This window comes from Oncorhynchus masou, chromosome 18, assembly GCF_036934945.1.
Source record: "Oncorhynchus masou masou isolate Uvic2021 chromosome 18, UVic_Omas_1.1, whole genome shotgun sequence".
Classification (NCBI taxonomy): Eukaryota; Metazoa; Chordata; class Actinopteri; order Salmoniformes; family Salmonidae; genus Oncorhynchus; species Oncorhynchus masou.
Window position 1 is genome coordinate 60,916,521 of NC_088229.1, and position 56,675 is coordinate 60,973,195.

General features: G+C 43.0%; 1 protein-coding gene across 2 annotated transcripts; it reads right to left on the minus strand.

Annotated features, from left to right (window-relative positions):
- Nucleotides 1–2,503: 2,503 nt before the first annotated feature.
- Nucleotides 2,504–32,045, minus strand: LOC135505037 (ETS translocation variant 4-like). 2 transcript variants are annotated; one of them, XM_064924057.1, is made up of 13 exons: nucleotides 31,839–32,045; nucleotides 31,145–31,257; nucleotides 30,395–30,485; nucleotides 30,018–30,065; nucleotides 24,740–24,793; nucleotides 10,984–11,104; nucleotides 10,466–10,666; nucleotides 9,949–10,334; nucleotides 7,269–7,337; nucleotides 6,005–6,052; nucleotides 4,726–4,898; nucleotides 3,166–3,267; nucleotides 2,504–2,972 (listed from the first exon to the last, which is right to left on the minus strand). In XM_064924057.1, exons 2-13 carry the CDS (start codon nucleotides 31,199–31,201, stop codon nucleotides 2,745–2,747), a joined length of 1,578 nt encoding a protein of 525 aa, XP_064780129.1. In that variant the 5' UTR covers nucleotides 31,202–31,257; nucleotides 31,839–32,045; the 3' UTR covers nucleotides 2,504–2,744. The 2 variants fall into 2 exon arrangements, with proteins under 2 accessions (XP_064780129.1, XP_064780130.1); XM_064924058.1 differs by lacking the exon at nucleotides 6,005–6,052.
- Nucleotides 32,046–56,675: the final 24,630 nt, after the last annotated feature.

Here is a 56,675-nt window from a genome sequence, read left to right on the forward strand (position 1 = left end):
ATTAAGACGACGGAAATGTAATCAGACTGAAATTATGAGTGAATCCTTTACTGTAATCGCCAGTGAAATGCCTTCTTTTTTTCCCCGAAATGGCCATAAACCTCATAAAATATTGGATGGTCTCATGACTGTTGGTTTTTTCTTGTTGCTGTTATGTTATAATTAAACTGTCATGATCCGCCAGTGACATAAATGGATAGTATAAAACAGACCAGTTACAGAATTGGCCCTTGCAGAACTACCATCAAAAGTTTGCAGGTAGCCGAGCGATTAAGAGTGCGTTGGGCCAGTAACTGAAAGGTCGCTGGTTTGAGTCCCCAAGCCAACTAGGTGAAAAACCTTTCAATGTGCCCTTGAGCAAGACACTTAACCCTAATTTCTCCTCCATATTTATTAATCTGGCAAATAGACACGCCCCTTTTAAACATTTCAGAGTCAAAGATAGATCTAACCCTAGGTTTTCTTCTGAGCTATCTGAGCTCATTCAGATGAGAAATCAGGACTGGGCCAAAACAAGGGGAACTGACTCTGTAGTGGACTGGCAATCTTTCAATTGAAAAACAGATGTACTATCTCGATTAAGAAGGCTAAATCAAGCTACCTTTTAAGCTCTATCTCTGACTCTGCTGGTGAGTCAATCGACTTGCTCTTCGCTCTGCCAGCCTTTAGCCGACTCGACGGTTAACCCGTCAACTTCTAGTGAAACAACAATTTACTGTCTGTGATGTGCTTGATGCCTTGCTTAAGATTGATGTGAAAATATCCACTGAAAAAAAATCCGCTGTTATGCTTGATCCATATTTGCTGCAGCTCTCTGCCCCCCGAATTGCTGAATCATGAATCAATATTTTTTACCTGACTATTATATCTGGTTCAATCCTCAAGGTGTGGAAGGCGTCCATGTGCTCCCCATTCACCAAGGTGGTGACCTTTATGACCTAAATAATGATTGTCCCATTTCTAAACTTAATTGACTAGCCTAAAAAATTTAAAATCCTTGATTTAATTCTCATCTAAGATCTTTCTTATCTTTGAAATGTATTCTAAATGTACATCAGTTAGACCAGATCACTAATAGCACTAATCTCTGCTGCATCTCTAGTTGTAAATGATGTGGTTAACTGTATGGATAAAAGTCAACATTGTGCTGCCCTCTTCATTGACCTGTCAAAGGCCTTCGATACTATTGATCACTCACTGCTAATTCAGAGGCTTTCCTCGATTGGCCTCGACCAGGCTGCATGTAACTAGTTTAACAATTACTTGACGGATAGAACTCAATGTGTATCTACTGATGGTGTTAAATCAGGTTGACTGGGTATTGTGAATGGTGTCACGCAGGGGTCCATTTTGGGTCCTGTGCTTTTTATTGTTTACTTGTGTCTGTAAAGAATTATAACGTGCACTTGTTTGCCGATGATACTGTTGTGTGTGCTATTACCCCCACGGTTGACCAGGCACTATCTGAACTACAGTCTGCCTTCGTCGTATTACAGAAAAACTTTGACCTGAAATTCGTGTTGAAGTATATGTTGTTCTCTAGAGTGCATGAAAATAACTCTTGATTATTTACTTTGAATGCTTTCCATATTGATTATGTCCCTGCTTACAAATATCTGGGCATCTGGATAGATGAAAAATGGTGATGAGCGAAGAAGCTGAGAATAAAAATGGGCTTTTATAGAAATAGGTCCTGCCTCTTGCTAAATAGTAGAAAGCAGATTATTCAGTCGACAGTCCTACGGAAACATACTCTATTATGAACGCAACTGCCTCTTCATTAAAATAATTTTCTACTCATGCAGTTTAGTACTCATTACTGCATTCTCTGCCAGAAAGTTGGTTGGCCCTCTTTGATGTCACGTAGGTTGATGCCTTGCTATGTTTTCATTTATAAAGCCCTTTTACAAAAAAGGTCCCACTGTACCTAACATCCATTACTAAACTTTAGACACTAATCTGAGACCCATGGTCTCAGGGCTGGTAAACTCTTGAAATTCCTGTGGTCTCTACTGAGTTAGGTAAATCAGCTTTTAGTTTTCATGTATCTTATTTGTGGAACAATCTTCAAAATATTCATAAAGGCAAAATAAAAAGTTACTTTGGATAAAAGCGTCTTCTAAATTACTTTAAATGTCAAATTTACATTTCAACTGATTCTTTTAATTGATGAATCTTCAGGTGTCCCATTGCAGCTGGAGCGTGCTGTGTGTGCATATATTAGAAGAGGAACAGCCTGACCTTTGAGAACCTTTGTAGTAATCATGTTTCCTAGTTGACATAAGGTGTGACCACTGATACCACCAGAAAAGGAAATGGCAGGTAGGAAATGCATGTGCTCTTTTGTCACCGACTTTGACTTCAGTTTGGTTAACTGATTTTGATGTCCATGATTTAGAAATGACTCCATACCTTGAGATAACACCCATTCTCCCTCTGTGTAGCCATTCCCAATCTGCCACAATGTTATCAGAGGAGTAAAACAACATCTTGGCACATAGAGTAGTAGTAATATTGTGTCTTTATTAAGCAATCTCTTTAACCACAGTCATGTGTATGGATTGAATAGGCCTCAGAATTGAGAGGAATGCAGCTGTTAAAAACTCAAAAATCCCTAATGAGATTAATTCAAACAAAAACAAAAAAACACCATAGCCTTATATACAAGTGAATGGGGTGGGCATGTGCAATAGGTGGGTATTATGGGATATTACAGAGAGAATTTGGAGGATGGGGTCGTAGCATTAGTACATGTAGCCTTTGGAGTAGGGCTGGGCGCCCATGTTTGGTGGGGCTTGTTCTTGGGGGTAGGAGGCCCCCTCGTCCATGTGGGACAGGGGCACGGTGTCCTCCTCGTTGACGTAGCGCTCAAACTCGGCCTTCAGGCTGGGCCGATGACTGTCGGGGAAGGCCAGGGAGATGAGGGCCTCGGGCTCGCACACAAACTTGTAAACATAGCGCTCCCCTGCCACCTGCAAACACAGAGGAAAGGGATTTCTCTGTTAATTCGTTGGTGTTGTTGTACTAATGCAAGTACGGAACAAATAAGCCATTTCATATAAAAACATTGCTTCCAAATTGAATTGAAGGAGCCAACAAACTGATAGGCAGTCTCTCCACTCTCAGAGACAAACCGGAACTGCTGAGTAAAGCCTTAGTTTGTACCTTCTGCATAATTCCCTTCTCGTAGTAATATCGCAGAGAGCGACTGAGCTTGTCGTAGTTCATGGCTGGACGGTTCTTCTGCATGCCCCACAGCCTGGCCACCTGAGAGGAGAGAGGGAACGAGAGAGGAGGGAGGGAACATAGCGAGAAGAGAGAGAGGTGGTTTTGCACCTGGGTCTGTTCAGCTCCAATGGATAGACCCTCTGCTCTTTACAGGTGATGGAACACACATTAAAGGAGACAATGTTTTTATAATCTGTCAAAGGACACTCCTATTATACTTTATTATATAGATTGAGTTTAGATGGAGTAAGGACTTTCACTCAGGAACCAATATGAATGAATTCCAAATAATTTGCCCGAGAAGGAACAACACAATTTTTCTTGCTTCAGCTTGCAATGTTTCACTGCCACCACTAGGGGTCCTCGGTGACCAGTTGAAATGCTCTCCTCTCTGAGCTAACTGACTCATCATGTCAAAAGCAGGGCGAGTCCCCACATGTGGATTCACTTCCTTTTTATGTAACCCATCACCACTTGAATGCAAACAGAGTCCCACAATGTACGCAGTGAAATAAGAGTCTGGTGCCTGGTTCTCATTGAGGCGGCGTTGTGAAATTTGTCTCAACCTTCCGTTGAACAGCCTGTTAATTCCAATACCTATGAAAAGTCTCACATCTCCAAGCGAGTGTGAAGTGAAACCAACGTGTATGAGCTTTGTGTTGTTGACAAACATTCTGGTCACTAGGAAGAGTTCAGTGTAGAAGAGGCATATTAGACTCCTGACTTGGCGGATCAAGGGAGGTTTAAGGGAATGCTAGTGTCCCAGAGCAGACTCCTCTCTTTGATCCTGAGTGCACACTCAACCTTAATTGCTCTTGTAAAAACCTTGCAGTATTAATTATTTACATACAGCTACCAGATAATGGAAGTGTCATTGTATCAGAATGTCTTATAAATAAACGTCTTAGAAGTTTATTCAAACAGGTAAATGAATTTCTAAGTCAACAGCCCTCAACTTCAAAAGCTCCTCTCATACATTTCATTGACTTATGGGTAATGTGATGTAAGGAGTGAATATTAGGTGATGAAGCTCTTCCTCCATTTTGTGTGTGTATCTACTGTTACGATTGGTAAATAATGCATGGAGGCTAATGGGCGCCTGGCAGTTTAGATCAGTGCATGGCCCAAGAGGGATTGTATAAAAGTAGGGAGGGGGAGGGAGGAACAATCTCAAACATTGAAATGTTATTCTCGACAATACACGATCCGCATTAAAGACCTCCTACATCTGACTGACCCAAAGCTACTTCTAATGTTTCTAAACAACGGTCAGATCCCAAATGGACTTCACGGAAACGTAACAGAAATGCTGTAGATTTAGCTAGTCTAGACCCCGGTTGTGTTAGGGTTAGGATTAGGGTTAAGGTTGGGCCTTACCCCTTTTGGCTTGATGAGTTGGAACTCTACTTCTTGCTTTTTTCAACAAAGAGCAAAGATCCCAAATGGACATATAATATGACGTAACTGTAGGTCTAGTTACTGTAGGTTGGGCCTTACCTCCTCAGGTTCGATTAGTTTGAACTCCATGCCGCGGCCGGTCCAGGCGATGAAGTGTGCGTTGCCAGGGTCGTCCAGCAGGGCCACCAGGAACTGCCAGAGCTGAAGGGATCCCCTGCGCTGGTAGGGGGCCCCCTCACGGAACACGGTACCACCCTCCTGCTTCACCTCACCTGGAGAGAAACAGGGATGCTGCAGGTTGGACCAGGCTGGAGGCTCAGGCTGTTTGAGGAAGTATGCAGCTACCATTGACTAGGGATGGTACAATTAGTGTATAATCCTGTAACAGACAATTAGAACTGCCGTAACAAAACAAAAAACAATTTGTGCGGTTGAGTCTGTTTCTGGGTAACATGGATTTTTTTTTTTTTACAATGTGATGAAACCTTGTTGCTCCTTGCTGAAATAAGCAAGGTGTTGTAGCAAACAAGTCTTTTCAATTTGTTTATTTTTTTTAACTAGGCAAGTCAGTTAAGAACAAATTCTTATTTTCAATGACGGCCTAGGAACAGTGGGTGAACTGCCTGTTCAGGGTCAGAACTACAGATTTGTACCTTGTCAGCTCAGGGATATGAACTTGCAACCTTTCTAGCCCAACGTTACTAGCCCAACGCTCTAACCACTAGGCTACCCTGCCGCCCTTTGTTTGCCTAGGCAAAAGCTTGTTCAACATTACTAATAGGATAATGGATGCGACAGTAATTTTGGTTGAGTCCAATCAATGGCTGTCTTGACAGGCTTAAGATACTGTAGTCACTGCAACATTGTGAGTGACAGGTGATTGGTTAATTATTGGTTAAGTAGCTGTCACTCTAACCCGGTGTGTTTCGCCAGTTCAACCTGTGCAGAAGCCCTCAGGCTCTCCCCTCACATCAGTCACCCCAGTGCACCATGGGAAACTGACTATCACCTTGCTCCCATGACACAGTAGCCCGGTCCTTACCTCAAGCACGGGAAACAAAACCCACTAACTCAGCTCCAACCAGGAGCCTGTTACGCAAAAAAACCAACTCTAAAGCTCATTGTTCAGTTATACTTTATCTGATACTATTGGCAGTGATATAGTGCTGATACCGATACACGTACTTGGGAAGATTATTGTGAGCGATAGGTACTCGATCCCAAATGGAGAGCCGCGTGGTGTGATTGAGTGGATTCTATGTCTCTCCCATGGAGAACTGACAGTGGACACCCTCAGTGCCATCATCAATAACCATAATCTGATCTCAGTGACACCTATTGGAGTGGATTGGAGTGTGCAAGGAGTTGTAAGACTCACCTTCTAATTTCTCAGGAACGACTCGGGAGTCGTTTTCAAAGAGATAGCCTGTAAGAAAAGACAGTGTTTAAAGTGGTCTTGTGTTGCTACAGCTTGTTCACCATGCCATATCTCGGATCACATTTTCACAAAATGAATGACTATATTGGGTTCATGTATCTCTTACACTTCAACAAGAATGTGTAGTGCACTTTAGTGAGAAGGGGAGGATTCCTCACACCCAACATCTCGAAAGGACTCCATCTTCCCTCTTACTTTTGTTTTAATAATACTTTTGATTTGAAGTGTCTAATACTCTTGTGATTCCTAAAGGGGCACCTCAACACTGATTTGGTAAAAGGCTGAGGGATGCGTCTGGAGATATTCAACCACTCTCAAACGCATAGACAGAGCTATGGATACAAGGACTGACCATCCATGATATCAACATTATAGTTTTGTTTTGAGACTGTACAGTGTTTGTTTACATGTAAAACAAATGTATATTTTGGGTTCTGATGGGGTACGACAGTTAAACGAAGCTCATGAGTAGGCCGTCATTGTAAGTAAGAATTTGTTCTTAACTGAAGATTAAATAAAGGTTAAATGCATTTTTTAAGGAGGCATCTATAAGTTATATTCTTCAAGAATCATTGGGTATATATCATTAATTTAAAAGGCTAAAATGGATGAAGCAACTGCAGAATGCCTGTTTAATAATACAATCTGTTCTGTGATTGGCTGTTCAAGAGCAATTCCTGAATTCTCACTTATTTAGGAAATTATGCTGGACAAGAACTAGAATGACCCAAAATGGTGTGACAAACAAAGGGAGTGAAGATGAGGATTGTTTTTCTTTTCTCAAGGAAAAATACTCTGTCTTGTTCCAGGAGTAATATTTATCCAGGGATTCTTGGGGCATGGGAGAGGCCCGAGCCTATGCCAATGGAAACATAGACACACCGTCGGTTAGCCAATGGAAATAAGGACACTCTGGGCTGGTTAGCCAATGACCGCAAAGCTACAGCCAGTAGCCAGGCCTAATTTAAATTAAGAATAGGAGAGGGAGATTCAGTACATGTAGTATCCCCCATCCTATCTTCAGTGCCATGAACCATTGGCACATACTTTTGGTAATAAGGCATGCATGTAAAAAACAACAACATGATTAGGCAGTCATAATGCATTATAACACTTGTCATAAATGTCTATGTAGTATCTACGACGGGCTTATACATGCATATAACAGGTAATAATGAATGACACCAGACACATTTTTGCTTACCTTCATTGTTGTGCTGGGGGTTGGGGTACCCCTCGTTGTGGTGATACATGGAAGGACATCGAGGGACATCTATTGGACAGAAAAACAAGCATACACCTATTGGTCAATGCAGTGAATCAAAAACAATCAGTAAAATAGTTTTCAGTCTACAGATGGATTTCCTTCCTCAGTCTATATACACTAGGCCAATATCTATGGGGAGAAAGAGCATTAATGTGCATATTTTTGTTTTAATCGCGAGGACAAAACCTTAATTTGTCCTAATATCACTTGTCTCCGACAGTATTTTTAGGCCATGAGTTCGCTCCCAGGGAGGAGCAGCAGTATAGTTCAGTGCATTGGTAGAGAATGTGAGTCTGCATTGTCAGCACTCTGTCCATCCACCTGTACACACCTCTACCTGACTCAACCATCCCACACTGCAAATGGATGGGATCTTCATACTTCTATCAACCCCGAATCAAATGTCCATTTCCTAAAGTTGTATTAATTGAAAACCTCGGATGTATCCGCCTGTTGCTAATAGCTACGCCCGGGTTGGTGACAAACTGCTCTTATCGCCTACACAGTGTACAGTATGTGTGCCTGTGTGAGTGAGTGCATGAATGGCAAGAGGAGGCCAGAGTGGGTGAAAGGTGCAGCAGCTCTAGTCTCCTGCCTCGTCTGGCTCTCAGTGGTGTTTAGCCTGGTGACTCACTCCTGGAGAGTGCAGTTGCAGCGCTGTGGCTGTGCTAGGATGTCACTGGGGTATATCAGACCCTCCATTCCGGGCCAGCAGACTATCACACTGTAAATAATATCACTGCCAGCCAGGGAAGCCTGCCACTGGGGAGTGATGGGGAGATTTGGGATGAGAGCGCCCGGGTCAATTGTTTGCTGCTTGGTGTCGCCAGCTTTCGTAGCCATTTTGTGTCTTTCACGCAACACAATGGCACACATTAGTATACTAGATGGACATTTGAATATGAAAAAGACAACTTTATTCACAAGCCTGAACTGCATAACTGCCTATGTGCTAGTGGTGCGCTTATCTATCATTTTGGTCACATTTCAGCAGTGGTGTAAAGTACTTCAGTAAAAATACTTTTAAAGTACTACTTAAGTCGTTTTTGGGGGTATCTGTACTTTACTTTACTATTTATATTTTTGCCATACATTTTTCCTGACACCCAAAAGTACTCATTACAATTTGACAGGAAAATGGTCCAATTCACGCACTTCTGAAGAAAACATCCCTGGTCATGACTACTGTCTATGATCTGGCAGATTCACTGAACACAAACGCTTTGCTTATAAATTATGTCTGAGTATTGAAGTGCCCCTGGATATCTGTAAATAAACAATATTTTTTTAAATTGTGCCTCCTGGTTTGCTTAATATAAGGAATTTGAAAATATTCATACTTTTACTTTTGATACTTAAGTATATATTTTTTAGCAATTCCATTTACTTTTGATACTTAAGTGTATTTAAAACCAAATACTTTTTAGACTTTTACTCAAGTCGTATTTTACTGGATGACTCTCACTTTTACTAGTCATTTTCAAATAAGATATCTTTACTTTTACTCAAATATGACAATGGGGTCCTTGTGATAGCATTTCGGAGCAGGAAAAACAGCTGCCAGCTTTTATCTGCGGCACACGTCTCAGGCAGGCCCACCAGCCTCTTCAACTCCTCCTATCACTTTCAAAATATATAAATGCAGCCGGTATGATGCATTTTGCATTTTGAAAGTTATATATCTTGAAAACTTGATGACTGATATGCATAACATTTTTGACTATATCAACAATGGACCAATAAAACAAATAACCAAAGAGAGTTTTCCTTTAATGGGTACAGCCAGGGCTTCGGGGCTGTGCTGCTGCACTGTGGAGGTATGGCTGCCAAGGCCCCTGGCTACCCCACCCTGTCCTCCCTCCTCCTCTCTCCCTCCACAGTCAGTGTTCAAGTTACTGCGGCCTCGCTCATTTTTCCATTATGAGTTCATCTGCCTGCAGAAAAGGGAGCCGCTGTTGCAACCCGACACCCCAGAGTGCTCCACTGGGGACTCTAGTCTTTCCAGTGCCCTCCATTTTCTCAATGAAATTCCTCTGCCTCCCTTTCAGTGAGACAAGTGTGGAGAGACGGAGCGGGGAGGGGTGTAGAGGAAAGAAACTGTATTACAGTCAAGAGTCAATACCTTTTTTTGCAAAGTGCCAGGGAGTTGAAAGGAGGAGTTTGGAGGTAGGGAGGGGGTAGGGCAAAGTCTGTAGCAGACATAGAAGTGTCTGCGTTTGGACATTTTGTTCTAATGTTATCCATACACGCCAGGATGACGCAAAGCAACCTTTTTTTCAAATGAACTTTTTGTAGGACAGAGAGAAAAAACCACAAATCAATATGTGTAAGTAATTGTATACATCCTACGTCCTACAGAAGGTGAATATGCCTACATGAGTGATATGGGATTAGTTGAGGTATGTTTTGCAGTATTCCGTGGGTCAGTGTGTTATGATTTGTTAATTTGTTAGGGGGAAAGACGCTCTGTGACCTCCGTGAGAGATTAGCTTCCCTCCTAAAACCACGAGTCATTCAGTATAGATGCTTTATATGAAACGGGGGTTGCCATTCTAAACAGACTCATATTGTATCTCTGTCATTCTTCCCTTGGACCCTCAGTGTTTTAATCACTCACCAGGCTCATAGGTGTAGTCGGTTGGCTCCTGCTTTACCATCATGTGGGCAGGAGGGAACCTGTGCGGATGGTGGTGAGCGTGCGGGTGGGGTTGTTGGTGTTGGTGAGGTGGGTGAGGCCCGTGCCCTGATCCATGCCCGGGTCCTGCCATGTGGGTGGCCCTCTCGTAAAGAGGGTCCAGGTACTCTTGCTTGAAGCTCTGCTGCAGGTAGGGTAGACAGGGGTCTGAGTGCTGCCGATGATAGCCACCACCTCCACCTGGTCCTCCACCTCCTCCTCCCCCACCACCGCCTCCAGCTGGGGCAGGGTGCATGCGCTGGAAGGCCTGCCCTTGAGGGGGGAACCCCTGGGGGCACATGTCTGCTGAGGGAGCCTGATACCTGGAACTAACAGAAGGGAAAAGAGAGGTTATGAAAACAATCAGTACCGGCAGAGTATTATTATGTCACCAACCAAAGAAAGGCTAATCGCTTTGTGGCACAATTCTAAGTATTTCATACAGTACAGGGGTTAATACCTGGGGTTCATGGGGTAGTTGTTGTGGTTGGGCAGTGGCTGAGAGGCGGCAGGGGAGTTCATGTTGTAGGCCGTGTTGTCAGGCCGTCCACCAGCGCCCCCGGCAGGCTTGGGGGAGTAATGATGCTGCATGGGAGACATGGGCGTCCCTTGGGGGCAGGAGCTCTTATTGGGTCCTGCAGCCCTCTTCGGCTCGTAGGCACTAGAAAACACACACAAGCATGGTTTATGAATCGCAATTTGGTTCACGAGTATTACCAAGGCATCAGTAGTAGGCCCTAACATTAGTAAAACAGGTCAGTAAGCCAAAGTGGGCTTATGGGGGATGGGTGTTTTGTAGTGACTCACGTTGTGTTCAGTAGCTTGTCTGGTCACTCTCTTTGATGCACTGCCTTGTGTATGAGAATTGACTGGAATTGTTTGACTCGTGACCTGCTATGGATCCTCTGACTCCATAAGATGAGAATGTTTGTATACGGGCCATAATAAGATTAGTACTGTACTTGTTGACATGTGTACCTGGCATAAAGGCACTGCTCTCCATTGGGGATCTGCTTGTGGCTACAGGATTGGCTGGGGTCGGACCAAGGGCTCGGTGGTTCCTTCTTGATGGTGACTGATGGGCTGTGGAATGCTACTGCTGTAGAAGAACAGAGACAGAAGAGCAGGTTGGCAAACATGGATCGTTTTTTTTACCCTCTATGATGTCATCAAGTTCAAAGGCAAAGCAAACAGTTTCGTCCGCACAGGGATCCCTAACAGGTGCCAGACCGCTTCGGTGACAGTCAGTTGAAAACAAGGGATGCAAGACAGACACATCTAAACACGAATAAACATACATGTGCATACACACATTCCTGCAGTTCCTTTGGAAGCCATTGGTGTCCTCGCCAACTTTTTCTCCTCTATTCCAGACACAATACAAGCCATAACTTCCTATGCACCCAACACAAAATATACCCAAACCTAAACAACGCCACCGGCCACGAAACTGTCTTTCAATGAACAAAAGGCCAGGCAGATTGCTCAAAAGTGACTTCGAAATTGGACGTATATCCATGTCCCGATGTCGTCGGGAAATGCCTTCAAAACAGGCCACTAGGGGCAACAGTGAATATTATTACCATCAAGTAGGCTTGGATTTTGCAAGGGCGTTGTGGACGGGGGTGGTGGATCAGAAGGTTGCGTGTTCAATCCCAGTGGTGGACACTCATTTATGTATATTTTTTTATTACCCTATCCCAAACCTTTACCTTTACCTTAACCATGAGTGCCTACATTTTATGTGACTCTGGAACAGAAGGTTGAGTGATCAATCCTAGTCGAACCCTTAACCTTCTAAATTCGACGTTTGCCGCAACTGAACTATGCTGAGCAAGAGGAGCAACCCAAAGTGTCAAAAACACTTGTGAATTTTGACATTTTGAGCAACTTTGAAATGTGACGTTTTGGAAAAAACGTAGATAAACGTCTAGTTCTGCAGTGAGATTGTGAGCTTGTTGCAAAAGGCAATGCAACACTTTGGTCAGTATGATGTTTGAGTGAAACATAATACATTCTTCATTTCCTTGGCAAACAATATTATATAATTTGGGGTATTTCAGTTAATAACTTACGTTTGACCTCACAAGGTCATGTTACTTGTTAAGAACAATATTCTGATGATTATTCCCTATTGGAATTTGGACTCCAGGTACCCTCTCTAAGGCCAGAGGTCACCTTAAAGCAGGTCTTAGTAAGTGATATCTAGCCCTTGAGCCATAAAATTGGCCATGGGTGTCCTTACGTAATGAAGATGTTTCAAATGTTTCAACCCCTAGGTCTCAGCCTTAATTGAATGTTTTGGCCCAGGGCAGAGAAGGATGAGACAGTGAACAGATAAAGAGGAGTATAACGTCTGGCCTCCTCGCCGGAGGATGAGAGATTCTCTGCGAACCTCTTAGAGGAAAGTGTCTGTCTTCCCATATGTATACGTCTGTCTATTTCTGTCTATTAAACCTTTAAATGTAGAAGTTGTTCGTCTTGTATTTTGCTTCTCCACACCTTGACTGATTTTCAATTCCTAACATTTCCTGTCTTGGTTTCGTTCTTCATCTGCATGAACATTCTGAGTATGTTTTTACTAGATCTTCCACTCAGCCTATATTCTTCCCTCATTTTCAATCCGAACTCTACAGAAGACATCTACTTTCTGTCAAGCGCTTCCCTTGGTGGGGACCTTTGCCTTGAAGGCCACACAAACCACCCAAAGTGGAGCTTCAAACTGCTGAGGCTGTGTTTATTATGTGAGGGGAGGTTCTCACTGACTGACTGTACAGCACAGGATGTTTTTCTGGGCCTGAGAGGGTAAACAGCAGCAGCTGTGCACTTTCAGCTGGAGACGACTGTGTGTGTGTGTGTGTGTGTGTGTGTGTGTGTGTGTGTGTGTGTGTGTGTGTGTGTGTGTGTGTGTGTGTGTGTGTGTGTGTGTGTGTGTGTGTGTGTGTGTGTGTGTGTGTGTGTGTGTGTGTGTGTGTGTGTGTGTGTGTGTGTGCGTGCGTGTGTGCGTGCGTGGGTGCGCGTGCATGTGTGTCTGCAGTGGGTGTGGAGCTGACGGAACAGGCCACACCGAAACCCAAGACCAGGTAATTGCATACTGTCTGTATCCCATTCACAAAAAGGGAGGAGAGAAAACGCAGCGACTTACTGTAAATGGCTGAGAAAGGGACATCTACAGACAAACAGAGCAACAAAGAAAAAAAGGAGGCTCGAGAGGAATGGGGGGAGTAAAACAAAACGACAGACAATCAGCGGGAAATAAAGACAGAACGAAAGAGACTGAGAAAGGGAGAGAGAGAGAAAGTGACAGACAGACAGACATACGCAGACAGGCAGACCGACAGCTTGTGGAACGTTTGAAAATGGGGGAAAACCCCTATTGTTTTAGTCTCTTCTTTCCCATGACACACCCGGGCAGGTGAGGAAGTGTTGGCTTTAGAGTGCGATCAAAAAGGATTAGAAAAGTATTTACCCAGATTTCCCACACAGACACAATAGGATGACAGCCCTCCAAATCCCTCAACCCTCTTCCTTTCTCCTCATGCCCAGGGTGGCACATGACCGAATTTGTTTCCAATATGGCTATGAGAGTGTAGAATGTGTTTGTCTCACACAGTGATCCTCTCACTACACACAATGTAGAGTGTACACAAGTTCAGTCCCAATGTAGACCAAGTGGAGCAGCTAATACGTTTGGCAGACATACAGCCTTTTGCCGTGGCCCTGCTTTTGTTTAATTTCGAACACTGTGTTCTGCCCTGTGAACGGCATCGAATCAAGAGCTTTGGCCGCTGTTTGAGAATGAAGCAGAGCACTGTTCAATAGTAAGTGGGTGGAGATTCGTGTGTCAGGATATACAATATGAATTACTCTTGTATATGAGCTTAGGACGGCTGTGAGTGTTTATGATTGGTGCAGTTGTCTGGCATGCTCCCCCCAATTAGCAGGGGTTGGCGGACTTCCCTGTTAACGAAGACCTAGTGAATCAACTGATTTCTCAAGCTCAAAGGAGGCTGGGACACATTGGATATCCCTTGATCCGAATAGAAATGGCACAACATTTTGAGCATCTGAATTGTTTCAGTTGTATTTGATCAGAGTAAACTATGGAATCAGAGAACTCTGTACCGGTCCCCCCTGTATATAGTCTCACTATTGTTATTTTACTGCTGCTCTTTAATTACTTGTTACTTTTCATTCTTATTCTCATCCGTGTTTTTTTAAACTGTATTGTTGGTTAGGGGCTCATAAGTAAGTATTTCACTGTAAGGTCACCTGTTGCATTCTGCGCATGTGACTAATACGATTTGATTTGATTTATGATTTATTTCAACTGGGAAAGGGATTCTTAAAATGTACAATTTAAAAAGGATTTAACAAATAATGGCTTAACAAATCCTTGAACAAGGTGACATTATCAAGGTAAATCCAAACCCTCTGAGGTTTATAAAGGAGTGGCAGTCACATAAACAGAGTTTGGAGAGCATGGCTCTTCCTTATTGGTTTTATTTAGGGGACATTTGACCCCAGCTCACATGGTTCTGGTTTCCCTCTCTACATCTCTGTTAGTAGTTACACTTTTCTCCACCAAGATCCTCATATTTCATGGAGTTTTTTCTAATATGGGAAGGGGGTGTTGTGAACTTGAACATAATGTGTAATGGTAGAGAGAAGTGTTTAGATATTTTTGGACAGATACTGTACACATTAGGTGAGAGAGAGAGAGAGAGAGAGAGAGAGAGAGAGAGAGAGAGAGAGAGAGAGAGAGAGAGAGAGAGAGAGAGAGAGAGAGAGAGAGAGAGAGAGAGAGAGAGAGAGAGAGAGAGAGAGAGAGAGAGAGTGAACACGTCCTAACCTTGTATAAAATTATGATCTCAACAAAGTAGGGGTTGTTAACTTTAGAGACACTTTAGAGACGTCAAAATTGAGGGCATGTGGAAAGTCTTCTTGTTATGAAAGTTGAATGTTTTCATCTTGTGTTTGCTCCTCTTCCTGATTAGTTTATTTTTAATTTATCTTGCTTTCCCTGGTGTCTTGCCAGTCACTCCCTTTCTGATCACAGGATGATTCAGGATATGGATGGGGTTGGAGGGAGGAGCAGGGGGACTTTATATATGTAAATAGTACATCTTTGAGGGAGGATGCAGGGTGAAAGGTGACAGTCTTGGTTGAGTGCTTTAGGAAGTGGAGGGATCATCATGGAGGGAGGCTATTCAGTCAAACCCCACCACAAACAAATCTCAGGACATGAAACCCCAACAACACCCTCCCCACCCCTATCCTCATCCACACAAAGTGTCCTCGGCTGGGTTAAGGTACTAGTGGGAACTCCTCAGGACTGAGGATCATCAGAAGCTTGTCTGAAATGGGACATTCTTCTGCAGCTTAAGTGCTAAAGAAATATATCATGCCCCTTTGTGTAACGCAAAGAGGAATTGAGGATTCAGAGTGTTGTGACGTCAAGAGACAAAGTTAAAAACATGAAGCATCTAGGAAGACTACAAATTAAAGCTGCGAGCAGCAATAAACAGTGTTCAGGATGACAGAATGAATACAAGATCATTTGGATAGCAAAGCAAGTACTCTGTCATGTAGGAACATTCTTCCTCTATGTGAAATCATGAGTCTAAATACAAAGTCTGGAGTGAATCTGACGTATGGTCCATAAGGAGAAAATGATTGTGAGCATTCGTGTTACATGTGCAAAGAATTAGTTGTTAATTAATAGTTTTACTTTTTTGTAAAACACCAAATTCAGTGCGGTTCATTTTAGGGATGTCTATGATATCAATGACAAGTTTCACGTTGATAGGCCACTGTGGAGTGGAGTTAGAGTGGTTTAAATGGACACATAAAATCAGATTTTTGATCTGTCAATAACGCAGCCATCTTTTGACCAATCCCTTTGTACCATGGGCCTACATTCCAAATGTGGTTTCATTTGGTCCTATGGTACATTTTAGAAGTATTTTCTTTAGCATATTTTAGCGTATGTGCTAATATGCATCTACTGGTATAGTGTGGCCATCTTTAAATCCATCAACGTTATTTTTTTCCATCAACGTTATTATTGTGGTGAGTCCAAAGGCCACATTTGGAGTGAATCTGACATTTAGTCAATGTGAAGAATTTTTTTTAGGATTATTTTAAGCGTAATCGTTACAACAACAAAAAAGAGAATTATTAATATTGCCCTACCAAGCAAAACGGCAGTAACTGCTCATTTCATTTTTTTGCTACATTAAATACATGCTTATTAATCATGTGAACAAGTCTCTATTGTATTGTGTTTTGGAGAAAATGGGGGTCACAGCTTTGCTGTGATCCCCTAAATAGGGTATGTACCTCTTCTTACTATCGTCTTGTGATCTTAAGTTTGTATAGAATTCCAATTATAGTTTGGTAGCTAATGGCAATGATCAAACGAGTGGCAGCCAGGGTTGAATGCCAGGTAGGAAACCCCCTCTGTAATCTCAGTTTATTTTATACAGAGTGTTTCCTACCATTAAAGGTTCTTCTCCAGAGTAATCAAACCTGAACTCAGCGAGAGAGGATCTGGAGAGCTTTACATTAGGGTGTTTATCTCTGGGATGGGAAGTCAGTCTCTGGAAGTCTGCAGGACGTGACAGCTTCTTATTTTTATCCTTATTTTAACAGGTAAGTTGACTGAGAACACATTCTCATTTATAGCAACAACCTGGAGAATAGTTAGAGGGGAGAGGAGGGGGGATGAATGAACCAATTGGACGCTGGGGGTGATGGAATGAGGGCCAGATTGAGAATTTAGCCAGGACAATGGGGTTAACACCCCTACTCTTACGATAAGTGCCATTAGCAACCACGGAGAGTTAGGACACCCCGTTTAACATCCTATCCGAAAGATGGCACCTTGGGATATATATACCGTATTTGTGTGCCTGCTACTGGCCCTCCAAACCACTTCTAGCAGCATCTGGTCCCCCATCCAGGGACAAACCCTGCTTAGCTTCAGAGGCAAGCCAGCAGTGGGATGCATGGTGGTAAGCTTCTGTACCCACCAGCCAGTCAAGGAGCTTCCCAGTGACTAATCATTCTGGTTAACTGTATCTCAGTTGCAATGTCAAATAGGGTGAATAGTATTATGAAGACGTTTTATTGTCATGTACACCAGATAGGTGCAGTGAAACGCGTGGTTTTACAGGGTCAGCCATAGTAGTACGGGACCACTGGAGCAAATTAGGGTTAAATGCCTTGCTCAAAGCACGTCAACAGATTATTCGCCTTGTCAGCTCAGTTATTTGAACCAGCAACCTTTCAGTTCCGGGCCCAGCGCTCTAACCACTAGGCTATCTGCCACAGGCAAACCATGAGAATGGAAGGAGATGTATTGAAGGGAACATCCATAGTAGCTATAGTCCATTTCAAATATGGGCAACTGTCACATGATTGTTCCTTGAATGTTAGATGATATACAGTTTCCTGTATTAGTACACAAGTTATATAAACTACATATGTACTGTACACCCTAGAACAGCTTTAGTAGAGCCCACGGAGGGTTTCTTGAGAGTCAGGGAGAGAGAGAGATGGTTCCTCACTGGCAAATTGATCCCAACAATGACAGACAGTTCAATAAAAACAACAGGGATGCCCAATTATGTGGCTCTAAAGATTTCAAAGGAACATATTGATTTCTGGGACGTGCCAAATAGCAATCCTCTCTCTGCCTCTGTGGCCTGGCTCAACTGTAGAAAGTAGGGTACATGAGGGATAGACAAGAGTTTTTCTTATATGTTATGATGGTGGAGATCAAATACAGTATATTATCACATGCTGCTTCCTCTACTGCACTGTGTCACCTTTTCTGTTGTTGTGATTCATAGCTTTCGCGGTATCAAATTGTTGTAGTAGCTACTATCTTGTCTCATTGCTACAACTCCTGTACAGGCTCGGGAGAGATGAAGGTTGAAAGTCATGCGTCCTCCGATACACAACCCAACCAGCCGCACTGCTTCTTAACACAGCGTGCATCCAACCCGGAAGCCAGCCGCACCAATGGACCTCCCGGTCGTGGCAGGTTACGACAGAGCCTGGGTGTGAACCCAGACTCTCTGATGGCACAGCTGGCGCTGCAGTACAGAGCCCTTAACCACTACGCCACCCGGGAGGCCCTAGCTCTTATTTTCAACTGCACTTGTTGCCCCTGCTGTAACTTTCAACCCTATCAAGTAGAGAAGAAAGGCCTTCCATTTCACTTACTGTGAACATTTAGGAGACATTGAAAACGCTGACATTTTCATCCCAAGTATGTTGGCCCACACATTGAAAGTTCTGCATGTAAATGTGTGGTCGGTTGGAAATCCAGTGGGATGGTGAGTCAACGACGGCGATTCAATCTGTTCCACCTCATTGAGACTGGAAAGACAATCCAGCAGCAATTCCACTGTGGAACTGAAACATGTGCAGGACATGTGTGCTTCTCAGGTCAATGCACAATCAGAAAGAGCAGAGAGAGAGAAGAGAGAGAGAGAGAGAGAGAGAGAGAGAGAGAGAGAGAGAGAGAGAGAGGAGAGAGGGGCGAAATGACAACTGGAGATCTCTAAAAGCCAACGCTGGGCTCCAGAATGGTCTCAATGTCTATTGCAAACATCGCCTGGTCCATTTAACCATTAGTGTCTCGTATCTGATTTACCGGTCACCCTTTCTGATCGGCTAATGCCTTTGCGACTTGGCTTCTTTGAATATTTAAAGCATTGTTGTCAGATACCTGCCAAACAAGCCTGACGAGATTGAGAGAGAGCACTGTAGTATCAACAGGAAGTGATTGGACGGTAAAGCGACATAGCACAACCGATCAACTATGTGATGCTTTAAGATAAACAAAAGTGTTTCATGTATTTTGGTTTCATATTATTAGGTGTAGCTTGATGTTGTCTTGGAAACGAGGATGTGGCGGACACAGAGAATGGAGTGTGACCGGAGAACGGAGTGTCCACACCTTGCTGTCATCCAAGTTTCACTTCTCACTTCTAGAACATTTGATGTCAGGTCGATGTTTTCGGACTGTAAGATATTCCCTTTTCATTTTCCCATCGTGTGTGCGCTCTGTGGACAAATGACTTCACAATTTGACAGTGAAGATGGAGACATTACTGTATATCAAAAAGTGTGTGGGTGTGTGAACATCATGTGACTGTGTTATGGCCATCCCATTGGACAAGACAAGGAGGAGTGGACACAGGACTTAGCACTAACACAGGCATGTCACGTGTTATGGATTATGGGAATAGTATATTCTTGACTAATGTGTTATAGCATGGTGAATAACAGCATCAAAGTGCACGTGACAGCACTAAAATCAAAGTTGAATCAAAGTTGGCCATAGCCTTTGTATTGACAAAAAACATGACTTGTATGTGTGTATATATATATATATATATATATATAAAAAAACTTTTTTTTTAAATTAATCACACTTTATCTATTGTCCATTTCATACCCAGTGCATTGCGGTGATATTTTTTACGTGACCTGTGACCGTCTATAAATCTTTCTTCCCCATTGCCGTTTAATAGGCACAATACAATACATCCCCATCCCAGGACACGGGCAGCGAGTGGGGCGTTCCATCGCAAAAAGCCGGGGGTGTAAGTAATGTGGCAAAATATTGACCCTTCACTCTCAATCCCTCAGCCCCAATATAGCTGTCCCCTCTTAATGTTTAATGTGATAAACAACCCCCCCCCACCCACTGTTACTGAAATTACATAAAGAGCACCCACTGACCCAGCTAATATCCATCAAGTGGAGAAGTGAGAGAGGGAGGGGAGGAGATATAGGAGCGGACAAGGCTCATCTTGACTGAAGGAGGTAGATAACACATTCTGCACTAAGTTCCCATCAAGCCCAGTAGAAAGCCTGGTCAAACTCCTCCCTGTAAATATCAGAGCACATGCCACATCCACAGATCCTCTCACTCTATCATTCCCTTCTCTCTCTCTCTCTCTCTCTCTCTCTCTCTCTCTGTCTCTCCCTCTGTCTCTCTCTCTGTCTCTGTTTAGCGATTGGGATCTCAACATGATGCCCCGAGGCACAGGCAAGCGTGCTGTGTGACCCCTCCCCCCCACGTTCCTGATTTATCTACACTTTATCTTTATCTATCCCTCCCCATCCCTCGCTGGGATCAATACAGCCCTACAAGGCTCAGTCCACACAAGGCCTGTCCTGTGTCAGCAAGTCACTATGGCAATAGCAAGACCTCAGCCTCAACCATCAATGATCCCCTCTTAAAGTTACATGTGGCGGTTGGAAAACTGAGCAAACCACGGCCATGTTTAGTAAGACACACCGGAGCAAAACGTTTTCTCCCTACTTAACAGGACCCAGCTATGTCACGGAGACAGAATCTAGGGATATCCCTCGCTGTGGGTCTTGGGCATAACAATAGCGTCACCAAGGGTAATTAACTCTGACGCTATTTCGTGATGGCATGCTTGGTTTGTTGATGTGATCTCCTGGTTTCTCGTGCTCCTGTGTATTCTTGCTAAACGTGGAACCCGCTCTGTTATTTTTAGGCCTGCCTGCATCTGTTGCCCCTGGTTTTCCCCTGCTCTCGTCTTAGAAAGAGGAAACGTTCCAGCTGTGGTGAACGTTAAAGCTCAGCCGTTCCTCAAATCCGCATTTCCTCTCCCTGAACATGCAAATGCACTTCTCCCCTGACACACTGCGCACAACATTTAGATCCCCCATGGAAGACCATTTTTGAGTGAGTTAGAAAAGTATTATAGTATTATAACATTGGGTGCATTATAAGAGGGGGAAAAAACTGTTTACGTTTGGAAAATAAATCGAACCCCTTTGTCATGAATGTATAACTGAAAGATAACATTGGCAGAAACCAAATGGTGAGAGAGAAGGCATTTGAAGTGTTCACCTTCTCTTTTTGTGGTGGTAGTAGAATAACAGCCGTCCAATTCATGAATGGAGATTCCCTCCCTTTAACCCAATGTGCTGCCTCAGCCAGTCTCTCACAACCAGCCCATTCATAAAACTGTGGGGCTGAAGTGTGTGTGTGTGTGTGTGTGCGTTTTGTGTGCGCCTGTGCATAGTGTGTGGCTGTAGGTGGCCAGGATGCATGTGTTTCTGGAGAGAAATGACCCATTCAGTCATGTTTTCACATGTACGCACAAACTCCCGCACACACACACACATCGAAGAGGAATCGTCCCCCCTGGGGGCGAATGGTACCCCTGCATATCTGTCAGTCACCTGGATGTTTCAGCAGACTTGTTGCATAGCAGCTGTATTTTGGAAGGTTGAGAACACTGGGCTGCATATTTCTTTTTGTTCAACTGGAGAGAGAGCAAAGCGAGGTAGGAGCTCTGCTCTAAATGGGGACTGATTGGGCCAGCTCTGAGCGAACCAGTGAGCAGGGGAACACAGCAACACAAAGAAGAGAGAAGGTCATAAATTCATGACGAGGCAGAACGTTTCTACCGAAGAGACAAACTGTCGTGAGCATTTGCACTCAACTGCACTCTCTCTCTCTCTCTTTTTGTCTCTCTCGTTCTCTCTCTCTGTCTCCCCCTTTCTCTCGAAAGGACTGGAACGGCATCTACAGCCACAACTTCCTATATAATTACTACAAGGTCCAAAACTAAACAATCGGCCCACACAGCTCTGAAATAGTTGGATTAGCTCACATCTTGGAACGCTCAACGTAGAAAAAGCAAAATGGTAGATGGGTGAAAATGAGAGAGAGGCTAGGGGTGTCCAGAGTTGTAATTCAGCTTAGTTTGTACCGAGACAGGAAGAGGGAGGGGTCAGAGAATCCACTCAAAGAGAGGGGGGTCACAAAACGGGGTAACAGTACTGTAGCACTTTTTTTATGAATGACGACTAAGGGAGAGGGGGAGACGCTTCCTCTTACTTGCAGGAGAAAATATATGAATGGGACACGTCTCTTGGGCTGCTCTCCTTCTAACAGAACATAAAAAACGTCTTTCCACACTATTTTTTATTTCAGCAACAACACATTTATCAATGGCATATTTGGTCTCAGACAATTCCAAAAAGTAGAATCTAGATAAACTATCAGTGCGTGGAAGATTCAATTTACATTTGACTGAGTTCCATCCCTGCAGACAGATAGATTGAAAACAAAAGGGACTGTCATTATCCAACACCCTCATTACAGATCAGATGCCCACTTCAAAAGTTCTGTCAAACCCCCAAAAGTCAACAACACTTCCCCTCCCATTTAGCTATCACGAACTGAACGTCACCCCCCCACCCCCCATTTTACCGTTGACTTAATTTCATAACGGTGTTTCGTGAATCATACGTTAAGGGACTAACATGTGTTGTATTAAAGCTTGAAACTCCCTAAAATACACAGTATAGGTCAGAGGTAAAGAGCAGTGGTTTAAAGTATTTTTTGTAAAAAAAAAATACTTTAAAGGACCTACTTAAGTAGCTATTGTGGGTATCTGTACTTTACTATTTATATTTTTGACAACTTTTACTTTTACTCCACTACATTGCTAAAGAAAATAATATACTTTTTACTCCATACATTTTCCCTGCCACCAAAAAGTACTTGTTACATTTAAAATGCTCAGGTAGGACAGCAATGTGGTCCAGTTCACGCACCTATCAATAAAACACGTTGTCATTCCTACCGCCTCGGATCTGTGGGACTCACTAAAGACACATTCTGTGTTTTAAACGATGTCTGAGTGTTGGAGTGTGCCACTGGCTGACCGTAAATAAAAAAAGACAATTGGGCCGTCTGGTTTGCTTAACATAAGGAATTTTATGTATAGTATTTACTTTAACTTTTTCCACCACTGTACTTCAGTACACTTAAAACCAGATACTTTTAGACTTTTACTCCAGTAATATTTTACTGGGTGACTTTTAGTTTTACATGAGTCATTTTCTATTAAGGTATCTTTACTTTTACTCAAGTATGATAACTGAGTACTTTTTCCACCACTGGTAAGGAGGCAAATGACATGTTTACATAACCTTCCCTCAGTGGAACTCTGGAGACAGAGCATGCTTGTTAGCTGTTATTGAGAGAAAAGGGAAAGAGATTACATAGATTTACCAGATGTGCAGCAGGTATTGCACAATCACTTCTTGCCCCCCCCCCGTTAATCTAGCATTCCAGAGTGTCCCAAAGTCTGGCGCTCTGTTTTCCCTCATCCCTCTCTCTCGTTCTCTCTATTTCCCTCTATTTCCCACACCCATACAGGTAACAACCTGACTCAGAAAACAACTATGTTTGATTTGCTGTGGCGCCTTTTCAATGCGGCTTCAATTATTTTTTGGCACAAGGGATTAGGACTTTGTTTGCCGGCTTTACGCTCTGTACTCTGAGTTTCCCGAGCACCTGTCACCTGTTAAGAACTGTATTACAAGGCTGAAGAGCGATGAGTTTGATGGAATAATGCAAAATCGGGTATGGGAATAGATAAGGCCTTCGTCAAACCCGCTGGTTGCTTCAATAGACTCACTTCAAGTCACAACCACAAACATGTAGAAGAATATCTTTATGTCTATGGCAGCCTGTCAACTTGGAGCTTCCCATCAAATCATGTCGAATAGAGAGTCTTCTGGTCATTGAGTGTGAACAGCAGGTGCTAGCAGGAGCGCTGTCTGTCAACCTGAGGCCTTCTCGGCTCAGACTACTGTGTATAAGTGAGCTGCCTGTCAAAGTGAAATCCCACTGACCCTACGGAGCATACCAAGGTCTACCATGGGCAGCAGGCTGACCGCCGATTGGTTGGGCTGGCCCGGGGTTAAGTAGACATGACCCTTACATCTAGGGTTCATCGCCACTTCCGTGTTACCGTTGTTAGCCCACAGACGGGAACTATATGTTTCACTGGGCATGTGTTACTGGGACTAAGGAGTTGTCACTGGATAAATGGCACAGTGTTTAGCCACAATAGCGGTTGGGTTTTGAACGGGGCCAGGGGGAATTAAATTGCTAAGTTTCAAATACACACAATAAAACTTCAGATTTATTTGAATGTTTAAATTATATTCAAAACATGTTCAAGTTAAGACTTAACCCATCAAAATTGCTATGTTAAGTTTGCGTCAAATTTGCTGTTAAATATATTATTTTCCCATTCGTCATATTGTATGAACTCACCCATAAGTCTATGAATGAGTTTGAATGAAAAAGGCACAGAGGACGCTGTTTGCAAAGCGCACACTCCCCTACTCTGAATCGCCATTGTTTCAACACACAACAAAAAGGGAAACCCATTCAAATAGCAGCCGCGCAGTTGTGTAGTATAGGAATTTGCTTTCCCCTCTTACACCTCAGACATACACAAAAGGGAGTCTTTGTACCTGGACTCTGAATGATCTTTTACTGGTTTCCTGGGCTGATCCATTCAGCTTTTCAAAACCATGCAAATGGATAGAGGAGGACAATGGTAGCATCCACATTCACCCATGATGAGTAGGTCATGTATTAAGTTTGTGTCTCGGAAATGCTTTTTCCCAGGCAAAGATTAATGTGACTTCGACAGATACAGTAGCTCCACCCAAGCCTCGAGCAGTTTCACAACCCAATGCTGACCCCGTATCTGAGTTCTCTCTCTCTATCTCTCACACACACACACACGCACACACACACTAAACAAACACATACACGCAAACACACACGGACACACACACACACACAAAACAAACACGCAAACACAGAATTCTTAGAATTTACACAAATGCAATCTTTACTTACAGTTTTCGGTGTGGAAATCAGGAACAAACTGCTCGTCACTGTCAGGCACTTGAGCTGAAATCAGAAAAGAAAGAGAAACCGTTAGCGTCATGTCACGGTTTGAGCAGAATGCTAAGCCTATCAATTAACCTACTGTAGCTAGCCTTGGTGGTCTGCAATTTACCTCGACAGTGAGCACTACGCTAGCCTGTCTGACTATTTACATTGACCCCCCCCCCCTGTTTTTACACTGCTGCCACTCACTGTTTATTATCTATGCATAGTCACTTTACCCCTACCTACATGTACAAATGACCTTGACTAACCTGTACTGCCGCACATTGACTCGGTACCCACTGTATTTAGCCTCGTTATTGCTATTTTATTGTGTTACTTTTCATTTGAATTTTTACTTTAGTTTATTTAGAAAATATTTTCTTAACTCTATTTCTTGAACTGCATTGTTGGTTAAGGGCTTGTAAGTTAGCATTTCACGGTAAGGTCTACACCTGCGCCTTTTCCTATTAACTGAGCCAGTCTTGGTGCTTCATGCTGTCCGGCAGCCTCGCCAGTGTGGAAGCTCGGCTAACCCTGTCCATGGGCCCTGGAGGTCATGGTGCTGGGCCTCGCCAGACTCTCTCCTTGGCCATGAAACTTGACCCACTACCTGGATCCAGCCAAGCGACCTTCACCTCCACACTTTCCAGCGTGCCAGCATTTTGTCAACACCACATAGTCCGGGGGGGAATGAGGCTTAGCTCCTTGTTTCATGTGGCATTCAACGTCTTGAAGGCACAAACACTGATTTATTAGTTAACCCTTTGAGCTGCAGCTCGCGAGGGTTTAACCTCAAGTCATGCCTTGACCTCAGTCAAACATCGTAACTGGGACTATTGACTGTGTTTTATTCTGGTCTGATCAAAAATGGTGGAAAAGGAAGATAGTTCACTTGGGCCGTTTATCATTGGGGAAAAAATTGTAAGTTCCAATCTGCTTAAGCATGTGGTTCTCCCATAGACACCAGTGCGATAGAAGCTGGGTCTGGTCTACTTAGTTCATTAACTAATGTAACCAGAAAAAATGAGGGAGTGTGATTTCTCACTTCCTCTTCTGTCTCTGGACTGATCTCAACTAGGGTCAGGAGCTTTTCCTGACCACATGAGCTGACCAGGAACATCTCAGGGTCCCTTCTGAAAACTTCAGACTGGCTTGTGAAGCTGTCTTTCGGTATGATGGACGATGCTCTGACTTGAGGCCTAACGATGGCAGCACAGGGTGATTTATGACCTTAAGAGGTGCACTTATAGTGGAGACAGGGTTACTGTCACTCACGCAGGCTAGCTATCAAACCAAACTGGTGATAGATGGATAAATACAGAGGCGGAGCTGCCTTTCCTTCCTCCCCCCATGTCCAAACCCTGGCCAAAGAACCACAAAGATATCTTTAGCCGTCATTGACCTGATTGTGATTGTGTCAGGAAGACGTCAGTAATGTGTCAATTGTGTGCATTTTGTGTACTTGTTTGTGTGTGTTTTTCATCACAGAGCAAAGACAGACTAAACAGGCTATTTTAAACATGGAAGGAAATCAGACTTCTTCTTTCGGTCTTTTACACCCAGTTTGTGAAGCTGGAGGACGATCTTGGACAATATAGATGCTCTGAGGCTAGTGAAGTATTCTGGAAATCGTCACCTGCTTTGAGGTGCGTTCAAAAGTCAAGCCAGAGGTGTTAGGAGTACGAGGAACTGAGAGAGAAGTTGGGGGAGCTGAGAACAAGTTTAGGTTAGCACCATTTAGGGTTAGATCTTGGTCACAATGCCACTATCTAGTAAGAATGAGTGATGTTTTGTTGAATAATTCAATGACAAAAACAGCAGAAATGATCCAAATTAATCCAAAAACTGGACATGGTGAAATACATATGAATCTATTCATACTAGATCTTAACGTGGAGTGAGTTTAATTTACAATCTTATAATTGATATTATATTTAAATGAACCGGATCCTACCATCTAGGCCCTAACATTCTGAATTGTCTTTATGCAAACCCAGCCCATTGGGTACAGGTGTAACGGGGCTTGGTAGTATTGTACTATCCTGTTTGCCAAGATGTTCAGATCCAAATACATTTCCGATATCAATTGTCTTCACAAGCACTGGACATTGAACCACACAAACAGGTTAGGAAAGTCAGATTAGTGGACTGCCAACACCCAAAAGTGTGAAAAGGTCAAATTTACCCAGTGAGCCATGCATGAGCACACTGGCATCTGATTTGCTACATGTGGCTAAATGGCCTAACCCTAAACCTCGCCTGCAGCCAGGACTAGAAACCCTTACAACGAGCATCAGTCCAATTTGAAAGGTTCCTGCTTTTTCCATTGCTTCGGTCTTGCACTTACGCAATGGTATACTTAGGAAAAGTTGATGGTTATCATTAAATATTGAGACAACAATCTGTCCATAATGGCCGGCGAAAACAATAATTCCACCACATGGGAAGCACAGATCCACTCTCCACTCTGAAATGGTTTAACATAACCAGAATAAGGAACATGAGATTGTATAGTATTATAGGAAACCAAATCTGAAGTTTAATTTACAATGAACATTTAAAAAGTCTCTCAAATTGAAACTACGGAGTAAGAAAAATGACTTCCACTTTTTGCCCACAAACACAGAGCAAGTCCATAGAACTCACAAAGAGAGAGTGAGTAAATGCCAGTGTCTGTGACATCACCCAGCCAAGTAAAGACCCCAAACTATCCGAAAGATCCCCCCCTCACTTCATCCACCAGCTACCAGACCATAAAACCTAGCTTGGAAACCAAAAAGGAGTGAAAAGAGAAAATAAGAACTTCAAAATCCACTTTCACGTATTTCTTCCCTTCTTCCTGTGAGGAGGAAACCGGATGATGGCGTCTTGGAGCTTGTTCAGATAAATTACATTGATTTCTTATATAATACTGTGCCTTGTTGCTATACGGTAATACTATTACCCCCTTTCAACTTTGCAGTCTTTTGCCCTAAGGAGAGGGATAAAGCTGTTTTATGAGAAAGAGCAGAGGCCAATATTTAGTCCACCAGACCAAACAATAAATCATTTCCACTAGTTTCAACATGTCTAAAATGGAACACGTTGGATCGAGCTCAGAAAGGGAAGAGAAAAACCCCCATTAAGGATGTCTGAGCGTCAGTGTGACTGGCTCGCAGACAAGAGCACAACCCCTGTGCTTAGGCAGACAGAGGCAGAGTGTGTGTGTGTGTGTGTGTGTGTGCGCGTGAACGCGTGTGTATCCGATTTGCTTCCAGGAACACCTCGTCAAAAGTCTTTGAGATGCAAGTCAGCACAAGACAGAAAGTGTGTTTATATGAGCACAGATGCATGTTTCCTTTTTTTTCTTCCAGACACCTTGAATTATTATTTTTTTCTCAATGGAAGTTCCTGATGGGATCGCAGAACTCTCAGTCATAAACGTAAAGGAAAACGACAAGACGAGACAAGCTCCTGAACTCTCTCTCTCAACTTTCTTGTCTCCCCTCTCCCTTTCTCCAGCTCTCTCTAGCAGAAAATTCCCTCCTGCTACGCGGGTGAATCCCTTGTAACCACAGTCAGTCACAATGACAGGCCTGTAATTAATTTAAAAGGAAAGAGTTCTGCCAGAAGAGCTCAAAAACAATATATTATTTTGGGTAAAAAAAAACCCACATTGATAGTTACACCACCAACCTCCACCCAGGCAGCTCGGCCTTTTAATTCTCCCTTTGGCCCAGTGACCCTCTTCTTCTAGCCAATCTCGTAATGCAGTACAACAGCACCCCATATCTACTGCTATGCATGTTACCTTTGTGGCTGACTGAATTCAAATAATATGTCCATCAAAGGGACTTTGGAGTGGTTCTCATTGTTGTCCCTTTTATTGGTGTTGGCTCTGTCTTTGTCTGCGGAGCGTGGTGGTGTGAACTTGCCCGTTTGACGCTGCATGAGAATAGGCACCTTGGCCGAGATACAGTGAGAGAATTGTTTGCCAGGCTTCATAAACCGTCGATTTCTTAAGAGGGAGGCCCATTTGACCCTTTTCACACTACCGTGCCGACCCGAACCATACTGTGTTGCCTCGGGTATTTTCTTTTCACGTTGACCTTTCCAGCACAGTTCCAGCATATATTTGACCCGGGTCTGCTCTAAATCACAGGGTATCAATTTGGCTGGTTCAAGATGGTAAACATTTTGTAGCCGGCTGCATTTCTGGTTTAGAGATTGCTAACGCGTTACATATTGCCTTGCCACTTCTGTGCCCCAGATTTACCAAACATTACCAAACAAGCGTGAGTCATTCCTCGGTTTTGTTGTCCCGTCTTAACATATAATTGCTTCTTCAGAGCGTCCGTCACGTTGAACTTTTAAACTCCACACTGCTGACAATTGCTGCTGCCTGCCTGGGTTCATTTCATCGGTATGTGCGTTAAGGGACAGGGGCTTAACATGCTGCTTGTTTGCATTGGCTGGGCATATTGGCACGCAAGCATACTACATGCCAGCATGGCCAAAATAGGGCATGTTTACAGCAAATCATGTCCTGTCTACGTTCACAAAGGACATTTTTTCTGTCACTAATGGCCATGTGTATTGCATCAGCATGTTTTAACTCCCCGAGGGTTTTTTCACTTCCTAAACGTCCTCGTTTTACTTTAAGAAACAACGTCTTGGTACTTCACCCTATGTACTGTGTGTCTAGCACACACTATTGGCCTTTCCTGGTGTAGCCTGGTGACTATTTGGTACACATAACTAACATACCAATTCATTGTAATTATCCTACTGTAGATTATTTCAGCCCCCTCTACATGAATACATCTGTAGAAATGGAATAAATAATTGAATAAATATACTTCTGGAGAAATGAGTTCTATCTTGACCAGGAATTGTTTGAAGCCATTGCTGCTTGGTGGTGGTATGACAGATTTATAAGCATAGTTTAAGTCATTTATCCAAGTGTTCTCATCAACCAAGAAGTCATTAACTGAGCAAATGGGATCAAACCCACTCACACACAACTATATCAATAGACTTTGTTATGGACCATTTCCATGTTCATATCTGTCTGACCAAGGCTGGTCCTCCAGGGTATCAATACGACCAATGTTCAAGAGATCAAACGCATATTTTAACATAGTATCTTGCATGTCGAAATATTGTTGACATTTCCCCCATTTATGTTGGCATTTTGCCATACCACTCATACATTTTCATCATTGCCAATGCCTCTGAAACATACACAATTAAAACACATTACCTTCTGTGAGCCATGTCTCCTGAAGTTGGCTTAAATCCTGAAAGAGGTCTAAAAACACACACACACACACACACACACACACACACACACACACACACACACACACACACACACACACACACACACACACACACACACACACACACACACACACACACACACACACATGAATACAACAGAACAACAAGATCAAAGATCATTACGCACATGTCATGTCAGCTAGGTCAGGTTTAGACAAGTTAAGACATATTTATCAATCCATAAATAGAAGTGATATATCTGCTTGCCGGATTGGTAAGCAAAGGATTGACGAGGTAAACGCGTCACGCAAAGGGACTTCAGGCCATTGCGAGCTTCCTTTGGAGTTCTAACTTTACCTTCAGATTCCTGAGGGGGTAATTCCGTGTCCATGTATTTCCTCTTCGCTGCCATCAACAGTCTATTTAGGGGTCCATTTCCTTGGGACTTCTGCAAAGCATCAGAAATATTACAGATGTGGAAAATACAGTCAAAGGTGTAGTACACCCTTTGATGTCACAGGCTACATAGAACATGCCCACTGTCACTAATTGGTTTAGTTAATTAGTCAATATGGCCATAAATACTAAAATAAGTACATATTGCATTATAATTAGGATATTACAAGGCTATTATTTTCTTATTATCAGTAGCCTAATTATTATCAATATTATCATCATAGTTGTAACTTTCTGTGTTTTTATTTTTTTCTTATCATTCCAGACTAAAAAAATATATACCACAACAGAAAAACAATGCTGGTTGTCTCTGTGAATTGCAATAGTGTTGCAACTCAAACGCGCTTTATCGTTCCATTTGCCCTCTCAAATTGTTAGCCCATTTTCGGTGTTACACTGTCAACATCTCCTGTCTAGAGACAAGAATATGTTAATAAACAGTGTAAAATAAAAGCTGTAATTTATATTATTTAGTTTAAAAAATGTGCAGACCTTTTGATAGTTTAGAACCGAACTGAATATAGTTTTCATCGCGCACATAGTTGCTTCAAACAAATCGCATGGAACGGGCGATCGAAAGAGAAAGCCCGGTAGCCAAGTCCTACAACTGAGTAAAGCATTACAAAAATACATGACTTTATACATACGTACATTTGCTAAAGTGTAAGGCACTTGCTGGTCCAAATATCCATCCATCTTATAATCCATCCGTTAACCGTTTGTGATCATTTAGGCTTGAGTTGAATGTGATCCACGCAGCCAGCCTGCAGCGAGAGAGGGACAAGGGGGAGCGATAGTTGTGAATGGAGCTGGGAGAAAGCTGCATACCTAATGAGCTCCATTCACAAAAAAATGCAGAGGGGAAGCTATGGCGAGCTATTACCCAGCGGGCTGGTGCCACCTTTACCGCTAACTAGACCGTAGTCTGTGGTTCGGGATAGACAGTCATCAGATACCGCACAAAATTAAGTCAATAAACAAGCCTATGCAATGTGCCAATTGCTCTTATATAGTTATGAAATGTTATTTGAAATGTGTCTCATTTAGGTTTTTATGTAAGCTAAATATAATAATCATGTAGAATTTGCAGTTGTAAAATCGTCCGGTAAACCAATAAATTGTGATTTTTATAGGACATGCACTTATAAAACTACAATAGACAAATTGTAGAGGCTTTTCTTACTAAAACGTATAGGCCCTTCTTACTAAAACGTATAGGCCTATACTTTCTATTTAGGCTACATCAATGCCCAGAGAGAAAATGGAACCGTGGATAATGTGAAAAGAAACAGATGTCGCGTCTCAACTGCTACAGAGGGCAACTAAATAACTGTTTTAACCTCACCTTTTTATAACAGTCAACAATAAGAAAATTTCAAGCTTAATGCGTGTGTTATAAGCATGGGACAGAAATGCCCCAAAAAACAATGTTGTTGTCAATTCTTTTCCAGACTTGAGTGTTGATTTGGACTACGGAGACTTGCTTTTCTTGCTCTCTGACGCTCGCTTGGCCAAATGACTTGGCGATTCGTGGATTTCCTCTTTCAAGGGCTCAAATTTCTTCCTTTGTCTTAATGAATGACCTGACTTATGAATGAAATCTAGGCTCTCTCTTTGAACCAATCCGCGATGAGACTGTCCGGGTCCCTAGCAACCATGGGCGGAGTTAGAAAAGCAGTAGCCAATCAGAGTTTGGGACTCAGAGTCTTTATACTAGATTTTCCAGTTGTTTTTCATTCACAAAGCCAGAGAGGGGGAAAGTTAGAAAAAAAACGTCCATTCATAAAAACCTGACCTAGCTTGAATGTTCCAACTTGTTTTTCCCTGCCTGCCCAGACTCTGTCAAATAAGTTAGTTTGTTTACCTTCTTACACGTCTTCTCCTCACTTATAATGTCTGGATAACATGTTTTATGTAATGTACAACTAGCAATTACTTTGTTCACTGACGGAGTCAGAGGTTGGCTATTTGAAACACCCTTTGAATATAAATTACATGAAATGTCACAGGTAGCTTTTAAACCAAACAAACTGAGGGAAAAGGTTACTATCTCGTTATTATATTTAATGACGATAAACAACTGACATCTTATTCTGTTCCATTCTATCACATGCACTCTAAAATGAAGGGAAAAAACTGTATTGAAAAGCAAGCTTTCTGTGGCTTAAAGTGGTTGTTTATTTCTGAAACTAATGGAGATGTTTCATTTTACTCAAAGTACACATACTTCATTTCCAAAAGATACACTAATAGCCATGTACTGTATGTTTGCCTGAGTCTAATCGCTGGCTCGGAGCTAAAATAGATGCTATAAAGCTTTCTGTAGGAGGTAGTAGATGGAACCTGGTAGATAAGAGTGCTTTTTGTTAAAAGGGGGCTTTGTTTGTAGGGTAAAATATGACTGTTTTTCTGCCCGTACTTCAATAGTGCTTGTTGTGAACAGAGACGGGGAAGCAGAAGTGGGGAAGACAGAGAGAGAGAGAGAGATAGGGGGGGAGGAGGGGTTTCTGTTTGAAGGAGGTGGGGATGGTCTAGTGTGGAAGGCTCGTCCCCAACACCGCTGTCCACTTCCCTGTCTCCCTCTCATCTTCTTTCTGGAGCTCTATCAGACCTTCCTCTCCTCTCTCCTCCCTCCTCCCTCCTCCCTCCTCCCTCCTCCCTCCTCCCTCCTCCCTCCTCCCCCTCCCTCCTCCCCCTCTGTCCTGATAAGTCTGAGGGTGGCTGATAAACCCCTGAAGCTCCCTGAAGACCCACGGACATCACATTACTGGAAAAGTATGCATGCCTTTCTGCTGTTTTTAATACAAAATAGCTCACAACAAAGCCAGTATTGTTGAAAATGCTCAATAGAGCAATGATGATGTCCTGAAGTGGTGTGCTTGTTAAACGTTTATTTTTATTGCCCTTTATTCCCCTTTATTTTGTATTTTCTTTACCAATCTTTATTAATTCAAGCAGTTCCTGGCCATGTATTTTTTATTGTGTCTACGAGACAGCTTGCCCTGGGTCGCATCAGTGGCTCCATGGTTGGGCAGGTTGCCCCTACCCCCACTGGGATTCTAATGACTTCCCACACCAGAGACGAGCCATGCCAGAACCAAACCATGTGGGCTACATGGATCTCTGACAATATCTTACCCCTCACCCCATATATCCGCTTTTCCTTGATCATATGACAAGGAGAAATGTATGTTATTGTTTAATAAGAAAAATAATATCTATACATTTTACATTCTTATTTCCTTAGAGTTGACGCTAAGCATTTACGATTTAAATGAAGATTATTATTAACCATTTATATGTACTATCCTTCATTCTTCAATCTTCATTCTCCCAAAAATAGTGAAAAATGTAATAACGCTACATTTAGAATGGTTCATCTATAACATAATGCACATGAGGATGCCTATTCATTGAGATGACCTATGCATGACATCCATCGTTCCATGGCCATTTAAACAAACAGGACATACTCTCTCAGGCAGTGGGCAGAGGCCAGACAAGACAGGCAGCCCTGGTTGTTTGCAGTGGGGACCAGGCTTTCGACGAAGAGCAGCTTGCTCTCACATGCCATATCAACTGGAAGATGATTCCCAGTTTAAACAGTGGTCGTGTGAAAAGAGGTGCAGCCAGGCCTGGGTGAGTGTGTGTGTGAGAAAGGAAGTGGTGCGAAATGTGTGTGTGCTGCTAAAATGACGGGTTACTTATTTGGACTTTGACTTATCGCACATCCTTTTTCTGCCATGCTGCCAAATTTGGATCCAGGCTGCCCTCCCCAAACATTATGTTCTGACTGCCCTGAGACCAGGGCGCCTATTCCGAGTCCAGGAAAGGACTCCAGGACTTCCTCTATCCTCCTGGACAGTAAACAATGCACACCTGAAAATAACTCAAGAAAAAGCTGAGCCAATTCTGTTAATTAAGGCCAAGAGGTCAGAACATTTCATACACATCAAGGTTTTGAACCCACATCCTTGAGAGTTGTTGTGCTTTTTCTCAGACAGGCCTGTAGAGTCACTGCCTGCCGCTGCCTGTTCAATAGAACTGTCTTCATCAGGCACTTGTCCTGTTTTGAATACACCTGAGTAATAAACAGATTTTCCCCAAATCCAAAAGGGAGTGAGAGTTAGTTTCAGTACTTTCTCTAATATGAACAGTTTTAAGTCATGAGTTGGCGCAGTGGCTGATGAACGTCCCCTGGCTCGGGCTTGGTGCATGGGGTTGTCACTGGCTGCTGGCGTAGACCGCGACACATAAAGTGTTTCCCACCACCACCCCTGTGGAATGCCTAGCACTGCAGTTCACACAGACCCCAGACAGGCTCAGCTCAGCCTGCCTCCCCCACAAAAACAGATGATCTTTAACTGCTGTGTGACTCTGTGAGCGTGTGTGAGCGTGTGTGTCTGTGCGTGCGCGTGCATGCTCTGTACCCTCCGGTGGCCTATTATTCATTCCCCCAGGACATAGCGCCGTTGCTGGGATGCCTCATTGTGTATAGGCACAGCCAGGAAATGTCATCGTTGGCATCTGAGGGAGGACTAGCGCGCCAACCCAAGTGTGCTCTCAGCACCTGCAGCCTCAGTCCCTTGCCACAGACACTGGCTTGCTTGTTTGTCAACGCCACCATCCATGCCCCACCAAAGTCAGCCTGTCTAGCCTCCACTGCCTTATGAAAGATCAATCGGGTGAACACAATAGTCTCTTCGTTTATGGGGGTGTTTTTCTGACCCCCCTTTATATACAGTTTTAGACCGGCCCGCTCCGGTTTTCTCCGCAACGCAAGATTCTTCATCAGGAGCCCATAGAGAAGAGCTGGGACTGGGAGAAGTTATTTTGTTCTAGCGTGGGATGGCTCTGATGAGGAGACATAGAGGAGCCTTGTTGCCGTCTCTGTCACTGTGTAAACACTCTATTGTCACTCGATTCGCCCACATTTTCATTTATATCTCATTTTCCACTTCATTTCCATGCTACTTTTGGGACAAAACAAAATCCCTTGTACTTCTACTATGGTAATCCATCTGTATCATCTAGGCGCATGGGGAAATGCCAATGGTTTGGCTTTGAGGCCTGCTCTGTGCCTCATCATCACTGTTTCAGTCTAATCAAAATGCTATATGGACAGTATTGTGGATTTTTTTGTCTTGTTGGGGGGGTGGGCTACATGCACGATACATAAATGTATATAATTTAATAGTTATAGGCTGCTACTCAAAAATAAGAATATATATATATATATATATATATATATATATTTTTTTTTTAAAGGAACACAACTACAAAGCATTGATCATCATGATCATGACACAGAGCCAAAAATTAACAATACATTTAGTAAGTAACAAAATAAAAAATAATTGAGGCTCCACCCACAACCTCCCACCCCATTTCCCCAACCCCACCCATCCAACGTCTTCCTCCAACCACAATCTCCCAACCCTACAGATCCTGGTTCAACCCCAGGTTGTATCACAACCGGCCGTGATCGGGAGTCCCATTGGGTGGCGCACAATTGGTCCTGCGTCGTCCGGGTTAGGGTAGGGTTTTGCTGGGGTAGGCCATCATTGTAAAATAAGAATTTGTTCTTAATTAACTTGCCTAGTTAAATAAAGGTTAAATAAAACAAAGAAATAAAAACCCATTTCTCTATCCCCACCCATCCAACATCTTCCTCCAACCACAACCTTCCACCCCATTTCCCCAACCCCACCCATCCGACAACTTCCTCCCACCCCCCCACCCAGAAACCATGTTTACCGTCCCTTCCCACCCCCCTAGCAACTAGAGTTGCTTGTTATTCCCCCGCTCCCCCAACCACCGCTTCCCCATCGACCTGAACAAAGAAAGACAGTAAAAAAATATGATAAAAGGTACATATATCATTTTTTTTTATATGTGTTGGGCTTCATAGATTAGTCTTTACATAGTCATATGTATGTTCAGGCCTCAATTGTTCCTTGACTAGCACCATTCATTCACCATTTTAACGTTACAACTTCTTAATTGTAACTGTATCCACTGGTGAATTGGGAGAGAGTGAGGTGATTGCCATCTAAGAGCCACCAACTTTTCTTTGCTGCAGTGCTGCCTGCCTGCAGTAATCTACTCTGATTGATTGAGAGATTCAAAGCGCCATCATAGTTAAGTAACATAATAGATGCAAAGCACAGAATATTTAAATTCATGCACTTGGAAATTAATTTGATAATGTTGTCCCAGAAGCATTTAACACCACGGCACTCCCACATCACATGAAGGAATGTGCCTACCTGATTCAGGGGACACAGTGAACAGTTGGGAATTGGGGTCAAATTCATCGTAAAATATTTTCTTGGTGCTCAATACAGTCTCGGAACAAACTTAAAATGTATAAATTGATGGTTCGAATGATGGGATGCCAAGGTCATATCATTCCATATTCTGTTAATGTGGAATGTTTATCATGAATTTTAAAGCAAATAAATGAAGGAATGTTCCCTACCTGATTTGGGGGACACAGTGAACAGTTGGGAATTGGGGTCAAATTCATCGTAAAAAACGTTTACTTGGTCTTAAATACAGTCTGTGAACAACCTTAAAATATATAAATTGATGGTTTGGATTATAGGATGCCAAGGTCATATTTTCCATCTTCTGTTGTTGTAGAATGTTTATCATACATTTTAAAGCAAAGAAATTAGTAAGATACAGTAAACCCCTGCTGGGCTCTTTCTACTTTCATCACTACTCAGACAGTCATCAAAGCTCTACACTATTGCATGCTGGGAAGGGAAGAGACTTCTCACTAATTCAATGTCTCAGAGTTAACCAGTCATCTAACCCACCCTCACCTCTTCTCTCTTCCTAAATCACATTTTTGAGGTTCCCAGGATTCGCAACACTCCATTGCTCTGATTTCACAAGGGAGCCTCGCTAATTCAGTCAAAATCCTTGTTGTAATTCATTTGGATCGTTATAAACAATGCCCTGAGACCCCTCAAAACGACTCAGGCCTGTGTTGGGATTCCAAACAACTGTCCGGTAGTGTTTAGTTTTGGTTCATCCGGTTTAGGCCGACCTCATAACAAAAGGTCACTCAGCTTGACTGAATATGTAATGTACGACAGAGCAGTCTCATAAAGTTGATAAAACTGGATTGTCAAGAAATAGTTCTGGCTTGGACTATTGCAGCTGGTAGTTTTTAGTTTCTTCATACTGTATATTTTACTGTAGTTCATGTTGTCTCAATTCTCTATGTTTATGCAACTTGATATCCCATGTTTGTTAGATAGCCACTCTTAGGAAAACAGAGGTATGGACTCAAGCAAAGCAACTATGCTCAATCTAACATCCTGTATGCATGCGTATGGCGTCAGTATGTAAAGGCCTTCAGAAAGTATTCATACCCCTTGACTTATTCCACATGTTGTTGTGTTACAGCCTGAATTCAACATTTATTAAATATATTTTTCTCACCAATCTACACGCAATACCGCATTATCACAAGGTGAAAACATGCTTTTTGAAATTTTTGCTAATTTATTAGACAGGAAATACATATATCTAATTTACATAAGTATTCACACCCCTGAGTAAATACTTTGTAGAAGTACCTTTGGCAGTGATTACAGCTTTGAGTCCTCTTGGCTATGTTTGTATCAGCTTTGCACATCTGGATTTGGAGATTTTCTCCCATTCTTCCTTGCAGATTTTCTCAAACTCTATTAAGTTAAATGGGGAGCAGTGTTGAGCGGCAATCTTCAAGTCTTTCCACATATTTTCAATGGGATTGAAGTCTGGGCTTTGGCTGTATGCTTGTGTTCATCGCCTTGCTAGAATGTGAATCTTCACCCCAGTCTAAGGCCGTTGGCACTTTGAAGCAGGTTCTCGTCAAGGATTTGCCTGCATTTGGCTTGATTCATTGTTGCCTCTATCCTTACTAGTCTCCCAGTCCCTGCCGCTGAAAAGCATCCCCATAGCATGATGCTGCCACCACCATGCTTGTGCCTGGTTTTCTCAAGACACCTTGCATTCAGGCCAAAGTGATACATTTTTGTCTCATCAGAACACATACTTTTTGCCTTAAACTCAGTCTTTCACATGCCTTTTTGCTAACTCGAAGGGCGCTGTTATGTGCCTTCTTCTCAGGAGCGGCTTCTGTCTGGCCACTCTCGCAAAAAGCCCAGATTGGTGAGGTACTGTAGAGACTGTTGTCCTTCCGGCAGGTTCTCTCATCTCAGCCAATGAACTCTGTAGTTCTGTCAGAGTGGTCATTGGGTTCTTTGACAAACAACTTTGATTCCTAATAGATGTGTAAGAGATTTGGTCAACAATGGCACTAGAGCCATTCAGTGCCATCTGGGCATTGGCGAGGCCTGGCATGTGAACGACCTCCCATTGGGACGAACTGGTTATGTGGGTCTGGCAGACCAGTGGCAGTGTGGACAGGCGATTACTGCCATTAGACATAGGAGATATAGGAGAGGTGCCCAGGGGACAGGAGTGGAAATGCCAGTGGCTTAATGGGAGGACTCAAACTAATGAATTATTAAGAGTGAGAGTGGTGGCCTCTCACTGGTATTCCAGTATTAACATAGCTGTAGCTGTAGCCAAGATTTGAACATGAAATAGATTTGAACAGGAAATCTTTTTGAATAGGTTCGGTTTGAATAAAGTAGTTGTTTAAGTGTTTAGTGGTCTACAGTGCCTTGCAAAAGTATTCATCCCCCCCCTTTGGCGTTTTTCCTATTTTGTTGCATTACAACCTGTAATTTTAATGGATTTTTATTTGGATTTCATATAATGGACATACACAAACTAGTCCAAATTGGTGAAGTGAAATGAAAAAAATAACTTCTGTCAAGGAAAAAGAAGGGAAAAGTGGTGCGTGTGTATGTATTCTCCCCTCTGCTATGAAGGCCCTAAATAAGATCTGGTGCAACCAATTACCTTCCGAAGTCACACAATTAGTTAAATAAAGTCCACCTGTGTGCAATCTAAGTGTCACATGATCTGTCACATGATCTCAGCATATATACATATACACCTGTTCTGAAAGGCCGCAGAGTCTGCAACACCACTAAGCAAGGGGCACCACCAAGCAAGCAAGTGGCACCATGAAGACCAAGGAGCTCTCAAAACAGGTCAGGGACAAAGATGTGGAGAAGTACAGATTAGGGTTGGGTTATAAAAAAATACCAGAAACTTTGAACATCCCACGGAGAACCATTAAATCCATTATTAAAATATGAAAGAATATGGCAGCACAATAAACCTGCCAAGAGAGGGCCACCCACCAAAACTCACAGACCAAGCAAGGAGGGCGTTAATCAGAGAAGCAACAAAGAGACCAAAGATAACCCTGAAGGAGCTGCAAAGCTCCACAGCGGAGATTGGAGTATCTGTCCATACGACCACTTTAAGCCATACACTCCAAAGAGATGGGCTTTACGGAAGAGTGGCCAGAAAAAAAGGCAAAAAGGCACAAAGAAAAAAATAAACAAACACATTTAGTGTTCGCCAAAAGGCATGTGAGAGACTCCCCAAACATATGGAAGAAGGTACTCTGATCAGATGAGACTAAAATTGAGCTTTCTGGCCATCAAGGAAAACTCTATGTCTGGCGCAAACCAAACACCTCTCATCATCCCGAGAACACCACCCCCACAGTGAAGCATGGTGGTGGCAGCATGGTGGTGGCAGCATTATGCTGTGGGGATGTTTTTCATCGGCAGGGACTGGAAAACTGGTCAGAATGATAATGGATGGCACTAAACAAATGATGGATGGCACTAAATACAGGGAAATTCTTGAGGGAAACCTGTTTCAGTCTTCCTGATATTTGAGACTGGGATGGAGGTTCACCTTCCAGCAGGACAATGACCCTAAGCATACTGCTAAAGCAACACTTGAGTGGTTTAAGGGGAAACATTTGAATTGTCTTGGAATAGCCGAGTCAAAGCCCAGACTTCAATCCAATTGAGTATTACGTGGTATGATTTAAAGATTGCTGTACACAGCAGATCCCATCCAACTTGAAGGAGTTGGAGCTGTTTTGCCTTGAAGAATGGGCAAAAATCCCAGTGGCTAGATGTGCCAAGCTTTTATAGAGACATACCCCAAGAGACTTGCAGCTGTAATTGCTGCAAAAAGGTGGCTCTACAAAGTATTGACTCTGTGGAGGTGAATAGTTATGCCCGCTCAACATTTAATTTTCTTTTGTCTTATTTCTTGTTTGTTTCACAATAAAAAATATATTTTGTATCTTCAAAGTGGTAGGCATGTTGTGTAAATCAATGATACAACCCCCCAAAATCTATTTTAATTCCAGGTTGTAAGGCAAAAAAATAGGAAAAATGCCAAGGGGGGGAGGGATACTTTCGCAAGCCACTGTATCTACAAGTCACTGCCAAAATAATAGAAATAACAATATAATGGGGCGTTGGGCCATTATGTTCGACGAGCAGGTGCCCACATAATTTTGGTCATGAAGTGTAATTTGTAGCTGCCCACAGTGTAAAAATAACATTCAACCAGTTTTGAAAAGAGAAAAAAAAACATTCTGCTCCATTGTGAAGTGCAAGGGTGCCAATATACTACAGCAGCAGACTGTACACTGCATTTATCTGGCTTTGGTGGCTCAGTTGGTTGGGAGTTGGTCATTCCAGCATGGGCCAAATGCTGTATACCACATAAAACGTTGGATAAAAGCGTCAAAAGATCATACTTTGTCATGTCACCATTACACTAATCTACCTCATCTATCACTGGATCAAGTCCGGGGCTGTGCACAGACGTTTCAGAGGACAAGTGCTCAAAATGAAGAAAAAAAACAGACTTTCTTAATTCATGTCTCAAAATCATAACATACTGTACCAATTGCCTCTGTAGCAAAAACATTTTTTTTTTTATCACATAGGCCTATTTATGTCTGCAACAACACATTCATCATAAATTGTAAGCAAGGTAATTACAGTGCCTCCTAAAGACATGACTGACATCGGAAGCGAACTTGACAACGTGCTTAAAGTGCGCTTGGCGAATGGGAGGGCCAAGGGGCTTGTTCTCAGGGCAGGCGAACTGCTATCTGTGCACGTGCCTGCTCAAATCAAAAGCATCAATGAGGGTATAGTCGTATATTATATCACATGAAAGCAATACAACATTCATAATACTAGGCCTTTATGAAAGGTATCAGAAGAACCCTCCCTGCTAATACCATGCTAGGTTAGCTCTTTTCAGGTATGGCCCTACTGATGTCAGCACTCTGCCTAACGTCAGGCAGGGAATGAAGTCAGTGGTATTTTGAAGTGATGAGATCATTTTTCCATTGACTGCAGACTGGGCCAGTGTGTAAGGGACACCTTTGGCAATCAGTGAGATGCTGCAGGTTCACTTCACTCGAGATCATTAGATGAGCCCAACACATGCCTGCTGATGTTTCCTCATCCTCATCAACCAACCCCTATACGCACATGCAGTACACTCTCACACACCTCTCTCTCTCTCTCTCTCTCTCTCTCTCTCTCTCTCTCTCTCGCTCTCTCTTTCTCTCTCTCTCCAATCCAGCCCCCCCATGTTCCTGCAGCCTATTGTTTAATTAATAAGCTGGGGTCATAACTATCACAGTTAGTCACTACCGCGTGGTTTTCTGCCTGTACCCCCTCACCTTCACTGCAGAAGCAATATGACAAACACCCCCCCCCCCAACCTTACTCATCACAGCATGACATCATCCGTCCCGGGTTACACGGCCTCCTGAGTGTCCTGATGGCAGAGATAAGTCACTGATTATCCTGGAATCTTGTTACACTGGAGCAATGGATCCCTCCCTTCCTCTCCGCCTCCACTGACAGTTGCATGAGCAGGCCCATAAACCCAGGCAGGTGAGCGGAAACCAGTTCCCTCCACAACAACACTGATCTTAGAGAGGTGAGAGAGATGGCGTGGTAAAAGAATATAGAGATTAGTAAATGATCTAACGTTATTCCATGGTACCTTGTTCACTTCCTGCTACTCTCACAAGACACGTGTAACATTTTTGAACGTTGCCGCAACGTGTCCTGGATGTTGTGAGGGTGTTATTGTGGTGCCGGTGTGTTGGGCCTTTTGTCTGGGGAACAAGGGGAGAGGGCACATGCTTGAGGGAGCCCCGTTTAAGACTTAATCAATCCTATGGTGAGGTTCACTGACCCAGAAAATGGTCTCCCACCACAGAGGAAATGACAGCCCAGTAATTACCTTACTGTGAACAACAACACCACAGAAAGAATGCAAGGAAATGTGACGCACACTAAAGCAGTGAATATACAATTGTAAACGAGCAGTTGGATAAAGTGTAGATTTGACTTTCATAGTCAAAATGTTTGAATGACCTCATAACAGTATCTATTTGGCACCTTACATTAATTGGCCTTCACTTGGCCATTTCCCCTTTGAATTTTCTCTCTCTTTTCATTCTAAATGCCATCCTGTAGTCTACAAGGCTCTTAAGTATGGATATATTCTTTGTGTTTTTGCGCATGCTGTTATGTTGACTTATTGTCCCAACTCATTCCTACCACATGCTCATACAGGGGCATCATGAGCTGAGAGGTGGATTGTATTTCTCTCAACTTTCTCACGGGAGCTAGCTAGCTAGGGTGGTGCAGTCAACATCATAAATACCGTCGATCTTGGAGGTGCTTCGTATATCCACTCTCTATCTCCCAGGCTGAGACAAGAGGTATGTACCCACTCAAGAGAATGTGTAGCTAAGTGCCTAGTCAAGTAGCATCACAGATAAAAAGAAAAAACTGGCCATATCAAGCCCCTTATATCCCCCAACTATTTGACTTGCATGTGAAGAGACCTGCTGGACTCCAGGGCTCAAATGTTATAGTGAGAGGCTCAGTGCACTGATATGGGTGGGGCTGGCCAGACGAATGAAAACATTTCCCCTACGCTAGCCTGTAACATGTCGTTGCATAATCATGTTTGAGTTGTACATGGAACTTTCAGACTCTTGTTACTTAAGCTATCTGCAGCAATCTCGGTCAATCTGGGCAAGGATCTACAGGGCCTTCAGAAAACATTCATACCCCTTGACTTATTCCACATTTTGTTGGTCTACAGCTTGAATTAAAAATGTATTAAATATCATTTTTTTGTCTCTCACCTATCACACTTACTACCCCATAATGACAAAGTGAAAACATGTGCATAGAACATTTTATACAGAAGCATCTCTAAGATGTCTCTAAGTCTCTAAGAGCTTTCCACACCAGGATTCTGTAACATTTTATACAGAAGCATCTCTAAGATGTCTCTAAGTCTCTAAGAGCTTTCCACACCAGGATTCTGTAACATTTTCCCATTATTCTTTTAAAAAATTCTTCAAGCTCTGTCAAATTAGTTGTTAAACATTGTTAGACAACCATTTTCAGGTCTTGCCATACATTTTCAAGTAGATTAAAGTCAAAACTGTAACTTGGCCTCTCAGGAACATTCACTGTCTTCTTGGTATGCAATTCCAGTATAGATTTGGCCTTAAGTTGTAGGTTATTGTCTCAGTGTCTGGTGGAAAGCAGACTGAACCAGGTTTTCCGCTAGGATTTTGCCTGTGCTTAGCTCCATTATGTTTATTTTTTATCCTGTAAAACTCCTTAGTCCTTAATGATAACAAACATACCCATAACATGATGCAGTCAACAGTATACTTGACAATATGTAGAATTGTACTCAGTAAAGTGTTGTATTGGATTTTCCCCAAACATTATTTTCCCCAAACAAAAAAGTGAATTTCTTTGCCACATTTTTTAGTTTCACTTTAGTGCCTCGTTACAAACAGGAAGCATGTTTTGGAATATTTTATTCTATACAGGCTTCCTTCTTTTCACTTTGTCAATTAGGTTAGTATTGTGGAGTAACTACAATGTCAGAAGGTGAATTCACCAATTTGTAAGTCGCTCTGGATAAGAGCGTCTGCTAAATGACTTAAATGTAAATGTAAATGTAAATGTTGTTGATCCATCCTCAGTTTTCTCCTATCACAGCCACAATTCTGTAACTGTTTTAAAGTCATCATTGGCCTCATGGTGAAATCCCTGAGCGGTGTCCTTCCTCTCCTGCAACTGAGTTAGGAAGGACACCAGTATCTTTGTATGACTGGGTGTATTGATATACCATACAAAGTGTAATTAATAACTTAATAATGTCTGCTTTATTTTATCCAATAGGTGCCCTTTTTTAGAGGCATTGGAAAACCTCCCTGGTCTTTGTGGTTGAATCTTACGGATGATTGTATGTGTGGGGTACAGAGAAGAGGTACTCATTCAAAAAATGAAACACTATTATTGCACACACAGTGAGTCCATGCAACTTATTATGTGACTTGTTAAGACCATGTTTACCCCTGAACTTATTTAGGCTTGTCATAACAAAGGGGTTTAATACGTCTTAACTCAAGACATTTCACCTTTTTTTTTTAAATGTTGAAAAGCACAACTCCACTTTAACATTATGGGGTATTGTGTAAAACTCATATTTCAGTACTATTCTATTGTAGGCTTGTTAGAAAACTATTGGTATTGCAGCTAAGCCCAAAACCAAAAGGCCCAAGCATTCTTGATAAAGTGCATCACGTGGACCCTCTTTGTTTTCTTAATGGTCAATGATGTCATAACTGTAAATCAAATGCCACATATTAACCGAATAGAAACCAGTGTAGCAAAATCAGGCCACCTCATGGACATTTCCAGAAATGAAAGGTTGGATACATGAATATAGATAGAGATATATCCACAATGTCAGTTCTCTAGCTGTCTTCCTCTTTCCGGTGAGTGCCCATATACTGTAGGTGGATGTGGTCCTTAACGGATGGGTCAGTGGGGGAACTGAGAGGAGCAGATAAGGTTTGTGGCGATATCTCTCAGCAACATGACATAGATTAAATTAAAATCTGGACCCGTGTTTGTTGGAGGTCAATATTTTGGTGACCTAGAAGGGGATTTGCTGGAAAGCACCTAATGGCTCCATATTAAGAGCTAGTTAGAGACATTGAGATGCAGTAAAGTGAAATAGGTCCTTATCAGTGCTGTTTAATCCAGGATACTACTTTTAACTGTGTTCATGTAAGTGAGCTCAAATTAACTACAATTATTAAGCAATAAGGCACGAGGGGGTGTGGTATATGGCTAATATACCATGGCTGTCAGCCAATCAGCATTCAGGGCTTGAACCACCCAGTTTATAATGAGTCATGGATCATTATTCATTATGTCTTGCGAGTTGTTTTTCTACTCAAACAGAGAACATCACATCAGGGATGCAAATGGCCATTTTGTTGTCAACTTCGCCACCATGTGGTCATTTTTGGTACAGCTCAAGCGCTGAAAACCATCTGTTCATAGTTGTGTGTGACTCTCAGTTTACAGTAGGTGGCAGTAAAGACCTAAAATCTGCTGTGGCAAAACTACAATGTGATGTTGTTAACTGACTGGTCACTGAACCCGATAATCATGAGTTCTTTTCTAATATCGACTGCCTGCCTGTGACTACAGCCACACAGTCTACCTATCTTTACAGTAACACTCCATCAACTCCTTGCTGTGAATTCAAACATTTTCAATGCGCATGTGGTCTGCTTGATGGATCGGGCAGAGCAGATGAACAAAAGCAAACAAACTCAAATGATGGGCATATTGGAAGGCAAAAGACATGTTTTTTTTTTTTGTTTAATATTTGCCTTTTTGTTGCTAATTTGATTTGTCTTGTAAGTGGTGTAAGCCTTCCCTGCTGGGCCGGCAGCAATGAGTCCATTATTTTGTAGCCTAGTAACAACTGTAACCTATTTCTGTTACTAGTTAGACAGGGCAATGATAGATAGTTGGTACTGGTAGGGTGTGGAGCAGCAGGTAAGGCCGCAGGGCACATATTGGGCATGAATCCACTTTATTTACCACACTATGGAGCACACACACACACACACACACTTAAATAAACAGAGAAATATAATATCTTAAAACCCATTTAGTGGGGAGAAGTGTAATAAACTTTTCTCTTATTGCATCTGTCAGGTCTCTCAAACTGATTGTCCTTTCGCTCTGCCCCCACTTTCTCTCTCTCTCTCTCTCTCTCCCTCTCCACCCTCCTTCTCTCGTTCCGTCTCCCACCTTTGATGAAATATGGTGCAGGAAGATGAGTGAAAGTCTGCCTGTTGTGAAACACATGGGCTGTTCGAGGAGAGGTACGGAGGGGAAGGAGAGACAGGTTGCAGCAGCATAATGGAAGCCCTTTTGGAGTAGAGTAGACCTGATTTCTTTCATTCATCCTGCCTGTTTTTAGGCGTCTGGTCGATTTAGGCATGCTACATTTACTTGAATCATTATGTTGAACACAACTGGTTGCCAGGTTGAAAATACCCGAGCAGGGGCAAAACCAATCTATTGGTTGACACCGTGATGAATTTCAGTACATCAATGGCAGCAAAAAAGGCAATAAATAGGTAGCTATTGGAGATCTGTCAAGAACATTGGACACTAATTACATACTGTCTATGAATATTGTGCATCATGTCCACTGATCACATAAAAATAGGGTGTAAAGAGATTGAAAAATGAGATTCAAATCACAAGATCTTCACCTTTGAATGTGTGATTGAGGTACACATCCAATTGTCATGAAATCCCGTGTGCATTTCCATGCATGAATTTCATAGTAAATCGAATGGGTGTCAAATGAAAGCTAAGAGTCTATGTTTTTGGGAAATGAAGGCATTGAGACGTTTGTCATTTATTTCCATCTTCAAAATTAGGCTTTGATTTCTTTTCAGATGGAACAGGGGTCTTAGAAAACATCTACTAGAAAAAGTATTCAAAGATATTCGAAATACATAAAAACACAGTAATGTTGAAGTAAAGACCTCTGACAACAAATATAAACACTTACAGTATATTTCGTTTTGGAAAAATGACTTGCCTTCTGTAACTTTAAGAAACATTGTCTTGTAATTCTGTGACAAAACCCCCACATATCTTTAAGAAATGGCGCCGGAGGAGATGGCTGCCGTTTTACCGTCTCCTAACCAATTGTACTATTGTGTGTTTTTTTCACTTTATTTGTAACTTATTTGGTACATAATGTTTCTGCCACCGTCTCTTATGACCAAAAAGATCTCATGGTTATCAGAACAGCGATCACTCACCTCGTACTGGACAACGATTATTTTCTTTAACGAGTTGGACGCAAAGGATTTACACCAGACAAGACCAAATCCCAGTCATTCCCACAAAGAAGAGACAGAGATATAGGGGACGTAGGGCGGGGTGCCTTGTAAGAATCCGACGGCGAGTGGGTAACCCGCCTCTACCATCCGTCCTATTAGCCAACGTGCAATCATTGGATAATAAACTGGATGAGCCTAGACCAAAACTATCCTACCGACTGGACATTAAATACTGTAATATCTTATGTCACCGAGTCGTGGCTGAATGACGACATGGATAGCATACAACTGGCTAGGTTTTCGGTCCATCGGCAAGATAGAACAGCTGCCTCCGATAGGACAAGGGATGGCGGTCTGTGTCTATTTGTCAATAATCTCATATAAAGGAAGACTTGAGGTTTTGTTCGCCCGAGGCAGGATATTTCATGATAAGCTGTAGAACCTATTTACCAAGAGGGTTTTAGTAGCTGTCTATTTACCACCACAAAACGATGCTGGCAGTGAGACCGCACTCAACGAGCTGTATAAGGCCATAGGCAAACCAAAAAATGCTCATCCAGAGGCGGTGCTCTAGTGGCCGGGGACTTTAATGCAGGGAAACTTAAATCCATTTGACCTAATTTCTACCAGCATGTCACATGTGCAACCAGAGGAAAAAAAACTCCAGGCCACCTTTACTCCATACACAGAGACTCACACAAAGCTCACCCTTAATTTGGCAAATCTGACCATAATTCTATCCTCCTGATTCCTGATTACAAGGAAAAACTATAGCAAGAATTATGCTAAGCTACAGGACTGTTTTGCTACCATAGACTGGAAAATGTTGAGGGTTTCTGGCATTGAGGAGTACACCACATTAGTCACTGGCTTCATCAATAAGTGCATCGATGACGCCCCCCCACATTGACCGTACGTACATACCCCAACCAGAAGCCACGGATTACAGGCAACAATCGCACTCAGCTAAAGGGCAGAGCTGCCGCTTTCAAGTTGCCGGGACTCTAACCCGGAAGCTTATAAGAAATTCTGCTATGCGCTCCGACGAACCATCAAACAAGCAAAGCGTCAATACAGGACTAAGATTGAATACTACTACTCCGGCTCCGACCCTCGTCGGATGTGGCAGGGCTTGCAAACTATTACAAACTACAAAGAGAAGCACAGCCAAGAGCTGCCCAGTGACATGAGCCTACCACATGAGCTAAATTACTTCTTTGCGCACTTCGAGGCAAGCAACACAGAAACATGCATGAGAGCACCAGCTGTTCCGGACAACTGTGCGATATGAGTAAGACCATTAAAAAGGTCAACATTCACAAGGATTACCAGGACGTGTACTCCGAGCACGCACTGACCAACTGGCAAGTGTTTTCACTGGCATTTCCAACCTGCCCCTGACCGATTCAGTAATACCAACATGTTTCAGGTGGACCACCATAGTCCCTGTGCCCAAGAACACCAAGGTAACCTGCCTAAATGACAACCGACCCATAGCACTCACGTCTGTAGCCATGAAGTGCTTTGAAAGTCTGGTCATGGCTCACATCAACATCATCATAGAAACCCTAGACCCACTCCAATTTGCATACCGACCCAACAGATCCACATATGATGCTGTGATGCTATGATTGCACTCCACACTGCTCTTTCCCACCTGGACAAAAGGGACATCAAAGCTCATCACTAAGCTAAGGACCCTGGGACTAAACACCTCCCTCTGTAAATGGATCCTGGACTTCCATCACTGGGGCCAAGCATCCTGATATCCAGGACTTCTATACCAGGCGGTGTCAGAGGAAGGCCCTAAAAATTGCCAAAGACTCCAGCCACCCTAGTCATAGACTGTTCTCTCTGCTACCGAACGGCAAGTGGCGCATGTGAGAAATAATATTTGATTTGATAGTTTCTAATTTCTCTCCATCATGAGAAGGGAGGATAATGAAAGTTCACATAAGTAACAAGTAAAGGTATATCTGTCAATTAGTTAGTGTTTTTAATTCTATTAATTTTGTTTATGAATTATTACAGTGCCTTGCGAAAGTATTCGGCCCACTTGAACTTTGCGACCTTTTGCCACATTTCAGGCTTCAAACATAAAGATATAAAACTGTATTTTTTGTGAAGAATAAACAACAAGTGGGACACAATCATGAAGTGGAACGACATTTATTGGATATTTCAAACTTTTTTAACAAATCTAAAACTGAAAAATTGGGCGTGCAAAATTATTCAGCCCCTTTACTTTCAGTGCAGCAAACTCTCTCCAGAAGTTCAGTGAGGATCTCTGAATGATCCAATGATCCACGAGAACAAGGCGGCAGATCAAAGACCCGTGGAGCCGGAGGTAAAGAGAATGGCTAGCATCGGGAAAATAGATGTGTTTGATGACACGCAAGAAAACTGGGCAACTTACATTGAACGACTGGAACAGTACTTCATTGCAAATGACATTGCTGATTACAAAATATGTACCAGCGTTGTTGAGTTTAATTGGCCCAAAAACACAGTTTGCTAAGAGATCTGACTGCCCCTCTGAAGCCCTCAAATAAAACATTCACAGAGATTGTGGAGATATTGCAAAATCATCTATCACCTAAACCACTCCTCATCGCGGAACGTTTTCGTTTCCACAAGAGAGATCAGAATGAGGGGGAGGGTGTTAGCACATATGTAGCAGTGTTGAAGAAACTGTCTGAACATTGCGAGTTTGGAGAGAACCTAAATGACACATTAAGGGATAGATTTGTTTGTGGACTGAAACATGAACACATTCAAAAACGTTTGCTCACTGAAAGATGGGTCAGAGAGGCCAGTTGCATTCGCGTCACGAACATTGAATGATGCAGAGAAAAACTACTCACAAATCGACAAAGAAGCACTGGTACTAGTGTGGGGCGTCAAGAAATTCCACCCATACCTATATGGCAAGCGTTTCACACTGGTTACAGATCACCAGCCGTTGCTTTCCATTTTCAGTCCAAAGAAAGGCATTCCGGCAATGACAGCAACCAGGTTACAGCGATATGCCCTGTTCCTTGCCAGTCATATGTATGACATTGAGATTAAGCCATCATCCCTCCACACAAATACAGATGGATTATCCAGACTGCCGTGTACAAGGGAAAGAAAAAGGAGGGTGGATGCATTGGACATGTTCCATACCGCTCAGCTCGAGGCACTACCAGTCACAAGCACAGTTATCAAACAGGAGACAAGGAAAGATGTGACCTTGTCACAAGTGTACACCTACACCATGTCAGGATGGCCAGCTACTGGCAGAAAGGAGCTGACTCCGTATTTCCAGCGGAGAAACGAAATTACAACGTACCAAGGATGTTTGATGTGGGGAATGAGAGTCATGATACCCCAGAAATGCCAACATCTAGTTTTGCAGCAACTACATGAAGGTCATGTTGGAATTGTCAAAATAAAGCTGCTCGCAAGGAGCCACTTCTGGTGGCCAGGTCTGGATCAACAGATAGAAAACATGGCGAAGAACTGTAGCGGATGTTTGGAAACCCTTCACATGCCTGCTCCTGTCCCAGTCCACCCATGGGAATGGCCCGCAGAGCCATGGCAGAGAATTCACGTGGACTACGCTGGTCCCTTTGAAAAGCACATGTTTCTGGTTATAGTGGATGCCCATTCCAAATGGCCAGAGGTGTTTTGCACTGACTCCTCCACCTCAGCTCAGACGATAGAGTGTCTCAGAAGAACGTTTGCACGCTTCGGTTTGCCACTGCAGCTGGTAAGTGACAACACTCAAGCTTTTGTAAGTGACGAGTTTACAAGATTCATGTCAGTAAATGGAATCAAACACTCAACCTCAGCTCCAAACCACCCTGCCACCAATGGGCTGGCAGAACGCTTTGTGCAAACCCTAAAGCAAGGACTCCGTGCAGCAAAACGAGACGAAGGGACATTGCAAACAAAACTGGCCAAGTTCCTGGCCTCCTACCGAAACACCCCACATGCCACGACAAATGAAAGCCCAGCCGCACTGATGTTCGGGAGGCCTCTCCGCACACAGCTGGACATCATGAAGCCAAACAGGCGTAATGAAGTGCTGAACAAACAAGCCAAGATGCTCTCCGGTGGCCGGGAGATGGTGATGGTGACTACAGAAGAGGAGGGAAATGGACAAGAGGGGCCGTACACACACAAACGGGACCCAGACATAATCTGGCGGCGTCACATTAACCAAATGCATTCCACGAAAAACAGCACAACAATCGAGAGAGAACAGGCACAGAGAGATCCTGAGAGTGACACACAGGGAACTGTAGAGGACGATGGGGCAGTAAAGAGACCCCAGGCTGAAAGAAGGGAACGTGTTGATGAAGGTGCTGCTATAGCAGAAGCTATATTGGAACAAGCACACACTGAGGATGTTCAGGAGCCTCCAGACAATCCGAGGCGCTACCCAGAACGAAGGCACCGTCCACCAAACAGACTAGACTTATAAACAAAAACTACCTGTTCAAATTCAAATTAAAAGATGCAAAATAACTACAACAAGTTCTGGGAAATGTTTCAGTTGTGGTTTGGTAAAAGTAACTCTCATTGTATAAGAGAAGGAATGTTATGTTCTGTTAATTACTGATGTCCCCTTTAAGGATGGAGCACCCTTGGTCATGCGCAGTGTTGTTCTATGTTATTCTGGTACTAACTCGTTTGAGTAAATGTGAAGCTCCAGTTCAATTGCTTGTATTCCGAGTCTTTCTTATGACATAAATAAGTACTAAGTGTTAAGACACTACACTCCACATAACGTCGCCGTTCTGCTTTCGCTGCCTCAATTTCCTCCCTTGGACGGTGATACTCCCCAGCCTGTGTCCAGGGTCCTTTACCATCCAGAATCTCCTCCCAAGTCCATTCCTCCGGTACACGCTGCTTGTTCCTTTTGTGGTGGGATCCTCTGCCACGTTTGTCGTATGAAGGAGACCAAGGCGCAGTGTGGTATGCATACATACTCTTTATTAAAAGAATGAACCCTGAACAAAATAACAAATGGAACCAACATAGACATACAAAACCCCTAGACATACAAAAACCCTAGACATACAAAAACCTAGAGTACCCACTCTAGTCACACCCTGACCCATCCAAAATATATAGAAAACAGAGATATCTAAGGTCAGGGCATGACAGAGAATTTCTAAGCAAACAGCTGGAGGCAGGGCTTTCTCTTTATAGAGCTCCATTTTTATGGAATGGTCTGCCTACTCATGTAAGAGACGCAAACTCGGTCTCAACTTTTAAGTCTTTACTAAAGACTCATCTCTTCAGTGGGTGTTACGAATCCCTTTTGGCCCGACAGTCTAGGGGGGATGGTAATGAGACCCGTAACATAACTCATGCAAATTATTATTGTGACAAAGTAAAAGTGTGAACGAAATAACCACGACAACAGAAATCTACCGTCAAACTCCAGGTTTATTTATAAACACACGGTAATGGGGGGAGCATGAAAAGGGGCTGAGCTGGACCCAAGGAAAGAAACAATAAGTATTCAATAAGTACCCCTAAGCTAGACTAGCCTACTTTAACAACAGCTAACTAACTAACCAAAAATACAGTGGGTGGTCCGCCCAGTTCTAACTAGTGTATTTAACAAAGTTCACCTACGGGTAGTGTATGCCCATGGGCGACTTGTCTTGGTTTCCCCCTTTTCCCACCAGCAATCAAACACAAACACCATAACCAAAAACAATACTCACAGGTGATGACAAAGTGCTATGAGGTGCTTAAACAAAAGAGAGGTTAAGACACAAAGCGAGAGAGAAACACAGAGACCTACAGACATGACATTTACAGAGAGATTGAGCTGAGCTCTAGAACAAACAAATGATGGGGTTTTTAAACCATGGGGAAGGAACTGTGATAGGTCAGGAAATAGGAGGAGGTGTGTCTTCTGATTGATTGATTGTTGACTGATTGGGGAGTGATGATTTTCACCTGAGAGGGAAGGAGAGAAAAGAAACACACACACACAGGATACACACACACACACAGGATAACTGTATCCGTAACAGTGGGTCATATGATTAATGTAGTCACTTGAGTGGGTTGAGTCACCGATGTGATCTTCCTGTCCCAGGAGTGTGAAGGTGAACGGAAAGGCTCTGGAGCAATGAACCACCCTTGCTGTCTCTGCCTGGCCGATTCCCCTCTTTCCACTGGGTTTCTCTGCCTCTAACCCTATTACAGGGGCTGAGTCACTGGCTTACTAGGGCTCTTTCATACCGTCACTTGAGTGGGTTGAGTCACTGATGTGATCTTCCTGTCTGGGTTGGCGCCCCCCCCCCCCCTTGGGTTGTGCCGTGGCGGAGATATTTGTGGGCTATACTCGGCCTTGTCTCAGGATGGTAAGTTGGTGCTTGAGGATATCCCTCTAGTGGTGTGGGGGCTGTGCTTTGGCAAAGTGGGTGGGGTTATATCCTTCCTGTCTGGCCCTGTCCGGGGGTGTCATCGGATGGGGCCACAGTGTCTCCTGACCACTCCTGTCTCAGCCTCCAGTATTTATGCTGCAGTAGTTTATGTGTCGGGGGGCTAGGGTCAGTTTGTTATATTTGTAAGTCGCTCTGGATAAGAGCGTCTGCTAAATGACTTAAATGTAATGTAAATGTTATATCTGGAGTACTTCTCCTGTCCTATCCGGTGTCCTGTGTGAATTTAAGTATGCTCTCTCTAATTTTCTCTTTCTCTCTTTCTTTCTCTCTCTCGGAGGACCTGAGCCCTCGGACTATGCCTCAGGACTACCTGACATGATGACTTCTTGCTGTCCCCAGTCCACCTGGCCGTGCTGCTGCTCCAGTTTCAACTGTTCTGCCTGTGATTATTATTATTTGACCACGCTGGCCATTTATGAACATTTGAACATCTTGCCACGTTCTGTTATAATCTCCACCCGGCACAGCCAGAAGAGGACTGGCCACCCCACATAGCCTGGTTCCTCTCTAGGTTTCTTCCTAGGTTCTGGCCTTTTTAGGGTGGTTTTCCTAGCCACCATGCTTCTACACCTGCATTGCTTGCTGTTTGGGGTTTTAGGCTGGGTTTCTGTACAGCACTTTGAGATATCAGCTGATGTATGAAGGGCTATATAAATACATTTGATTTGATTTGATTAATTTCTATAATTATGCATCACTTTTTCTGCATAGTACAGATCAGGGACCCAAGATGTCCTCCAGTTACCATAATACTGTTACCAGGTCTGGATGTAAATCCACTTCACTTACTGTAGTTCAATAACCAAAATATATTTTTTCAAACTCAAGATGTCATGTCATAGTTGACACCCCATTCTTTCTGCAGACATCTGTGAATCTTAATTCAGAGCAGATATGTAAGAGAGTTTTGGAAAAACGCGGTCGCATAAAAAACTGAGGGAGATTTTACCGTAATTCTGTTACCAAACTTTGCATCTGGACAGTTCCTTCAGTAAATTAGTTTTGGATTTGCCTGTGTATAATCTAACAAAAGAAAAGAGCAATCCAACACTCTACAAGAAGAATAAACATGTATTACATTAGGCCAGGCTTGTACTGTCCGTCTGTGTCCAGTTTGTCCGTTTGTCCAGACGAGTTGGGAATGCAGATTTATGAGCGACCATGCAGATGTGGACAGGACAGCAAGTGCTTTGGCGTGTGCCCCTGGTGTGAGTCCACCCCTCCATCCACCCTCCACCCCTCTGTCTTATCCCCCCTTCATGCGGCAGACAGCATCCCTGCTGGGCTAGGCCTGTTTATCTTTTCCAAAGCGGCCATGATTAATGAGGCCCTAAACACAGCCTCTTTCCCCTGGCTGGACCTGGGGAGCCCTACAGCTGAGTAAACAGCCTCCCTCTGTCCCTCGACTCTCTACTCCCTTCAACCGGCCTTATGCTACCCTGCCTGCCCTGGGACAGGGCAGCAACAGCTACAGGTAGTCAGCCAACAGAGAAAAAACACACACACACACGCACACGCGCACACACACACACACACGCACACACACACACACACACACACACACACACACACACACACACACACACACACACACACACACACACACACACACACACACACACACACACACACACACACACACACACACACACACACACACACACACACACACACACACACACACACACACACACACACACACACACACGATAGCGATAGCCAATCACTCCCAACATGCTCATTCATAGGCTACATGACCATACCTACATCTAACATATGCATTGTCAAAACAAGGTGCACCACAAATCAGAAGAAGCAAGGGTAGAGACAGATCCTTATAGGCTTGCTTTCAATACGTTCTGTTGCACTTGTTGCACATAATGTTTTGTTGCACTTGGTTTTAATTGATCCGCAACAGATTAGTGTGGAAAGGCATATACTGAAGACATATCAATTGATGTTGGGGGGGAATTGTTACATTCTGGATTTGAATTCAATGTGTATTGTGTAGAGCAAGACCACATTCTTTTCGAGCCTTTCCTTTGGCAGCGACCTTTCAGATTGATCTCTGAACCGCTCCGTCTTGACAGGCTGGTTAACAAAAATAGACATTGAGTCACAAAAAGCATTACTTATGCAGAGAAAACAACTTAATTGCCAATAGCACATTGGAATTTGGATTTATTTAGGCTAGCCAGAATCACAATTGCCCAGAATTGGTTCAACACAACTACCTTCCATGCCTGGGAGTGCCTTATGTATCCAATCTAATGTAAAGTTGGGATCAGTTTTGGGATTTAGATTTTTTTATTTTTTTATTTCATAGTTTTTGCATTTGTTTGTGTTGCTTCCGAAAAGCCCAGGTTTATTTGTTTAGGGCAGACAGCGGTGCCAAAAGTTTGTTTCTCATGTGATGCTGCGGTGTCAAAAGTTGTGCTCTAAACTCAGCAGGGGGTTTCCCCCAGTTACTGACAGGAACTACATTTAACGGCCCTAACGCCCGCTATCTTCCTCTCTTTCACAGGCGAAGTGACAAGGGAGCCAT

Coding starts and splice junctions, on each gene's coding strand:
- LOC135505037 (XM_064924057.1), bottom strand. CDS start 31,201: ATGGATTATAAGATGGATGGATATTTGGACCAGCAAGTGCCTTACACT. Junction 30,486..31,144: donor TGCCTTACACTTTAGCAAAT/GTACGTATGTAT, acceptor GATGCTTTGCAG/AAGTCCCAAGGAAATGGACC. Junction 30,066..30,394: donor ACCCCCTCAGGAATCTGAAG/GTAAAGTTAGAA, acceptor GTGTGTTTTTAG/ACCTCTTTCAGGATTTAAGC.